This window comes from Heloderma suspectum, chromosome 2 (assembly GCF_057233095.1).
Source record: "Heloderma suspectum isolate Gila_16-S chromosome 2, 16-S_ref, whole genome shotgun sequence".
Lineage (NCBI taxonomy): Eukaryota > Metazoa > Chordata > Lepidosauria > Squamata > Helodermatidae > Heloderma > Heloderma suspectum.
Window position 1 is genome coordinate 167,266,866 of NC_139459.1, and position 60,635 is coordinate 167,327,500.

General features: G+C 49.1%; 1 protein-coding gene across 1 annotated transcript; it reads right to left on the minus strand.

The window, feature by feature from the left end:
* Positions 1 to 16,535: 16,535 nt before the first annotated feature.
* Positions 16,536 to 57,286, minus strand: ZSWIM4 (zinc finger SWIM-type containing 4). Its single transcript, XM_084835822.1, has 14 exons — positions 56,964 to 57,286; positions 47,414 to 47,615; positions 31,052 to 31,408; positions 29,650 to 29,798; positions 28,470 to 28,620; positions 26,644 to 26,823; positions 25,772 to 26,086; positions 24,927 to 25,064; positions 24,257 to 24,511; positions 23,280 to 23,415; positions 22,448 to 22,605; positions 22,107 to 22,270; positions 20,101 to 20,182; positions 16,536 to 19,931 (listed from the first exon to the last, which is right to left on the minus strand). The coding sequence occupies exons 1-14, from the start codon at positions 57,144 to 57,146 to the stop codon at positions 19,045 to 19,047; spliced, it is 3,357 nt and encodes a 1,118-aa protein (XP_084691948.1). The 5' UTR covers positions 57,147 to 57,286; the 3' UTR covers positions 16,536 to 19,044.
* Between the last annotated feature and the right edge of the window lie 3,349 nt (positions 57,287 to 60,635).

Genomic DNA, 60,635 nt, shown 5'->3' on the forward strand with positions numbered 1-60,635 from the left:
AAGCTGCCCCAGGCTCTTCCTCCCATGGTCAACTTGTGGGGCCTCCACCTAGCTCTGGGCACAGAGAATTCAGCTCTGCTCCTATCCTATTGCCCAAAGAGCAATCAAGTCTCACCTTAACAAGGCCAAACTGCTTCGCCAGCCCTTTCTGCCAACCTTAAGGCAGATCAGACCACGTTTAGGCACATATGCACTACATATACACCCTTTTCCTGAAGGTTCATATGACTTCCAGGGTGTGTGTGTATTGTTTAATACATTTCATCATCACATACAGACTTCTAGTACTGCTTGCTGATACTGCGGGCCAACTTAGACATTATATGTTATTGCAATTAATGTTTGATGTTTTTAAGAAGCCACCATATAAGATGACTGAGGCTTTCTTCACACGGAGCTTTTATTCTGCGATTGAGATTGCTCCTTCACGGAAGTTTGCCAGCTCTTTACATGATGCAGTGACCCTCCTGCACTAAATGCCCTTTGTTCTGTTTTTAAATAGATCGCAGTTAATGAGCTATCAAATTACCCCGTTATGTTCTGCTTGAGTTTCCTCCGTGAAAAGCGGAAAAGCAGCAAGAGGAGCGAGATCAATGAAAGATAATGGAAGACTCAGATATGGGGAGGAGGGGAGGGAAAGGGGAGGGGGGAAAGGAAGTGGGTGAAAAAGAGAGTCGTCGTGATCCTGCATTTAAAACAGAAGCAGAAAGCCCTGTTTTCAATGCAGGATTTTAGGGCTGGCGAAGCAGTTTTATTGCTGTAAGCCGCCTTGGGAGGGCTTCTGCCCTGAAGGGTGACCAAGAAATATTATAAACAAACAAATAAGCAAGGGGCATCAGACTCAGTACTACGTGGACATGGAGGGAGGTATAACTACGTCCACATTCCTCCACTGCCATGGTCTGGAGTAAAATCCACCCCCACCCCCAGCTGTTATTTGGCACCAAAGGGAGCTTCTCTCCCAGTGCAAATAGGAGCTTGGGGAGGGTCACTTTCATCGGGACCATGGCAGGGGCACAAGGCGTAAAACGCCCCCTCCCCACCTGCCAGAGTCCTCAACCTGATCCCTACACATCTGCAGCAACTACTTTTGTTTTAAAAACCAGTGCAAGAACACATTTAAGTAATGTAATGTGTTCTTTTGCCCCGACAGCCACAACACATGACGTTAAAACTTCCGGGGGTACAACTAAGTGTATTATTTTTAGTACACTTCTAAACATGCAAAGTGCAAATGCATCAAACATGTGTTTGCCGACATGTGTGCTGCGACTGGCTGTGACATGGCCCCCCTTGTCTGGCTCTTGGAGGGGTCCCTCATGAACTACAGGAGCCTTCCCAGTTTGGTTACCTACCTACCTACCTACCACAGAGTTGCAGTCCAGTCCATCTGGAGGGCACGAAGTGGGGGAAGGCAGAATGAGAGCTTCTGCCATGCCCAAGAGGGGCGTTGGGCGTCTGTTTTGTTCCACAGAAAACCACCCTGGTTGTGTTTGAGCAGTTTGGTGCAGACAACATGGGGACAGGATGTACCAGAAACAAAACTCTCTCGCCCTATGATGTGTTAATGCTGCTGGCTCAAAGGATGCCACCCATTCCCCAATGTTAATGCTACTCTCCTTTCTGTTCTAGACAGCCACCAAAGGGATTCTTCCCATTGGATGCCTCTCCTCCTCCCTGCCGCTGCCAGCTGGGGTTCCTGGTGATGTGATTTTATCCTGATGCTCAGAATCACATTGCCAGGGATTTCCAACCGCCAGTGAGCGACCTCACCTGGATGGAAGCCCCATAAACTGACGCTCTGAAGTGGCTTGGATCTCACCTCCTGCGGGAAATCAGCCAGGAGGGTTGTAACCAGCCGCTGGGCCTGTACATGGGTGCTGGGCCTGAGGCATGTGCGTGTGAGAGAGAGAGAGGAGGAGGGGGGATAAATAAGCAAAAGGCCTTGGGATTAGCCGAGAAATATCTTCCTGAGACTCCAAAGGGTAGGGCTTAGCCCACCTGTGAACAGCATTCGGTTCAGCCATGTTCACAGTGGCTAAGTTCCGCCCCTCGGGGTCCATTCTCTCCCAACCCCAGCCCCCCTTGCCTAAACGCGATCCCTCAGATGAGCCTTGACAAGAGCAGAAGAGGACGTGAAGATGTGGCCTCCAGGAGCTGGGATGGTGCAGAAAACAGGAGCTCTTGTTTGCACTGAGCTGGGCATGGGGGCCCCTGCTGCTGGCGTCCCTCACAGGGCTCAGCCTCCCGTGCCTACTGAGCTGATACTCAGTTGCTTTGGATAAACTGGCTCAGTTCAGCAGGAACAGGAGTCCTGCCCAGGCCTCACAGGGATGGAGCTGCTGATAAGTGCCCTCGGAGCACATAGGCGTTGGACGTGGCTCCGTTTTCTTCGTCCGCCTCCCCACCGCCACCACTGTGCTGGGGCACTGCCTGGGTTCCACGTGTGCAACTGAGAACATGGTGACTGGCAGGGCTCCTCCACAAAACAACTGCCTTGCCTGCACAACAGCAGCGCCCAGCCAAGCCCCCACACCATCCCCACCACGGCTTGACCGTTTCCCTGCTCAGCTGCAACCCTTGAGGGGCGGGGACTTCTGTCTCCACCTCTTTGGACGGGCCTTTGTGCTGCAGTGGTGAAAAACTCGCCACAGAGGTGAATAAAGTGGTTGTCCTTAAACTGTTGTCAGTGCCTGGCTTTTGATTTCCACCTGTGGAATAAGGAAGGAAACTGGTTTAGGAGACCAAGTGCATTAGATCTGTGATCATGCGGGAGGAGGGCTGGGGCCAGAAGAATATGGGGCCTAAGAGAGGAACTGAGTTCGTTCCACAGAATTCTGAGAATTCCACTATTTTAAAATGGGTGCAGAACCTCTTTCATCCCAAGGGCCAAATCCCATTTTGGAGAAGCTCTCAGGGGCTGCATTCCAGTGGTGGGAGGGGTCAAAAGCAAATGGGGCAGGGCCAGAAATACCAGCATATTGTAGCTTAAAGTACTTATTACCCGTAACTCAGCCTGAGAAGAGGCATTTCAGCTTTTTAGAATGGGGAAAAAACTGCACAAACTCCAGGAAACCAATAGACTATTGGTGGAGAGGGGAAAGGGTGCAGGGGCCAGAGAAAGGGTGCGGGGCCATCTAGGTAACCCTGCAGGGCCACATTGGGGCCCCAGGCAGGCCAGATTTCCCTGCTGGGCCTGAGGTTCTGCACCTGTTTTAAAACAAGAGCACATTTGGGGTTTAAGCAGATGGAAAAGAAAAACTTGAGGTCACACATATGTCTGTGTGTTTGAGGGTGATGTGGTATCTGATGCATCTCCCACTAGTCAGCATAGGTTTCTTGGGAGAAAGTCTGGAGCCTACCGAAGGCAATGTCCACGGGGCGCGAACCTGCTTGTTAAAAGACACAGGAGCAAAGCAAGTAAAACAGTGGGCAATCCTGAGTGCCACCCACTTTTCAGGTGGTGGCTGCAGCTGAGCTGTTTAAAAAGCAGCTTTATCTTCAGGTGTAGCTGGTGATGATGATTCATCTCCTTGTCATGAACAGTGTCATTTGCTGTTTTCAGTAAAATCAAGTTGTAGTTAAAGGCACAGCAGCCAGACAGCCCCCTTTTTTTCTTCTGGGCAATTGGCCACTTTAATCAGTAGCCATGGCTCAGGCGAGGAGCAGTGATTTTCTTCCTAGTGCTTTTGGGGCAGGATGAGAGATGGCCTAACCCCATAGCCTACTTCCCTCACAGTTCCCACCCCAGTGGCATCATAAGCTATGACAAGAGGAGGAGTTCCACTGAGCACATCTCCTCCCCATGGGACCACCTGAAGTGACCCTCCCTTGGCAACTCCGTCCCCGCCCTATGCACTTTGTCAGCAAGTCTAGGCTTCGTGAGCAATTAAGGGATTATGGGGAAAGGAGCGGTGCCTGCCGATGATCCCACCCGCTCTGAGTCATGTCGGAGCCAGTGCTCAACCCAAAAGGTCCCTCTGCCCACACCCCAGCTGGTAGGTGTGATGGTGGAGCCGGAATGCGAATGCACTAATGGATCAATATGTAACAGGGTGGGGATTGGGGACGCACGCATGAGCATGCCAAAGAACTACAGCACCTGCTGGGATAGAATGCAATGGTTGCAAAGAACCCACCTGGGACTTCATTCTCTCTTGGTGGTTGCCCAGCAGCACCCATTGTGGGAGGTGTGTGTGTGTCCGGTCCATTTGGATCAAGGAAACAGTACAGCAGACTTATCCAACCCCATGCCCTTGAGATGGGTTGGACTACAACTCCCATCATTCCCAGCCAGCATGGCCAATGGGACTTGTAGCCCAAAACATCTGGAGGATGCTAGGTTGGGCAAGACTGTTCTAAGATCCTCAAATTAAGACCAACCCAAGATATTCGGAAGGCTGAAAATCCGAATGGAAGCCACCGACCCACCAATGAACATGGGTCACAGTCCGCCAGGAAGAACCCTTGTGTGAGCCCCATTGCGTGAGCCCACCAGCTCTTGAGGGGAAGCGTCTGTCTCCGGCCTGGGAGTACCAAACATGATTGAAAAGACGTCCCGCGGTCCCAAGTGCCTGTCTGCCCCTCATGTTGCTGCTGCTGTGCTATGTGTGAGGCAGGCCTGCTCCATCTGGCCCAGCGGGGCCTGTTCAGCAGGAGGGGGAAGGGTGACATGAGGGCGCCCAGCAGCTGATACAGCCCCTATCAGGAAGTCCTCGTCTGTCCAGAGCCTTTTGATGTACGCTAGGCTATAAATAGGCCTGGAGGAAATGGCGCTATCCTGGAAACGGATCCTCCTCCTGTTCCCCCGCTCAGGCTTAGCTGTTTTTTGTGGTGGCGGCAGTAGCCTGAGCAAGGAGAGAGAGGTGCCAGAAGCAAGTAGGTTAGGGGTGGGAAATGGACCTTTCAACAGGGGGGCTTGGTGATCAGAGCATAGTGTTTGTGATCCCTGGGCTTTAGCCTAGCCCAGGAAGATAATCTTGCTAATGGCTCAAGAGATCAGTGGGGACAGGGAACTGCAGCCTGGGTCTGAGCCCACCCAGAAGTCTTGTGCCAAACCCCAGAAATCGCAGCTCTTGTTACTAAGTGGTAAAAGGGGAACCAGGCACTTCTCACCTGCCTGGAGGCACACATATTCCAGGGCTGAGCCCCTAGCAACCAAAACAGACAGGCTTTGGGACTAAATCCTGAGGGAGTCTGTCTGGTGCTAAAAATACCCCCCCCCACCCCCCGGCCCCGTACAGCTCAACAACTCTCCCTCCCTTGTTCTGAATGAATGTGTGTCAAATGAGAGACATAACACCAAAGTTACTATTATAATTCCTGGTTGTGTGGATGAGGCCTTAGAGGCAGAAACACAGGGTTGCTGGAACATTTTGCTAGGAACCAGAGGAATGCAGTTTTGCTGGGAATGCTTCATGTGAGCCCTCTACACCCTAGAATAAATATATGCCATAACTGTATTTATTAATTACAGTAGTATCCCAATCTTCCTCCGAGGCCCTCAGGGTGGTGCACATAGGGCTAGCCTGTTTTATCCTCACAAAAACTGTAAGCTGATATGGAGTAGCCAATGAGCTTCACAGCTGAGGAGGGATTCAAACTCATGTCCCTCACCATCCATGTCCAACATACTATCCAGTGCACCACACTGGCCCTTCTCTTTAGATTAAGAAAGATCAGGGTATCTGATCAAGTGAAGTTATCACTAAGGGCTTATATATCATACACATTTAAAATGATGTTATGCCAATTTCACTGTCATGGCTTTCCTCAGAGAACACTGGGAACTGTAGTTTAGTCAGTGCTGCAAGTTAGAAAACTCCCCCCCGCCGCCCCCGAGAACTGCAGTTGCCAGTTTCTTGGGGGGACCAGTTGGGGGCAAGGCTTACAGGCATGACATTCAGGTAAGGTTTAAAGCAGGGGTAGGCAACCAAGGGCCCTCCAGATGTTTTGGACTACAATTCCCACAACTCCTGACCATTGGCCTGTTAGCAGGGGGTCCTGGGAGTTGTAGTCCAAAAGTCTGGACAGCACCAAGTCGCTTATCCCTGGTTTAAACCCTGACTGGCACCTCTCCTTTTAAAACTTACACACGGATACTTCTCAACTTCCTCCAGCACAGACTAGAGCCCTCTTCTTCATTATAGAAGACCTTCAACAAGCCCCCATTCACCGCACAAAGGCCAGACCACACATTACAGTGCAGCTGCATGTAAGGTTAGCCAGGTGGCCCCGCTACTTAATCCAACAGCCCCATCATCGCAAAGCACCCTTGAAAGGGGACACTTCAAAGGGAGGAGGGGTGCTTAACCCTTTCCCATCAGACCCCCACCTCCATCCCGGAACTTCCCCTCCATCTATTTTCTTATTCTAGCCCCATGTTTGTGAAATGAACACAGATCTAGAACAGTGGCAGGAGGAGGAGGTGGAGGCAGGTGTGGGGAGAAGTAGCTGGCAGGGGAAAGATTAAGCACCTGCAATTCCTCTACACCTTCTCTACTGCAATTAGCTTCCTACCAAGGGTGCACTGCAACGGGGACAGGGCCCTTGGACCTCACACAGCTGCAGTATAACACAGAGCTTGAAGACATTGCACATGTGATGGCCTCAGCTAGAAGTTTCAAAACGACGAGTGCTTCCAAATACATCACTCTTAGTGCTACCAATCAAGACACTGGGCAGCTATTCTGCCTTTTCCTCCTTAACAGATTTTGTGTGTGGAAAGAAAACAGACAAAAGTAGTGGTGGGGAAACTCGGAAGGCTACAAACTAAGACAATGTTGTCTGCACAAGCACACACACTTATGTAAATGAGGCAGGGTGATGACACAATAAAAAACTCATCTGGAAGCACCCCAGGGCTTTCCTGCAGAAGCAAATAAACACATGAATGAAGTACAGAACATTCCTTTAGTACCCTGGACTTTTAAAAAGACAACTGAAGTTAGAGTCCCCAGCCCCAGCCCTGCAGAAAAATGTTAGAGAAGATAGCCTTGATCAGTAAGTACAGCAGTGTAAGTGTGAGGTCAAGAGCCATGCCCAAGGTCATGCAGGAAGTTTGTGCAAGTCTATGAGTTGCCCTGGAGAAGCACACTCAGGCCCCATCCATCTGCTAGGGGGTTGGGAATTGTGTATGTGTATCATTACAATCCTTCCTCACACAGTGCATAGTTAAACTATGGAATTTGCTACCACAAGACATAGCGATGGCCACCAGTTTGGATGGCTTTAAAAGGGCGTTAGGCAAATTCACGGAGGAGGAGGCGGCTATCCATGGCCACTAGTCCTGATGGCTATGTGCCACCTCCAGTATCAGAGGCAGTGTGCCTATGTAAGCCAGTTGCTGGGGAGCATGGGCAGGAGGGCTGCACTCATGTCCCGCTTGTGGGTTTCCGTGGGCAGCTGGTTGGCCACTGTGTGAACAGGATGCTGGACCAGATGGACCCTTGGTCTGATCCAGAAGGGCTCTTATGTTCTCATGTTCTCATCTAGTGATCATTTGATCAAAAGGCGGGATGAAAGCCTTCAAACCGACAAGTAGCGGTAGTTGTAGGTGAAGGGGTCTGCTACCGCCCACCAACCGCCAGGCCAGGTCCTGAGACTGACCTGAGACTGTCCCGCCCGGCAGACTGACCGTGGCAACACAACACACACGCCCTGGCAGACTGGAGAAGAGGGCCCAGCAGTCCGGCTGGCCCCCGCCCGCATTTCCGCCGCCCGCAACAAGCCGGGGACTCCATCTCCCTCGACCCAGCTCAGGAGCGGCTTCTGCAGCAGCAGCAGCCGCCGCCGCCGCCCCCCCCCCCTCGCGTGCAGCTCCGGCTCCCCGCCCCAGCGGCGCGGCGGACGAGACGAGCCCAAGCCAGGGGGAGCGAAGCGGCGGCGGCTCCGGAACAGCCCCGGGCCAAAGCCGCGCCGGCCGCACGTAGCGCACGGAGCGGGGATGCGCGTGGGCGCGGCGCCCTCTGGCGGCGAGCGCCGGGCGTTGCCGCCCCGGGTCCCGCGCGAGACAAAGAACCGCCCGAGCGCCTCAGCGGTGGAGCTGCTGCTGCTGCTTGGCCGTCCTGGGCAAGACGAGGCTCCGAGGGCGAGAGTGGGGCAGGAAGGGCCAGGCCACGTGTGTCGCGCAGGACGCCTTTGGGCGAGGGATGTGCCGCCGTCGCAGGCTGGGCTCAGGCGCCAGGCCGCAAAGCACGAAGCAGCGCTTGTTGGGCGCTGCCTTGTAAACGTAAAAGGGAAACCCGCCGCCGCCGCCCTGGGCGGGATGTTCATGGGCAGGACAAATACCCCCCTCCGCTTTCGCGTGCTGCCACTTCAAGCACGAGCCCAGGAAAACAGCTCAGGGCGCAATCCTATGCATGTTCAGACAGAAAAAAAGGCCTGCAACTCCCAGCATGCCCCAGCCAGCTATGCTGGCTGGGGCATGCTGGGAGTTGCAGGCCTTTTTTTCTGGCTGAACATGCATAGGATTGCGCCTTCCGGGGGAGCAAAACATCCTGCTGACGTCAGCAGGGGGCAAACTGTCGACGTGCCCGGCCTTTCTTCGCATTTCACAGTCGGGGAAGGATGGTGCCAGCCAGGGCCGGAACGATTCCTCCGTTTTGGTGCCTGCCAGAGACCCATTTAGGCTTGGCTTCGGTAAGGTAAGATGCCCCTAGTTCAGCCTTCCCCTACCGGGTGCCCTCCAGATGTCTCAGGCTAAAAGGCTCTGCTGGCTGGGGATGCCGGGAGATGCAGCCCAACACATCTGGAGGGCCCCGGATTGGGGAAGGCTGCACTGCACCATGCCATCCAAGAGGCATGCGTCTCAGGCCAGCACCCGCAAGCAGTATCTGGGATGCGTGATGCTTCACCGGCACCTCTGCAGCTAGGCTGGCCCTGATGAGAGAGGATGCTCACAGCCTCACCCTCAAGTGAATGCACCTGATTTGGCTGACTCATAGGGCTGAGTTTTGTGTGGGTTTCATTTTTAAAGAGGAAGGGCTTGCAGGAATACCCTCTTTCTCCTGCCTCAATAGGGACCACAGCTGTTCCCGCCCATGTGGCCTGTTCCTGCCTGGGCAAATCTTCCCTCCTGCCCTCTCCATATCTGCTTTCCTGCACTTCTTCCTCCCAGATTTGGTGACTCTTACCATTCGTGTGTCAGCCAGTGCAGCTGCCCCCAGGGAAAGAAACTATGATGTCAAAACGTTGCAAAACAGAACTGCTAGTCACGCCAGGCCTGATTTGGCCAACCTGAACAAGAGGCAGAGGTCGCATCATGCAACCGGTAAATGAATGCGCTGCATCCAGGCCAGCTGTTTCCCTCACAGACTGCTTGAGGAACAGCTGCCCCAGCAGGGAGGCCAATTACGTATCTCCAAAAGAGGAAACGCATCACACGGAAAAGGAGGCACAGATTGGCATAAAACTTGCACATGCTAATTTGTGCATATAGATGCAAATGGAAATAGGGTGCTTCCAGATGGAGAGTTCCTAGCACTGTTAATCAGAAAGCATTTTGCAGCAATTCCAGGTCCATTCCCCCCCCCCCCCGATTATTTGCGGTAAGGAAAAAAACAGAAAAAGTGGTGGGAAAATGTGGGAGCATTATGAGTGGAAGGCAATGATTTCTGGACTCCCCATAAAATTCTGTGAATAAGGCAGGGTGAGGGCACTATAAAAGCACCCCACATGGTTCTGACTTCAACAGAAATGCAACACCTCTCACCAGAGTGCAGGAGACTATGACCTGTATGTCTGCTGTCTAGATGCTAACTGTGGATGGGCAACTTCAAGGCCCCTGCTACTCCCCCCTCTTAGGGTTCTTTCTCTTTAAACTGGCCTTGGACTGGGCAGCCCCTTAAACAGGAGACACCTTCAAATAGAGGACTGTCCTCTGTAAAAGAGGACACATGGCCATCCTACATTTCAGCCCTGAAATGTCATGTGATCCCACCCGCCATTACAATCCCTGTTCAGTAGAATTTCAGGGGTATTATACAGTAACTCTATAGTTAACGCTGACTAGCTTTTCCATCCTCCTGTCATTCAACAGCTTGAAAAATCTATTCTTCGTCATATCAAGACAGGTAATTTGGCATGAAAAATCTACCTTGTGATTTTTTGGCCAACATTCACAAAATCCTCATGAAGAATGGCTGAGTTTCAGCAGTTTTAAAAAACTGCATCAAAGGGCAAGCTGACCCACACTTGCAATTGTTTTTGTGGCCACCCAAAACATACCTTACATTTCTTTTTTTGTCAGTTTTGATTATATATAAAAATCAGGGTATTTCAAGGATGCTTTTGACCCTTTAGAAAGTTCCCATTTTAAATTAGTCTGTTAACCAAGGGACAGGTATTGCAATGCATGTCTGTTTGGCAGATTGATGCTTCCATGGTGGAATGTACTTCCCCCTGCCCGAAATGGCCATTGCTGGAATAATCAAGTTACAGCAATGTCTATTTGTAGATGGGGAAAGGGAGCTGCTGTATGTGTCTATTTGCATGTGGCAGGCTCCTGCACATGATTACGCATGGCATGGCATGGCCTGCAAGGTTGATGTATGTTTGTGTGTGACCTGTTGCATGTGGTGTGCTCGTGCATACTGCTGTGCATTCTGGGTGCAGTCTGTGTCATGCTCCTGCACGTACTTGTGCATGCTTGTGTGTGGTGTGTTGCTGTGAATAGCAGTCTTCAAATATCTGAAGGGCTGTCATGCAGAAGACAGAGCAGACGTGTTCTCTGATGCTCCAGAGGGCAGGACTAGAATCAATGGGTGGAAATTGCAGGGAAGCAGATTTCAGCTAAACATTAGGAGAAGCTTCCTGATGGTAAAGCTGTTTGATACTGGAACAGACTGCCTTTGTCAGCAGTGCTGAAGTTGCACCCTGTATTGCAGATCCTGCACTGAAGAGGGGATTAGACTAGATGACCTCCAGGAACTCTTCCAGCTCGACTATTCTATGTTTCTATGCTGCATTATGTTTATGTGCTTGTCAGAGAGGAGCCATCCTGGCTGTACTTGATTTGCAGTCTCTGGTTTGTCTCACTTCCTCTCTGTGGCCTGCGAGCCCAGGGGTGCCCCACCTAGTGTTCCCACTGCCCAGCTTTTAGCCATTTAATCTCCCCCTCCACACACACACACAGAGTCCTGAGTGGGTTTGCTGTTTACCCACTGCTAATTGTTGTTCAGTCGCTAAGTCGTGTTTGACTCTTCGTGACCCCGTGGAGGACAGGAAGGCCTGGCGTGTTATGGTCCATGGGGTCACGAAGAATCGGACACAACTTAACGACTGAACAACAACAACAACAAGTGATTTAAACAGTTTATGTCTTTTGAGATGTAAGTTTAGGGTTATGGGTCCAGCAGCTAAGTAATTTTGTGATTTGCTGGCCGTCATCAGAAATGGGGGATATTGCATTTTTGGACAAAACAACAATCCTTCCCTGCTAAGGGGCTGGCTTTTACTTAACTCAAATTCCCATAAAAGTAAGAATTTGCTGAAGAGTCTTCCATATACTATCTAACTGGAGAATAAGAGGCTCTCTCTTCGACCATCCTCTCTGCAAAGAACTCTGCCTATGCTCTGGAATCCAAGACTCTACTCAAGTAACATATATCCAGCTAAGTTAGATTAACATTTTGGTTTTATTTGGAATTCTATGTGCGTGATTGTTGACATCCCTTTCCCCCCTCCCTGCACCCCAATAAACTCCTTTGTTATATTTGGACATTTGATATGTTATTTTAAAAAGGAATTCTCATTAACAACTCTTCCCCTCATAAAGGTTTACACAGTTAAAAAAATACCGCTTGTATTCATAGGATTTTCATAAGAGTGGGTTAGGGTTTGTGTTTCTGGGCTTTGAGGGGAAAAATTCAAAGCAACTTTGTTATTTTTCCCTACCGTTGGGCCCTGGGGAGGGGTCCTTGGCCATAGGGCTTAGAAACTGCCCAAGCAACTGCACTGTCCAGGATGTGTCAGGAGGTTCATTCTGACTGGTGGCAGCCTATCAGTAATGGGGGGGGGGGGGACCCTTGTAAAGAACGGGTCCACCATTGGGAAAAGTCATGCACCTCCCAGTCTGTAACAATATATTTTGTTTTGGACTGTTGGACAAATGGTGAGATAATACTAAAAACAGGAATAATATGGGGATAATAATAATAGTGCCCTATGGTACGGGGCTGACGTAAACTAAGATTACTCTGGTAATATGTGTGACATTCTTTCAATACTTTAAAGTGCACCATAAATGCTAAATAATAGTACAGAGCCACAGTGAAGTTGAATTCCCCTACCCAAGTGAGCCCATGTAATTTAGTTCATTTCCTTTTTGAACAAAAAACCCCCAAGGAAATTCTTGGATCAAAAATCTTTGGGTTAAGAGACAAATTAAAGCACTTAAAAGTTTACTCATGCACCAAGTAGCATCAAAATGGTAAACTAAGGCACCATGTCAGCAGTAAACATGTTCTAGACTCACACGCTGAGCTCACTTACAACTTAGCCTCTGCACATCTGGTTTCCTTTGGTCTTTTAGCCCCAACCCTCTTCTTCTGCAGGTTGGGGGAAACACCAGGACCAGCCCTGCCATTAGGTAGAGTGAGGCAATTGTCTCAGGTGGCAGGTGCTGGGGGGCAGCAGTGACAGCTTCCCAGCTGTTCCTCCTGTACTCCCTGTCTCTTCCCCTTTGCTGGAGGACAGATCTATGTAGGCCACACAGCCTGTCCTCTGCCCCCTAAACTAGCCTGCTGCCTCAAGTGTAGTGGAGGACAGTAACCCGTCCCCAGTGTTGAAATAAGTTTCAACTGCCAGTCTGTACCTGGGATGAGGAAGAGGTGCCATCTTGTCCTTCCCCTCAGGAAGCCAAATATCTTGGGTCGGCCTTGAGGAACGCTAAACCTCACATCACCATGGGGCTGTGGCACACTAACCCTCTGCTTTCATTTTGGTTAGGGAGAATGACATACGTTAGTAGTCATGGGCTGTATGTTGTGGTTGCAGCGGTGAGTGGGGAAGAAATAAAATGGATAGATGAAGGATGCTGTGTAGGTATCATTTACAGAAGAGCCCTTCATAGATGGGCCGACAATTCATAGGATGCTGCTTTTTGTAAAGAAAAAACAAAATATATAGAAGACAGACAGAGCACGCATCTCACAACCTCCGCATAAAGCAACATCACCACCACAACCATAGATAAGCAACATCTGAGAGAAGGGAATGGGGGAGGCACAAAAGGAGTTACAACCAGCTGGAGACAGAACTAGTGAAAGGAATGACTGCTCTGGGAACCTGAAACAGACAGTAAAAGGTATCGCTTCCCAGGATATAAACACATCTTCCTTTGGTGCCCTTGTCATGTGTGGTCAAATATGTTTTTAAAGCACCACAAAAACCTGGCAAGCGTCTTTACTGCAGGTGAATGCAGAACGAGTGACACAGCTTTGGCAACTATTGTCCCTCTCCAGCCTAGGTATTCAGGCTTCGGGATGCTTCATTTGTTTGCTTTAAAGGAAGATAATACACATTCAGAGACTTCTGTTGGAGGCAGGGCGGGGTGAAGACATTTTGCTGCCTGACGGGAAGAACAAGATGGCACCCCCTTCCCCATCCCATGTGCAAAAGATAGCGTCCTCCACTACACCTGAGACAGCAGCAGGCTATCTTAGGGGACACAGAGCAAGCTGTAGGGCAGGCTCAGCAGTATCCTCCAGCGAAGGAGAGCAGCCAGGAATTTCATGAGGAAGAGCCAAGAAGCTGCCCCCCCCCCCAGCACTTGCTGCCTGAGGCAATCACTTCACTCTGGCTAGTATTGAGAGGTAGACTCAGAAAACGTTTTTGCTAACAGGCAGCAAAAACAAGAACAACCTGCCCTCAGAAACACTGAACATTCTGAGATCAGCTTTCCAAGAGAATGTCAAGAACCCCCAAACGTCAGCTGTTCATTGTAGCGCAAGACCTCTTGCTACCTCTGCCCATGCAGCACCCATGTTTGGAGCCCAGGGGCGCAGCCATCATCCACCTAATAATTAAACCCTGGATGCCGCTCATTATTGGCTCTATAGCTGTGACTCAGGCCTGCGTAACCTGGACGTAAATGCCCAAACTAGCATTGCTGGGTTTCACTCAAGGGTATTATTAACTAGAGAGTTCTTGGTGCCACAACCGCCCTGGAGGTTTGCCAGAGATCTCACCCCAAATCTACTTCAGAAGTAGGCTATGGTCTTCCAAACTGGGCAACCATTTTGGTGGTTGGAGGTTGATATCTGGGGTGTTCAAATACATTTGAATGTATTTGTTATTAATTGGCCCAAGCCTCTGCCTACTCCTCGAAAGGATATAAGCCCCTTGTAGGGACTGTTTGCAGAGCAAGAGACACCATGGCTCAGGCAAACCAAACTAGGTCAATCAGAGCTGGCTCCAGGTTCAAGGGGGCCCTTGGCAAAGTACCCACTGGTGGCCTCCCTCCCATGTTGGCATGGCCTGAGTGGGCTTACCTGGTGGCAACCAGCAGCTTTCTGATCAGCACCAGGCAGTTCCACAATACCCTGCAGTGATGCTACATCAGGAACATTGTGGGAAATTAAAATGGCAGCTGCCTGGGACTTGGAGTACCACTTTTAAAGGGATGCTGTGCTGAGGCCCTGGCAGGTAAATGGTGAGCTTGAGATCAAGAAGGCATTGGACTTTTTCCCCCTTTCATCATGGCATTCATCTGTTAGATGGCTGTTAGGATTAGTATTTTTTAAAGGAACTTCCTCCTGCTACACATTGAACATTCAAAGCACAAGAGATTTAGATCAGGATGTGGCTTTTAGGGTTACCAGGTCTCTTGAGACCCAGACTCTTGAGATGCAAGAGGCAGAGCTGGGGGGCAGGCAACCTCATAGATCAAGGAGAGATAGAGCTTAGTGGGTAGGAATGGAACCTAGGGTTTCCCAATGGCGCAAAGGATGGGACCTGCTCTGTCATCCATGGCATAGCTGATCCAGGGCTTGCAGAGATGCAGCGCTGGGACTTCTTTATTAGCAGTGATGCCAACATCATCTGCCACCTTCAGAATTCCCTGTTCCTCTGAGCTTAGCTGCCATCCTCACAGTAGCTGGGGGGAAATGAATTTCCCCAGAAACAATATAGTGTTCCTTGTTGTATTGTAAAATACTTTGAGGTGGCATAGTCCTGAATAGGCAATTAAGATGCATTAGCTTTACCAAAGACCTGCTCCTGAGGGAAATGAAAACTGCTAGAACTGGTTTGCTGATATGGGTCAACACAGCTGCCTGCAGTTTTGGGGCTCTCCTTGGGGATATGGCTATGGGAAATGTCATGATGAGCCCCTGCACTTCAAAATTTACCACTACACCACTGCCTGTCATTGGAAGATTCTAGCTGTGCCTAGTGCCACAGGTGGGTTGGTGGGAGTCTAATTCAACACGATGTGGCAGAGTAAGTTGCAAACACTTTCAAGCCAAAGAAAAAATAGCCTCCCACTCCCTAATCTGATTCCTTGCTGTGAGATTTTACTCCTTCTCCAGAAAACTCTGCTACCACCCCTGAAACCTCAGTTCAAACCTTGAGACTTGGCAAACATCGATGTGAGCTACCTGCGGTTTCCGGTGCAAACACTCATTACAACAAGATGGAAATAAATAGCAGGACCCTAAAATCGGGGAACCCAGAGTCTAAATGAGGTGCCTTCATTTTATTTATAACCAATATAATTTTTACTTCCACCTCATTGTGCCGTTATCCACCCTAATAAATCTTTTTGGCAATTGCATTTAAGGAGTGGGTTGGGCTGACACAAACTAGCCATCGAATAGAAATGTTACCGCCAGAAGCCCAGTGGGTGAAGAAGAGAGTCAAGGCTTTCTCTACTATGGCACCGAAGTTATGGAACTCACTCCTGAGGGATCCCCATCTGGCCAGGATACTGCTTGGGTTCTGGTAAGGAGTGTATCCTTTGAAAACCTCTCAAGTGTGTGTTTGCTATGCCTGGCAGCAGATGAATTGTGGCTCCTGATAACATTGTGGCATTTGTCTGCTGAGCTGTTTTCAATGTTTTGTTTTAAACTTTGAATTGTGGCTTGTTTCATGTGTTTTTATGTCAGCGTTGTCACCCATGGGGTATGTAGGTATCTGAGAGGTGCAAAACCCGATGGATAACTATACTGATGTACCCCTTAGTCCAGGAGGTAAGGCTCAGGCCTGTTTGTATCAGAATTTGCAAAAACTGAATTCCTCCTGTGCTTCCGTTTTCCATTAATCCTTTTGACTGCAAATACACTGTACAGCTGCAATGGAGTCCAGAAGGAGTGGAGTTTTCATTTCCACACATAGATGCCATAATGTAAGAAAAAGTGCTGTTCCACAGTGAACAAGCAAACTGGTCTGCAGTACAACTAAGTATGGTAACATAGTTCTTCACTGCCCCTTTGCTGGGCCAAAGAGACTTGGCTTGGGCTAACCTAGATGAACTGATTCGTTCAGGACTCTGCAAGAAAACGAACAAGCCGAGAAACAAAACCCACACAACATGTCCAAAAGAGAAGCCAAAAAAACAAACGTTGCGGTTTATGTTAAACCTTTTACAAAATAATACAATAAATGATTCAATAAATAGAAAAAAATTACAAAATTACAGGATTTTTTTAATACAGGAAAACAAAGAAAACCAAAAACTTTTAAAACTGACTGACTAGCTGGCTCCAAAGTGGAGCTGTGCAACACACCAACATCTCCACCAACACTAAGGGCCAAGAGGTGCTGAGCACAGAGCACAGCCTCCTGGCCCCATGCGCACAAAAAGGAGCCCCTTCTGGCCCCTTGCCTCTTCATATATATTAACTTTTTAAACATTATCTTGTCTTCACAATAATCTAATTAGTAGCATGAGCTTGTTGTGGTTTGTTCCTGAGTAGATTTTATCCAGCAGAAAAAGTGGGATTTGGGAGCGGGATGTTTGTGGAAATGTCATTTAACACCCCGCAAGTGGCCACTTAGAACTCCCCCCTCCCATTCCTCCATGGGAAACATCAGTCCCCTATGCAGGGCCCAGCTGACCACCTGAGCAACCGAAGCAGTTGCCTAGGGCAGCAATACCTTACGGGTGCCAACAAAGCAGATTTGATTCAAGAGTCGCACCCCAAAGTCCTCAACAACATCAGAAGGGAATACTGGGGGGGGCTTCTTGGATCGCATGGCACAGCCACTTGGAGTGGCAAAATGTCTCAGGCAAGTCCAGCACGTAATAGCGTTGTCCTGGCCTGAAAGAGGGGAGGAGGTTTGAGGTATGACCTGTCTATCCACCAGCAGCTCCAGAATGCTAGACTGGAGGAGACAGGGAGTGGGAATCCTTCAGTTGCAGGAGTCTGAGGGGCATTAACTGGAAACAAAGTTAAAGAGGGACAGCTACAGGATAGGACACTGGCCCCTCAAGTGCCCTTGGTCCCCCCCACTGCAAGCAGGGTCTGGAGCCAGTCAGTGACCCATGAGCACAGCCAAGGGAAAGCTGAAATACTGACAGATTTGGGAGAGGGGTGTTGGGGGCAGGGTAGGGTAGGGAACCATGCCTAGGAGAATTCGGGAGGGCAGGATAGCCCCCAACTGTACAGTTGGAAGAGAAGACGGGGTGATTGAATGGAGAATCTTGTTTGCTGCGAGTGAGACAGGCTGTGGTTGGCATTATTTATGTGGGTTAACATGCCTGTGTGTGGAATGTAACCTGTGTGTGTGAGCCCACGCTGAGGCTGAGGACTAGGCGCAGTGTCCTTCTGGTCTCTTCCAAAAGTACCGTCCCATGAAACACACAGCAGGCTTGTGGGACAGCATATCACGTCCATCTACCCTCCCCCAGTCCCCTCTTCATAGAATTCAGCCAAATAAAGCCCAGAATGTATCCCATCTGCCACCAGCAGACTGATGTTAGCTCTGCTGCCAACCATCCAGCAGGACATCGCTCCATCACGCTGGTCCTGCTTGGGAACATTTGTGCCAGGCAGGCCAGACACGAGGGATTCTGGGCCACGTGCTCTCAACACAATGGGACAGGAACTTGAATGCTATCAGTGCACAGCGGCATCGGAGCAGGAGTGGGGAATGTCTGGCCCTCCAGTGATTGTTGAACAGCAGCTCCCCGCATCCCCTGCCATTGGCTGTGCTGGCTGGGGCTCATGGGAGCTGCAATCCACCACCAGCTGCAGGGGCAAACATTCCCCACCCGTGCATCAGAGCTCGGTGGGTAAAGGACCCTAGTGCTATAAGGATGCTCATGTGCCCCCCCTCCCCGTTCTGAATGTTCAGACTTCAACACAGGTTTGGTATCTCAGACATAAAGGAGTTTAGAGCTATGGAGAAAATGGGACCGGGGGCGGGGGGGGGCAGAGACAGCTTGTGGGGCTCTAAGCAGGGAAGGGGAGGTACATCCCCATTCATCCCACCCTCACTTGCATACATGCGGCCCAGCCAACCCCCGCCGTCACCGGGTTTGAAATAGAACATTGGAACAGCAGCTGTGAAGTCCCACGGAACTGGATGCCCACCCTCCGCAAGACCCTGCCGGGGCCTAGAGCCTTCAGTCGAGGTGGGGAAACACCTGTTGCCCTCCGGCGGCTTAATACTGAAATTGGCAACTCCTACAACCAAAGCACAGGCCCAGGCCCCTCCTGCCCCCGCCGGCGGAGCCAGGGGACGCGCTCGAGCTTCAGCCTTCTGAGCGTCTGTGCCCAGCCAAGGTGTCGCAGAACCCCCCTGCCCCTGGGGCTCAGCCGGAACCTCGGCGGAAGGGCAGACCCATCTGCTCAGCCCTATAGCCCTGGAGCACATCCTCTGAAGGGAGGAGAGCCCTTATTGCTCTCCCGCCCCACATGCCGAGGGCGCTCTGAGTCCAGGCAGAAATTCGGATTCTGAATGCCCAAAGCACTCGTGCCCCCAGGGGAAACAGACCTTCCCAACCCGCCCTCCAAGCCAAAGTGCTTCTGATCAAGGGGGAGAGATGTCCCTCTGGCTGCCCACCCCCTCAGCCAAAGCAGTCCCTCCCCAAAGTGCCCCCTAGCCAAAGCGCTCCCGTACAAGCAACATAAGCTTCTTCTTGCCCTTGTAGGTCTGTTTGAGGTTGTCAAGGAACTGGCTGAAGCGCACATGCCCTTCGTGTGCCATCAGGAAGGTCTCGCGGGCTTTCCCCAGGAACTCAATGAACTCGCCGTAGTGCCGGGGACTGATGTGGGTGAGGCGCGAGTGCGTGGTGCTGATGTAGGCAGCCATGGCGGCTTCCAGGAGCTGGCAGAGCGGGGCCTTGTCCATAGCAAACAGCTTCCCTCCAGCACCGGCACCGCCTGCCCCACGGCGCCCCCCACCCAGCGGGGCAAGGCCCGGAGGTGGGAGGCTCCAGCGGTGCAAGATATCGGAGAGCATGGGGGCGCACTGCACACTCTTGATGACGAGTGGGACGATGGCAGCCAGCTCGTTCTTCCCCAGGGACTGGCTAAGGGAGCAGGCCCAAAGGACGTCGTTGAGGGCAGGGTGGGTGTCCTGGTTGAAGGCGATGCTGAGCTGCGAGAAGGCCAGGGTGGCCAGCTTGTAGGCGCGTATTGGCAGCCCACGGTGCTCCATATAGCGGGCCACAGTGAAGAGGTGGGAATGGCCCATGCCTGCAGAGGCCGCCGAGTCCAGCACGATCTGGTAGGCCGCCTCGAAGGCTGCATGGTTCTTCTCACAGAGCGTCAGAGCTGGCAAGGCACAGTTCTGCGGGTCCTTCATGGCGCACTGCAGTGCCAGCGTCCGGGCGCAGCTGCACAGCTCGTCCCGTTGCCCAGTGCTCAGGCTCAGCCGGAGCAGCGTGGCGTGCGTGGTGCCTGTCACAGCCACAATGGTTGTGGCCTCGATGGGCGTGAAGAGTGTGTACCAGTTCTGCATAATGTTCATCAGGGCCTGGACACCTGGTGGTGGAAAGATGGAGAAAGGGGAAGAGAGCAGGGGTTAATCATGAAGGTCACAAAGCAGGCCTCACGTCCCAAGAGGAGGCCCAGAAGCCATTGGGGGAATTCAGAGCAGGGGGGGACACTGTCCTTGTGCCTGTGGCAGTTTGCAGCACTTTTACCCCCTCACCTATCTCTGTGGCACAGCTGACCAGCCAGCGAACCATTTCTCTGCGACGCCAGGTCATGGTGTTGAGTGTCATTCGCATCACCTAGGGGAAGAGCAATGGAAAACGGGTGTTTTCAAGACAGTCCTAATGCTGGGGGAATCACAATGCATATTAGGAGCTACACGTCATATCCCCCCCCCCTTCCTAGAGCATGGCACAGATAGTGTGCTGCCGCTAACTGAAGCCACAAGCATCAGGTAGCGTGATCCAGTGGCACCCACAATGGTAGGCATGGAACAGGGAGCCTTTCATCCAAGTCCCTGGGGGGCACTTGAATTAGTCCCTCTCAGCTCCCCAGCTGTAAAATGGGACCTCAAAGGAGCACTGAATAAGCGAATTACAGTACAGTGCCTTGCACGCTAAGAAGTGGTATGATTGCTCCCAGGCGAGATAAGCACCACCTGAACGCAATGAAAGAGTTCCTGTTACTTAGTCTCTGCTCCAAGCAAGTGGACTCAACGCTCTCCAAGAAGTGGAAGCAACACAGAGGAACTGAAGGAAGGGTCCCAAGGGAAGTCTAGCTATATGTCCCAGGTGTTGAGGACAATTAAGCTGGAATCCCCTTGCCCTGCCCCCCCCCAGCCCCCAAAGTGCATCAGCAGAAGCCTCCGGCCAGCACCTGAGCTCAGATCCCCTGTTCCATCTTAACATGTCTGGGTTCACACACCACACTAACTCACCATGAGTTAGCATGTTGTCTGAACACAGCACATTTTTCACAGGGCAGCTTGTTGGTTTATTTTTTCTCAAACAAGCCACTTTGAGAACCCATGGCTTGCTGTTGGGTTACTTAACAAGCCACATTGCATTGTTAACGAGCAACCCCACAAAAACTGCGCTGGGTCCAGACAACACAATAACCTGCCCTGCAGAAAACATGCTGCATTCAGACATCATGATAACCCACAGTTCAGTAACAACCCACACTGTCTAAAGAACTGATGCCTGGCATGAGCTGCAGCTGGTCAGACCAAAATGTGTATTTGATGCATTGTTAACAGAGGTCTGACAACCTTCCTACTATTTTATAGAAATAAGTAGAATGGAAGTTGGACTTCCACAGACAAAGCATCAGATAAAAGTACACGCTATTTTCCAAAAGTTCAGTATGTAGCTGTTTAACATAAAAGTATGTGCAGTTTTCATGAAAACAGAAACCTTGTTTATCAAGGCAGGAGTCTGTTTTCAAGCAGGCACTGAAAGTGGAAAATGAACAAATGGTGCAGAGAACCAATTCAATATTTAGAAAACCCTTGTAACACTCAGTGCCATTGGACAGTGGGTCATACATAGGGATGTATGAGAATTTCGTTTCAGTTTGCATATCATTCGAAAATGCCCCATTCACAGCTCCGAACAAGAATGGGAGCACATGTTCTCTGAAAACGTTTGCAAATTCCCGAACCGGTGTTTGCATTCGCAAAGTGTGCACTTGAAAAATACGCAACTTTCTCAAAAGGCGTAACTTTCTTGAAGTGTGCAACTTTCGGGGGGAAAATCCCATTCAAATGACCGAAAAAAAGGTTGCAAATGAGAGAACAGGACTGAGCTGAACCAAACTTTGAAGAAAAGTTTGGAGAATTTCAGTGAGCTTGAGCATCCTTGGTTCTCCCATCCTTTGGCATACATGGTCCACATCATGGGGAACCTATTCTTTGAAACATCTGCATGAAAATGTCAGCTGGAAATGGTGCTGCCAAAAGAGCACAGATTAACTTTCTTGTTCTGGATGCTCTAAAACATAGGTAGGCAACCTGGTGCCCCTCCAGAGGGTTTGGACTATAACTCCCATAAGACCGGGCCAGCATGGGGAATGGTCAGGGGTTAGGGGAGTTGCAGTCCAAAAATCATCTGGAGGGCACCAGGTTGCCTACCCCTGCTCTAAAACCTGGAGCAGTGAGCACTGGGCAACGCTGAACCCTTTCTGCAGAGGGCAGGGGCATCCTCTGCTCACACATGCCCTCACCTGCAGGCCGAGCTCCAGGGAGATATTGAGTAAGGTGGTGTCTGGAGGAGTGTTGGCCGGTGTGGCGGTCTTGCAAGCATCCTGGGCCAGTTTGAACAACAAGGCTGGAGAATGAATATTTTGCTGGATGGAGCCCAGGACCATGCGCAGCCAATTGGGGTCACCTAGAATGAGCCCAAAACAAAGAAAGCGCACAGTATTATATCTCTCCCAAAGCTGGGGACAAAATCCAAGCCTCTGCCTCAATGCTCTGAATAATAAGTTCTTCTCCCTTCAGAGTGGGAAAGGTTGTGGCTCCCAAATCTCTGAGCTCCACTCTCCTCCTCCATGGCTGGGGCTACCTTTAGCAGCTGTAAGCATGGCTGATGCAAGCTCGCACTGCCGGGTCTCTAGGTGGCCAAGGGTAAACCAGCGGGGGAAGCGGTTGGCCATCATCGAGTCCAGGGGGTTTTGGTGCAGGATGTCGCTGGCTGGCAACACTGTCTCCAACACAGGGAGCCTGCGGAGATGGAGAGAGGAACCAGGTCAAGGTCCTGCCATTTGAGAAAAAGAGAACCCTCCCCTGCCAGAATTAGTGGAAGCCAGTAAGGAAAGATCGGCTTCAAGCAGATCTTTGGAGAGAACAGAAAACAAACACACACACACACACACACACACACACACACACACACGGGAGTTGACTAGATATAAGATACTCCCTTCCTGGGGAGGAGCTTTCAGGGTTGCAATCTACAGCATTTAACAGCAGCTGGAAGTAGCAGGTGAGGGCCTGGGGGAGGTGTGTGTATTGGGGTGGGTGGGAGAAACATAGCAAATTGGTACATATACAAGGCCAGCAGTGATGGATCTTGGCCACAAAGAGTGACAAGAAGAGCAAGAGCAGCAAGGGGCAGGGGAACACTGAAAGCCAGTGTGGTATAGAGGTTAGAGTGTTGGGCTGGGACTTGGGAGATCCGGGTTCTAGTCCCCACTCTGCCATGAAGCTCACTGGGTGACTTTGACTCTCAGCCTAACCTACCTCACAGGGTTGTTGTGAGGATAAAATGAAGAGGAAGGGGATCATGTACACTGCCTCGGGCTCCTTGTAAGAGGAAAAGGCAAAATATAAATGTAACAAACAAATAGTAAAGCAATGATAAACACTGGAGGAAATAGAGGAGGGGGTTTACATACCTCATAGCTCGCAGCGCCAAGCGGTAGGCCAACTCAGGGTCATAGGGCAGCATGGCAGTGAAGAGGTAGCGGGCAAAAGTGTGCATGGGAACACTCTCACGGAACACGACCTCCCCAAATCCACTGAAGGGACCCCCTGGGAGGAAGAGGCAGGCAGCCAATTATTAAGAAAGGCAGCACAACAGCCTAGCTCAAGGCCCTCTCCCCCTTGAGATGACACCTGCTCCAGGGGAGAGCAGGGTGAAGGAAGCGTAAAAGCTCCCAAGCAGAGGATGAGTCAGCTGGCACTGGCTTCCACCTGCTGGGATGACTGGCCTATCTCTGACTCCCGGGGTTGGGTTGGGCAGCGTGCCACCACATCCAACGCCTGCGGAAGCAGCGTCACAAAGGCCATTTGAGCCCACATCCCCAGGGCGTGCAGGGCTCACTGCACCCCTAACCACCGCTGCCGCCTCCTCAACATCTGGGCTGGACACTGCACCCCTAACCACCGCTGCCGCCTCCTCAACATCTGGGCTGGACACTGCTCCTTTTGCACTGGCAGCACTGCCCCCCTGCTGCCTGCATGCCGGAAGCAGGGTCACGTTCACGTCTTGGGGACCGGGACGTCAGTCGATCACAGTTCGGCACCCTTGGCGCCAAACCAAGAGCAACCTGGCTGTGACTGTGCCGATATCGCACTGGGAGGCAGAGAGGGCAGGATGGCGCCGCCTCGCTGCTCCAGCTGCTGTTCCTGCCCATTTCAGGACACCCTAATGCTGGCTTTCAGGGATTCAGCGCAGAAGTGCCTTGTGTCCCAAACAAAAGGTCTTCTTTCCTCTGCAGCCGCCAGAAACTGAGCAGCCTTGACACCTCCGCTGCACAACAGCGGGTCTCGTCCCTTTCCACCGCCTGCCCTGCCTCGTCCACTCCCTTCTTCAGTGGCAAGGTGGTGGGCGGGCATCTCTTCTCGCGGAGCCCAGCCGCCACTCACTCACCATCCAGGAGCAGGGCCGCTTGCTTGCGGAGCACAGGGACCAGCCGCTCGTCCAGCTCCATCTCGTCCAAGAGCCCGATCAGCTGCTCCTCGCTGCGCACCACCTTGTCCTGAGCATAGAGCCCCTCTGGCATGGACCTCTGCTGCCCCAGCCCCAGCAGCGCCACCTCCAGGGCCAGCGTGAAGTACGACTCGCCGGGACTCGAGGGCACGGGAAGGTGCTGGTAGAGGGCCTTCTTGGGCTCTGCTGCAGAGTCTGGGGAGGGGTGACAGAGATGCCGGGCTGAGCAGGGGGCAGCAAGCAGAACAGCCTGCTGCATCTGCAAGCGTGCTAGGGCTCAGCGAGGCAACGTCCCTTCCTCTGCAAGCACCTGTGTGGACACATCGGAGCCCTGCTAAGCCACAGGGAAACTCCTGCACGGGTCCCCCTCAGCATGTGCGAAGCCCCTTGATCACAGGGCCACAGAAACCCAGTGCTCTGCCTTCCTCAGGCTAACAAGGCCTGCGCCAGTTCCCCACACGGGTGAGCACACCACAGCCGCCGTCTGCTAATCTGCGTGGGATATGTAAGCTCGGCTGGTAACACAGAGGAGCTCAGCTGTGGGGGACTGGCAGCTTCCCTGCCACCACCAGGCACGCACGCGCTCTTGCTGTTCCCTGCCCTGCAATACCTGGGTACAGAGCCAGCCCCTCATCATCCATCCGGCAGGCCTCCAGGAAGGTGCGACAGAGGCAACCAATAGGGTCCAGAGGGTGCCCCACCCATCCCTCCAGGTTGGTGATGCTAGTTGTGCCTTTGTGCAGGAGCTCTGGAGGGGAGAGGGGAGAGGGGAAACAACTCATCAGAAGCCAAGCCCTGTGCTGAGGCGGCCCCAGCGCTGGCACCTAAAAACAATCCTATGTACCCATGGAAAAGGCAGGCAGTTGCACCCGCAACAGCTAGGAAATGCAGGGGAGAGTGTCAAACCAGAGAAGCCCAGGATCCACTGCTGAGACCCACAGGGCTGTGCTCTCCCTTCCCACTGCTGCTAGTCCTCTGCTGCTTTAAACCAGGGGTGGGCAACTTGCAGCCCCCAGATGTCTTGGCCTACAACTGCCATCAGCCCTAGCCAGCATAGCTGAGAGATGGTGAGAGTTGTAGGCTAAAGCATCTGCAGGGCCACAAGTTTGCCCACCCCTGCTTGAAAGCGGCGGTGGTCCACAAATGCACGTGCCAGTTCGCCACCAGTGAGTGCGCTTTTAGATCTGGTGAGAGCTCCGGCCCTTCTTCGGAACCTGACCTCAGAGGTGCTGGGAAAACCATGGGATTATCTGCACCCAGCCAGGGAGAGCCCCTGCCCTTCTCCTGGCTCCTGTGACTCCTTCCCAGCCCTGCTACCAGAGACCCTTTGCGGGTGATGTGGGGGCCTTGTGTACACAAAGCTTGCGCTCTGCTCCTGAGCTTGGCCCCTCCCCAGGTGAGCTGAACTGAAGCCAGGTGCCTACCTCCCACCCCGCTTTGCTCAGCGCTCCTTACCTTTCTTCTGCTGCTTGTAGCTCTCCAGCTGATGCCGTCGCTGCAAGCGCATGGCATTGACCACAGCCACAGCCAAGCGCAGGGCCTCGCGGGGGTAGCCGTGAGAGCGCAAGGCATCCACCCGAGCACAGGCCATGGGGAAGGCGTCACCCAGCCAGAGCGGGTGGCCCTGGGGATCAAAGCCCAGCTTGTCACTTCCGCTCTTCAAAGAGACACCGTAGCAGTCACTGCTCAGGATCTTCTGCAGGTGGCAGTCACCCCAGCGAAGCTCCGCAGCCTTGATGGCACGTCCAAAGACGGTCTGCCGAATGCCGGCTGCCAAGGAGGAAACGGGTCAGGGCATTGCTTTTGAACATTTTGGAAGAGTTGGACTTGGAACGACACCAGGGTCAGCTTCCTCTTGGGAACCCCAGTATTTAACAATTTATATAGCACTTCATGTACGATAGCTCAGTAACCCTTACGGCGGTCCTATAAGGTCGGCCAGTAGTATCACCATCTCCATATTGCAGGTGGCAAGCCTGAGTTAGAAGCTTGCCTAAAGCCACCTAGTGAGTTTGTGGTGGAGGCAAGATTTGAATTGAGGACATCCTGGTTCATAGCTTGGCCTCAGCCACTATGCTACACTATTTAAAAATGAAAGGACACTCAGCAACGTGGGGCTCAGACCCACAACCTTGAGAGTCTCTCGTTCTGCCATCTGAGCCAACCAGGTTTGCTCAGAGAAGAATAAGGAGACAAGATGATGGTGGTGCCATTTTTGGTGGAGAGGCATGATAGAAATTTAATCAGCGAGCGAGCGAGCCTCAGGACTGGGATCTGTGACCTTTCCCCTCTAGAGGGCTGTGACATTTTGGCATGAGTTTCCCTACCTGTACTGCGGTTTGGGTTGGGCGGCAAGGTGCTGTTAGCTCCGACGCTGTCACAGGAGTAGTTACCCTCCTCCAAGGGACAGATGTCCTGTTTGTTCCACTTCTTGAGAAGCTGCAGCCAGAGAGCCCGCTCTTCCAGCTTGCAGTGGGGGCTCAGGACCACACACACCCACAAGGCGCCTGGGGCACAAAGAGAGAATGCCAAAATTGCGAGGTTAGCCTGCAGACACGGTCAAAAGAAGATGCGCAGGAGGGCTCTAACGAAGGGACCTCAGACATAACAGGGGTGGGGGTGGCAGGGAATGCTGTGGTCCAAAGGCAAATCAAGCAGCAATTCTGCTGAAGCTGAGTAGCCCTGGGACTGACCAGTGCCTGGATGGGAGCCCCACGTACGGCATCCTGAGCTCCAGCATGGAAGACAGGCAGGATGTAAATGCAGTAAAATACTACAACCACCACCACAACATATCTTACTATCTAGCAATCAAGCGTGGCAGAACTAAGAAGGCTCATCAGCAAAGCAGGGATAAGGGGGACTGGCAAGAGGGGTCTGAGGGCAAACTATAGGTCAGGGGGAGGCAACATGGTGCCTGCAATCACCACTGTGCCCCGGACACCTTTCTTGGTGCCCACTGAGGTAATCCCTTCCCACTTTTTTTTAAACAAGCAAATTGTCTTAACAGCAGCTGGGATTACTTTACAGCAAAGTGAGGGCCTCCAGCCGCTGCCATCTTCTTTCCCCTTGAATGCCTCTGGGCCACATGTGGGGCTCAGAGACATTCTTAGGAAATGCTGGGCAGTTGCAGGCTGATGCTTTCCTCTGCAATGTGCCCAGCCACCAAGAAAAAGAAAGGAAATAGTTTTCTGTTGTCACTGAAAACTGAGGTTTCAAAGGAGTTGTTTAGTGTTTTGGGAGCTCAGACCCCACCTCTGCCTTGTCCTAAACCATTTGGGCAGGTTACTTGAGAGTAGCCACATCTCCCATGGCAGCCATTGTGTGGTGGTGCCCAGGACAGTTTCTCAAATTGCCAAGTTTGCCCATGGCCCCAAAAGGGTTCCCTACCCCTGCTGTAGGTCAGCCTCTTAGGCAAGACAAAATTTTGCCCAAGGAGTAATGGCTTAGACCCAGCACTCCTATGAAGTTGCCTTCTCTTCCCTCTATATCCTACACAATGTTGCAGAAGGGAGGTTTGGGGTTTTATGGCACAGCAATAGCTGGAGCAGTTCCCTTTAAATCTGGCCATATAACGTTGCACCAGACTACAGTTTGGTTTTTAACAGCTGAAAAGACAGCTGTTAATCATCTTGTGAGGGATTGCTGGTGTTCTCCCACCATCTGTGCTTCAGCACTGTCTGGAGGCTATACATTTTTTATGTTTGTCTCCAGTTTTCCTCTTTGGCCAAAGCACTCTCTCAAGTCAAGAGCACCTCTCTGCGTACAGACTCAGGACACCAAGTGCATATACAGAGCCATTCCCAGTGGCTCCAAGGAATGACTGAAGGCGGGGAGATGAATTAGCAAGTGCTGCTTTAAGGAAAAAATGACTTCTTTGATTAGTTTAAGCATTGCTAATCACTCACAACATCATTGTGACATCAAGTGAGCTTAAAAGCTAAACCTTCAAAAATAAATTATGCAAAGTAAACCCATCTCTGGCATCTGTGATTTCAAGAGGCATGCCCACACGTTTTCAACCTTCTCTCTGTGGCCATAAGGACTAGAAATTTGCCTTAGAACCCCCCTGAATTCTCCAACAGTTTCCAGAATTCTGCTGATGTTGATTCCCTTGGGCAGGCTCCTCCCCTATTGTAAGGGAAATACTCGCCTAGTTCATCCCAGAGCTGCCGGCACTTGTCAGTCATGCCCGCTCCTTGCTGCCGCCAGAGTGCCAGGCGCGGATCCTGCAGGAACTGCTCCGTCATCAGGATGAGCATTCGTGCCCCATTGGAGTCCCGCATTCTCAGCATTTCCCGCACCTGGAGGAAGGGGAGAAGTCCCAAATGGAGAGTGGAGGGGTCAAGGGCTCTAGAAAGTAACCCCCTTTTTCTCCCAAAGCCACTGCAGAGTCCCTGACGTATCACAAACCCACCCTCCACCGATAGAGCCTCAAGTGCTCCTTCTGACCATGCTGAAAGCCAGCCAGCACCTCAGCACACAAGAGCCCTATACCTGATTTCACCCAGATGGCAGACAGATTTGAGATCATCCTCTGCCTGCATTGTTCCATATCTCCAAATGTCAGAAATCCAAGGCCTATTAACAGCTCGGCCTTAGCAGGAAGCAAGCACTGAAAATTTCCCCCAAAGCCCTGAACCTAGAGGGAAGGGATGAAGGAATATCCTAACTCTTCACCCTAAGGAGTGGTGACTGTCCTTGATACACCCAGAATCTCTTAAAATCTAAGAATCTCTAAGGTGAACAGCATGGGCTCTTCTCACTTGTCCACCTCTTAGAGCCATTAGGTAGGTGAGTACATGAGAGAGGGCCTTTTCTTTAGTGGCCCTACACCTCTGGAATACGTTGCCATTGGAGGTCTGCCAGGCCCCATCACAGCAGGCTTTTAGGAAGGCCCTGAAGACTTACTTGTTCACTCTGGCCTTCGCCTGATTAAGTTTGAACAGACTGGGTTGTAGCTGCAGTTGTGTTGTAGGTTCTGTCTTATGCTGGTGTTTCTTGTTTCTACTGCTGCATTGCTTTTTTATTATATGAATGTTATTGTTGTATGACACCTTGGGAGGGCTCCTGCCCTGAAAGGCCGTCTAGAAATATTTTAAAGAAATAGATGCCCCAGGGCACAGAGACAACCCCAAAGGACAAAGTGAGGCAGTGGAGATATTTACCACCACACTGACCAGGCTCTGGGGGTGCCTGCTGGCCCCACAGCAGGAGGGAATGGGTCCCTGCTCCAATGGCCGCAGGGAGGGGCAGTAACACAGTTCAGAGAATGCCCACAATAAAGGATGAGCAGCAGAAGCAGGACCGTGTAAATTAATGCCAGCCTTTACCTTATTGAACATGGACTGCAGCTGCTTGCTTGCCCCGTAGTAACCACCATTTGAGAGCAGCTGCTTGACTTGCTCTTGGATCTGCTCCTCATCCAGGTGCCAGCAGTTTGCATCCTCAATGCCAGCACCAGCTGTGGGGTCAGGGGCACCTGGGAGGAGATGACCAAAGATTCACTATACCATGACTGCATCCAGCAGGGTTACCCAGAATGCACTGCATCTTAGCAGAAGTTAATTAGGTTCAGCCTCCTGTCCAGATTCTTTAGAACAAAGGAGGGCGGGGGGAGGGAGTATAGTGATCATTCTTTTAACTTCACTATGGAAAGAGGATATTTGCAATACTAGACCACGATCCCTTCAACAGATGGTTTGTGAATATACATTTTAAGATGCTCACGTAGCAGTGGCTCAATATCCTTTAGGTGGGAGGACATGTTCTCCTGCTCCCCTGCATTGCCACTGCCGCATGCCCCCATCTCTTGCTCTGAGGGCTCCCTCAGACAAAGAGTTCAGGTGGATGGGCTTTCTGGAAAGCCAACCAAGCCCCAAATTTCTTGCTCTGAGGAGTGGCCCTTCCCCAGAGCAAGGCACTGTGGACAAGGTGTACCTAGAGACTGCCTACACAAGCAGGGAGCCCTTGTGAGCCCTCTCCAGAGAGCCACTCACCTGACCCTTCAGTCTGAGGACCCCCTTAGAATGAGAGATTGGGCAGACAGGGGAGCCTTACTGGCCAGTCTCCCGTATTTGTTGCCTCTCCTGTTCCACTGCCTGAGGTGGGGGATTCGCCCTGCCTAATGTGAGGGCTGGCCCTGAGCTCATGAATAAGGCTGAAACTAAAATCACTGAACAGACCAGTAACCCATGAACCTGAGCAGGGTATTGAAATCTGTATGGAATTGTAAGAGCTACAGTGATTAGTCTGTGAGCTGAGCTTGGAATCGGAGAGAGAAACAGCTAATGTGATTGGCTCATCAGAGGAGCTATTTGTGTACCTTTACTATGATTATATGAATGAAGGTTATCCGATGATCATGGAGTTTGACTACCACACATGCTAGATTTGCATTACTATCTCATGATATAACTATTGCACCATTCATAGTAGCGTACCATTGCTATTCAATGATACTGATGCTATCTCTTTACAAATACCTTTTATTTTGTATGTAAGAGACTTTGTCCATGTATTGTTGTAAACAGAGTGGTGATCTTGGCAAACCAGATTTTTAGGCTTAGCTCAGCAGTCAATCAGGCAGTGGGTTCTGGGTTCCTTTACAGCAGCCACCCCTCCCTATCACCACCTCCATGGACAGGGGCAAGCAGCAGTGGATGCTGGCAGCCATCCCCTACCCTCCTGGCCACTGTCCCTGCCCCTCCCGGAGACCCAAGCTGAGCTCCGTACCATGCACTCGGTTAATCTCAGAGCCGAGCAGGAGAATCTCATCGGCGAGCCTTTGAGCTGTTGGCAGCACCTCTGTGTGGTGGGCACTGATCAGGTACTGCACAAATTTCTGCAGCTGGTCACGGTTCATTTGGGACAAAGTCTCTGAGATGGGCAGGCGCAGCTCCACCTGGCGGGCATGCCGAATGCGGTGCAGGGACAGTGCCACCACATGGGCACAGTAGAAGATGTCCCGGTTGTCACAGGCACAGCTCACTGACGTGATCTTGCAGCGGTCAAAGCTGATGGAGACATGGTAGCTGTGCTCAGGCTCGCTGGGGCCTTGAGGCTCCGTCACAATACCGCTCAGATGGAAACCTGCATGTTTAGCAGAGGGCGGAGGGGAGAACAATCAGTGAGCGTGCAAAGTGGCTACTCCTGACCAAAAGGCCCCGCAGACCTATAAGGCTGAAATGAGGAACGGCAAGCACAACCACCTTGATTATTAAGCAGGGTGGGCGTGGACTGGACTGGGATCGGGTTCTGAGGCACGGGTATATGCCAAAGCCTCAGAGCACTGAAAGAACAAACGCCACAACTCTGGGCTGAGAAAGGTAAGACCACAAAAGCCAGCTCCATGCCTCTGCTGACAGGGACATCTGCAGAGGCGCTCGTGTTTAGCCATGGACACCAATCCTCGCCCTGATACCAACTTTGGAGCGAACAGAAATTGAGAGAGTGACAGTCCATCCACTTAACCCTCATTGTGCTCAATGTGGACAAGGAACATTGCTAGTACTCTTAGGCTAGAGACCCTAATTTGGGAAAAGGGAACCTTTCCAAGCCATTGTGGAAACAGCTCAATTGCAATACAGTTCTTATTCAACGATTACTGCCAACCTCTAGGCAGAAACGTGGAGCAGAGTACACACAGACCTGCTTAAAGCAGATGGAACCTCACCCACTTCCTCCCAAGCAGGAGATTTTATCCCAGGTTTGACTGCTCAGTTCTGCTCTCAGCTGCACCTCCAGCTTACTATTTCTGGAAGGGGTGCCAGACAGGTGGCACACACCTGAGCAAGGGAGGTGGAGGGAGAGGCCTCAGCACAGTGTCATGGGAGGAGCGGTTCAGAGGCATTGACCAAGCAAGTGAGTCACACGTGATGAAAGGGGGCACCCTCCCCACAAAACCGGTTGGGCCCACGGCCACACCTGCAGCCCCTGCTACGTCACTGCCAAGTGCAGCCACGAAAGGATACCCTGCTGGTACTGCCAGCTCGGCAATGTGGACCAGTAGATGACTCACTCCAACTGCCAAGTCCGACGCCACACCCAGCAACCTGCAACTCACCTCTCGAGCAGGGGAAGCTGCCAGATACATAGGCAGAAGTTGCTATAAATAGAAAGGGGAACTTGCAGAGGAAAAAGGGAGCCAAAAGCAGCCAAGGCACAACCTTGTGTCCCTAACCCTGGGGATGGATAAAGCAGAGCTCTGTGAAATCACCCAGACTTCCTTTCTAGCATAGCCCAGCCACAATATAATGCACCATGTTGAGAAAAAAACAACAGCTCTGAGGTATGCTGGGAATGTTTCCAGGTGGACTAGGCTACGGGGATCAATAATGACACATCTAGAAAGACCTAATATCAGGGATCACATACACTGTTTTTGTGGCTTCTGTGCATCTGTGGTAAAAACACAGTGCATCTGTGGTAAAACAGTAAGTACCATGACATAAGTAAGTACATCTATGGTACAGCCACATTTAGAACACTGAACATATTTTCACATCACGGTAAGCCAGGATTCTGGTGAATCCTGGCTTACTGTGAGTGAGCTGCCTGTTCACTCCGGCTTGGCTCCTCCCATCAGCGCAAGCGAGTAAACTAGTTAATTGGAAAGCTTACTGTGACATGCAAACCTAGGCTCCTGGTTTGTTTCTCCCAAACAAGCCAGGATTCATAAGCCAAGAGCAAACCCTCATTTACCATCCTGACTTGTGAAGGGGCACATGACAGAGGTTTATAAAATGATGGAGACATTTTTTCTCTGTCTCATAACCCAAGAAAATCAGGATTATCCAATGAAATTAGTAGGCAAGACAGACCAAAAAAAGGTACTTCTTCAACACAAGACAGAGTTAACTTATAAATCTCGTTACTATGAGATGTGATGAGGGCTATGAGCTTCGATGGCTTTCAAAACAAATGCATGGAGGAGAACCGTGGTATTTAAATGAAACTTCAGTGCACAGAGACAGCCCACCTCAGATGCTAAAAAGAACAACACAATTTGAGCTTTTCAAGAGCGCCTGAACCCCTGTTGCAGGGGGGAATGCTAGGAGAGTTGCAAATTGGTCTGATCCAGCACAGTAGGCCTTATGGTCTTCGACACGCAGGTTGTTTCAGTCAGTCATTGCCATTGTGCTGATAAGGAGCGGGGTAGGACCAGCATGGACTATTCACATGGGGGAGGAGGGGGTTATCTCACTTTATCCTCCAACAATCCTGTTGTGAAGATTAAACTTGCTGCCCAAGATCACCTAGTGAGCTGTGCGCCTGAGTGGGGAAACTGAATCTGGGGGCAGTATCCAATGGTTGTCCTACCCAGACTAGGCCCATTCACTTTAATGGGTCTTCTCTGTGTAGAAATACCACTGGATACTGCCCTGGGTCTCCCCACCGAAGCCCAGCATTCCATCCATGAATGAACCACATTGCCTCAGTCTCACACAGGACATAAATTGTAGATTAAAGTTCCACCTTTAATGGAACACTGGCTGACTGGGGGTTAATAATGTAACTAGATTCAAGAAACATAATAAACGTGTTGCTGTAACTTCAGCGCTATTTGTCAGTGGCAGATGAAGTCAGGGCAAATAAAAGAATGAAAGAATAATTAAAATGTGGAGAAGAAAATTACAAATGAAATGAAAGGCAGCATGGATACAGTCCCGCCCCTCCGCCCCCCCAAGCAGAGAACTAGTTTTCTAGACCAGAGAATTACAATATACCTGGTCCACCTGGATTTTAGCAAAACATTTTAAGAGCTGGCCACACCGAAGATTGTTTCAACTGGACAAGATGAGCCTCAAAAAAGCAGAACTTCGGTGAAAGCTCACTTTAGAACCTTATTGCTTTGGCTTTAAAGTGTTAGGATAGCCAACCTTTTTTTAAAAAGAAGTAGCACATTCAAACACATTTCTTGTTTTCAGTCCTAAATACACTTACTAAGGCTAGATGGCAATCCTAAATATACTTGCTGAGGAGTAAGTCCCATTACACTTAGTGGAATTTACTTCTGATCAAGCTTGCACAGGGTTGGGCTGAAAATTATTGTTTACTCCTGAAGATTAAGTATTTAAGATTGATATGCCCTGAGAAACTTGCATTGAATCAACTCGTTTACACTTACTGAACGCTTTTGCCTCTTTGCACATCAGAGTGTTGCCACTGTCTTTAGATACAGCCATCCACAGTAAAATGAATAAGGAACAGCTTCAATTAAAAGCAGTAAAACATTGTGTTAAAATGGGAACTTCTGGGCTGAAGAGGCATAACTAATGAAGCTCCTCGAGGTCAGAGATCAGTCTTGGGACCTACATATGTGTTAAGTAGGAGTGCATTAATGAAACCTATAGATACCAGGAAGTAAAATGCCATTCTTTCTACAGAGGCAGGAAGGTGAGCTGGATGATCTCACTGAGCAGAGCAACAGAAATGGAATTAAATCCTACAGTGATTTCAGAGAGTTAAAGTCATACTCTGAAACTACAACATTTTATATTATTAGGAAAGGACTCATCAGCTGATAATAACAAATGAAGAAAGAACTGGGCAAAATTTGCTCAGTCACAAGATGACTAGGAGCCACCAATGTGATGTAGTTGCAAAGCAGGCAAATGCAATCCTTGGCTGTATTAGGTGGGGCACTTTCAGTAGGTAGAGGGAAGCATGAATGCATCTGTACAAGCCGCGGGCAGGGCCCCCTCGTCATTTTCAAGGGGGACGAATTCCAGCTGGAACAAGTGTAAAGAGGAGCCAGCTAGCATGCTTACAGAACGGGCGAAGCCAAATGATAACGATTAAAAGAAAGTTAAGATACGATTATAAAAAGAAACAATTAGCTAAAACTGCCATTAATAAATGTAGACTGGAAACATGGAGATGGTATTGAAGGGCAGGGTGGGGTGCAGCCTTCTCATGCGTTTGGCTCTGTTTGTGCGAGTCGTTTGGAGCTATCTGCCCTACAAGCTCCTCAGGGTATTGCTGTAGCTTGGAATGTGATGGACCAATTCAAAGACGATCCTGGCTTCTGGATAGGGGGTGAGTGTGAACACCCCCTGCTTCTTTCCAGCTCCAGGACGCTATGAAAATATCCCATTCCTAGCTAGATTTACCTGGTGGACATAAACTACAGATACAAGGGCACCACTTGTGGCCCACGTTTGGGCTATAGTTCTACAGTTACCAAGCCGCCCAAGGCTCAGCCCCGGAGACTCAAGAGACATTGCTCAGGAGCTAAAATGTGGTGCCTGGCAGATCAGGGAATGGCGCCAATGCTGGATTAAGGCATGGGCTAACTGGGATACAGCCCATGGCCCACTATCTCCGGTAGCCCACCAACCTTCTGGTTGTTGTTGTTGTTGTTCAGTCGTTCAGTCGTGTCCGACTCTTCGTGACCCCATGGACCATAGCACGCCAGGCCTTCCTGTCCTGCGCTCTCTATTGGACACCTTCCGACCTGAGGGGCTCATCTTCCGGCGTCATCTCTTTTAGCCTTGTGATACGTTCCATGGGGTTTTCTTGGCAAGAATACTGGAGTGGGTTGCCATTTCCTTCTCCAGTGGACCACATTTTGTCAGAACTCTCTGCCATGACCTGTCCGTCTTGGGTGGCCCTGCACGGCATAGCTTATGGCTTCACTGAGTTACGCAAGCCCCTTCGCCAAAATATCACCCATATAGCAATTTTTACAGCACAAACAAACCGTCTTGTGGCACCTTCAAAACTAACAAATTTATTATGGCAGAAGCTTTTGTGGACTACAGCCCACTTCATCAGATGCATGAAGTGTTATCCGGAGTTCCAAGTGTACATATACTCACACACATGGATTGGCGACAGGGGTGGGGGGAGATTGTAAACAGTAAGATCAGAGGAACTGAAATTCAGAAAGTATAGGCACTGATAATTACCATCTACAGTGGCCATTCACAAAAGTTGTTGAGTGATAACACTGATATCCTTGTATTAACACATGTAGTGTTAATAAAAGAAGCCTTTGTCCCTACTCACCCACTGGAGATAGAGATGAGCCTCTTGATGAATTGTAAATCTGTCTTTAAAGTACTTTTCTTCAAGAATGCTCACCTTAAGGTCAGTGACCGAGTGACCCAGTTTGCAGGTCACGGCCAATTCCTGGATTGTTTAATCCAGAAATTGGCGGGGATGTGCAGGAGTAAGCATGCTGTCTCCTGCTCGCCACTTCTGCTTTCAGTTAACAATCCAGGAATGCCCTCTTCCTGGGTTGTTTCATGACATCTGAACCCGGAAATGCTGGGTTGTTTATGGGTTACAACCCAGAGTAAACCCAACAACAAATCATGCACAATGGTTGGGTTAACTCTGGTATGTTTGACCCCTAAGGTCCCAGAGTCCCAGTTTGGACATCACAAAAGAACCCAATGACAGGGCATTCCTGGGTTGTTAAGTGGAAGTGAGCAGGAACCAATACATTCGCTCGCAGGGGCATGCTCACATTGTTTGTTAACCATGGATTGTTTGATTGTCTGAACTGGATCGTCATCTTGCGAGGCTGGAGTTATCCCCCAACTGTACTCCTCTGGAAATTCTTATACCGGGGGGGTGGATATTTTGTCTTCTCGCTTGTCCAGATGTACTGCTTATCTAAGGGACCACTGTGAACCTGCCTGGATATTGAGATCTGCAGGAGAGGCCATTTTGAGTGCGCCTTTACTCACAGGGTAATTTGTTGGGCACGTGTGAAGCTCTCTCCTGTGTTGCCCCAAACTGTGAAATGCGCTCCCTCAAGAACTATGATTAGCCCCCACTCTCTTGGCCTTTAGAAAGCGTGTAAAGATGCATCTTTACAATTTAGTGCTTTAAAATGTGTAGTTCTAATGTTTTTACCACTTTTAATGCTTTTGGTTTTATTGTTTTAAGGTTGTATTGTTTTAGATTGTTGTACACCGCCTCGATGGTTTTTTTAGCAGATAAGGCGGCGTATAAACGCTAATCATACATGATGTGCACAAAAGTGTGAGAGACAGCCTCTACACTTTCTACTCAGAGCCTACTGCCCAGAGATGAGCTGGGTGGAGTTCCAACCCGTTTTAGATAGGCAAACACTTTTAAATAAAAACTCTTGTCGTTGGTTTATAAAAAGATGCTGAGCTACTTAGAGGCAGACACATAGGCTTCCCTTTTGCGGGCATTCAGTCTTAAGGTGTGGACATCAGGAGCAAGGGAGCCATATGACATCAAGAGTGCGGCCAGCAGCATGGGCCCACAGCCTCTTGTACTTGAGGATACCCCTTCATGCATTTATTGCATGAAGGGGGCTTTAGAGTCTTCTCCTTCCAGGGAAGCATGGAAGGTGATGTTCCATTAAGATATATAGTAACCCCCATCCTCCACACACTGTTGTTGTACTTAACATTGTTTTCTTTCCACTGAGCAATATCTTTTTTAGGACTAACGAAATTCCACAAATATGTGCAGGCTTTCTCCAGAACTCTTAATCAGGCTAGGTGGTACAAAAAGCAGGGGATAGGGGAAGAAATAGCACAGTCCCAAAGTTTGGCCAGGTGTTGTGGCCATGAGGGCTGCCATTTAGATGAACCCAGTCTCAAAATGGACAATTGCAGTTTGAATGAATTGGTCAGTGGCAAGGTGTTGCAGGTATCAGATTATACCTAGCGATGCATTTTTCTTTGAGTCTGTTTGTGCACATGTATGAGATCAGAGTTGGGGGGAGGATTAGGGGGGCCCACTGCAGCCCATTAGCCCCAGGCCCATCATGGCTTTGATCCAGCCCTGGGTGGAGCCTGGTTGGGTAAGGGCCAAGCTCAATGCCATTAAATGGAGGCAGAGGGTGGCATCTGGTGGATTCGGGGAAGCATCTGGCTATGCCAGATTGCCTCCAAGTTGGAGCTTGATGGGCATGGGAATAGGAACCAATAGCAAAAGTTCTCAGACCAAGTAAAAATAGCATGCCCTCTTACCCTGAAAATGTGCTCTTTCCCCTGGATACCCTGAGAAAACTAAAACTCTGCAACTTCAGGTCAAACCCTGAGACCTGGCCACCCTAGGAAGCAAGGCCCCCAAAAGACCTCAGTTGCTATCAGCATCTCCCACCATAGCTGAGCTGTCCAAAAGGCAAAGCCACTACTTCCATGGCATGAAGGAGGTGGAAGGGAGCCCTCTGCCACAACTGTACCCACTGTTTCAATTTCACATGTTCCGCTGAGGGAGCCTGCCACGAGAGACTCCCACCATGGTGCACTTGCTTCACTCTCCCTCTCTTGTTAGTTGCTATGGACTCTACTTGGAGTATAGAAAACTCTTCCACATTATAAGGAACAAAACAAGATTTTGATGCGATTAGTAAAAATGGGCTTATTCCCATTACATATATTCATTTCATTCATTTATTATAGTTCTATAGCACCCCGTAGCCAAAGCTCTCTGGGTGATTCATATATATTAATATTAGGATTTTTCTTGACTAAAACATAGACTTTCCTCTCTTGTTCTTCTTTGCGTTATCAGGGCTACTAAAACTAAACATTCAACTCTGGCCTGCCTGACCCAGCTATCTTTTGGCTTGTATAGACAGACTCCCCATCTGATACATCTGCTCTGTTAGGACGGAGAGCACCTCTAGACATTTCTGAGTTAGTGACAGCTCAAGCCTTGGAGGGGAGATACCCTTTCTGTCTATATATGGCTCATCTCTAATGTCCTTTGTCTAATCTGAAACGATAACTTTTTGATTGGAGGGTTTAAATCATGGTAGCCACAAATCAAATTTCAGCTGAGGTGTAGCACTACAGGTGACAGAGTAGACTTTACCACTTCAGATACAGGTAGGGATATCCTCTTCAATGCTCCCCCCAGGTTTACAGTTCAATCCTATACACAACTACTCAGAAGTAAGTCCCACTGAGTTCAATGGGATTTACTCCCAGGTAAGTAATGCACATAGGTATATTTAAAAAAAAAAAAGAATAAGGGTGCAATCCTAAGCTTATATGTTCTTCTATTTCTCCTGCATAGATCATTTGCTTTATAAGAACCCATTTTGCTCTGGCTTAAACAGATGGTCTGGCCTACATGCACAAGATGCTCAGAAATGCTTGGGTGGATCCAAGCAGGCTGGAGAGGACCCCCTCCACACTTCCACTTAAATAAGAAAGGTGGACTCAGACTCTCCTGCAGCTCAAGTCCTGTTCCTACCGGCCATGCACCTTCAGTCTAGCTCTCCTGACAGCGGAAATCATGCAACTCTGATGAGGCTGTAGCATTTCAGACTGCTGGTGAGAACATGCATGGACAGCTGTCCAGGACAGGGGTGGGGAACATGTGGCCTCCAGACTGCAACTCCCATCAGACCTAACCAGCATAGCCAATGATGAGGAATAATGGGAGTTGTAGTCCAAAACATCTGGAGGGACACATTTCCCCCATCTCTGGCCTAGGAGGATTTCTAGCCTCACTTCCTCCAACTAGTGTGTTTTCTATAAGAAGGGACTGCTGTTGTTTTTAAATTGTATGAAGGGATATCCTATTTGTGAGCTCTCATCAGCACTCTGATGTGGTATAGCCCAGACACAAGTTTATCACCTGAGTGACAGCTAGGTCTTTCCCCACATGAAGATAACTACATGCTAATACAGCTGCAGCAAGCCTGACTGAAAGACCAGTGTGGGAAGTTATCCACCTACCCCTTTTACTTTATACATAATCAGTCAGCTCAGGGCTTGGTTGAGTGGGAGAAGCCTGCTGGCTCACCTAGATTAGTACCCGCATCTGAGACAATAACCTTCACTTCATCTGGGTTTTTAATGTTCAGGTTTGTGAAGGATGAGAAATAGAAACTGTGGTGCAGTGGCTAGAAGGTCAGACAAGGATGAGGGAGATCCAGATTCAAATCCCACTCAGCCACGAAGAGCACTGGGCGACCTTGGATCAGTCACTATCCCTCAGGCAAATCTACCACAAAGGGCTGTTGTGAGGACAAACAAGAGGAGAAACCCATGTTGAGCTCCTTGAAGGAAAGACAGAATTGTTGTATTTATCTATTTGCTGTATTTCTATACCACCTTACTGAAACTAACCAAAGCAGTTTACAGAAGGTTCAGAAAATCAAAACTATAATCAAATAAAAACAGAGTAAAACATTAATATAAATAATAAAAAATAAGGGAGAAAGCAAATCACAGCCAACTCCCCAGGGTTTTAGCTCCATGCTTTCCACAGCTAGTGAAATGGGAACTTGACTGAAGGACGCACAGAAGACTGTCACTAAGCTAAGAACCAACTAGACACAACGGGGACAGAACAGCCACATGTATGGCGGGGGCTGAATCTTCTCTTCTCTTACACTTTGTCATACCAGGCACTTTTGCTCACTTGCAGTATCGAAGCTGGGCTGGAGAGAAGGGAGCCTGACACTGCAGAGGCTGGGAGGAAGATTTCAACTCCCATGATCTGCATGTGTATACACTGTGCCAACCAACCCTGGCCAACACTGCAGCAACTGGGGAAAATGTGTTCATGAGTACTGTTAGTGGCTGTATTCATTGTTGCCAGGTTCATGTGTTGCATTTGCCCACATGAGCCCACAGCCAAAGATTGCCAGGACTGTTTGCGTGTAAAAGACAACATCATGGGCATGACCCAGCCAATGCTAAGCACTTTTTAAGCCCTACTGAATTCCACCGGAGAGTTTTAAAGCACACGCATAATTCTTCCATTGAAATCAGAGCTCAAAATGTGCTTAAAATTCTCCCACTGCATTCAGTGCAATTTAGAAGTGCTCAACTTGGGCTGGATCGAGCTCCCTATGTGAGGAGGCCCGAGATTAAGGACCTGTCTCCTTGGTTGGTCTTTAAGGCTAGAGGAGCTGCTTAAAAGGTAGCCACAACAAGAGAATTTTGGATTATTGTTAGCTGAGAAATGAATGACAAATAATTACAAGCCTTAAAGATCCATTGTCCCAAGCTATTTCAGTTGCCTTAGGGCACAGAACTAAAGGAAACAGATTTCAAAGTCAATGGGAGGGGGGAGGGGAGATAAACACTGTACAATTGAAAATGAATTACTGAAACATTTGTTCTCAAGCCTTGCTGTATCCTTTTATTATCTTGTTCACTGGATATTACAATAGCAAGGTAAAATTATAAGCTTGTAGCATTAGAATCTCGCTCTAGAGCCTAAAAAAAACCATCAGAAACTGAAAGTTGTAGGAGGCACACTAATCAAGAGGGTGGTGTTTTTTTTATCATATGGCACAAGCAGCCCACAGTTTAAAGAGAAAAGTGTTACAGAAAGTTTTGGAGGTTAACAGAAGTTACTCTATCATGATACTGTTAGTCACTGAGAACAATTATAATAGATTTAAATATGCAAGTCTGAATTATTTTTACATTAAGCATTTTGAAACAGAGGAAGCACAGCTGGAGAAAGATAAATGGCCCTTGAAGAAGGTAATTTCTTTCCGAAACATGATGGGTCCAATAAGAAGTTTTCCCAGCCACCTGGGAGTAGCTTCTCTCCTAATTTTAAATAAAGTGGCATCCTTTTATTTCCAAGAGCAAGGAAAGCAATTGTTTTAAGACAAAAGGGCAGAGTCCACCCATAGAGGGCAACACTTTAGCATCAGTGATTTTTAAAGCTCTAAGCTCAAAAGACAAGTCCAGTAGGCTGTAAGGTGAGATTTACTTTCTGTACTTTTTCTCAAACTTGGGTTAAACATCCTCCTCAAAATTTCCTGCACTTGATTGGTGGGAGGATGTTTAACCCAAGTTCCAGTAAAACTGAATGGAAAAAATGTTAGTATATATGTAAATGGTGTAAATGTTGGTCATCTCCTTTAAATTTTCTCCATTCAGCCTGCTATTAGAAGCTATGCAAAGGAAGACAATGCACTACTGAGGTACTGATTGCTGAATTTCTTTAAGAAATATTTATATTTTTATTTCTACAGGAAAAAATATTTTAATCTGTGTTTCAACATCACAACATCCTACTCAAAATGTTTAAAATGTGAACAGTTGTTTACACTGCAAACATAATATTTCCTCAGATAATGTATCCTCACTGAAAAAAATTGTTACCCTCCCTGTTAGACAGTTAGATATGTTAATTTTTTCATTAGCTTTATGCCTACACATTTTCTTCAATATGCCAAGAAGATGATCTTCCCCATCATGGAGTTGTCATTTTTAAAAACATTCTGAATTGTTCATGCATCAACTCTCCTACTACTTAACATGGAATGAAAATAGAGCAGTAAGATATCGTGAATGCTGTGGCTGGTAGAAAAGGTGGAGGATCAGGTGATGTTTTGCCCTAGCAATCATACCTCAGTAGCACATTGTCTGTTTCTTGCATAGTTTCTGATAGCAGACTAAATGGAGAAAATGTCAGTGTACAATACAGAGGTGAAAGGCAAGACCTTGGGACGACTGTAGGAGGTATTTTTTCCCCTTACATGAAATCTGAAAAATAAAATGTATTCCACATTGTACAGTTTGCACTGCTTGTTTTGCACCTTTTCCATGATGCTCCCACAAAATATTTCAATATATTGCAGATCTATTCCATGTATTTTGAACCCTCTGGGGCCCAAACTGGGCAAAAATTGGGAAAAGCTATAGCCACAAATTCTTACATTGACCCACTACAAAATCTGATTTTAGGCCCATTCCTTTAAATGTGTCCTACCAAACAACTGCAGGAAGCATTCCAGATGACATTTAACCCAAGGTTTGGAGAGTTACTGTGTACTAAAAAAAATAAACGCAGAGAGTACGTAGTCCCTGGGAGGTTGCCATGAGATTCATTTTCTGAGTACTTCTTTCCAGTTTACCTCATGGCCAACAGCGATGGCTCAGAGCCCTGGAAGCCAAAGTGCAGCGCCCCCCCCCCCCGATACTGGGGATTAATGCAGGAGGAACTTCTACAAGACAACTGCTTGGCCACCATATTTGGGATGGAGACATAATTTCTGCTAATCCGATACAGACTTTTAGAATTTCTGCAGTGCACAGTTTGGTTCCATGGCTTGAATGATCTGGAATTCCTTCCATAGAAGGACATTGTGTAATGAACCCTCTCTCAGCAGATGTTATGTATTGTGGTCTGCCCCCTACCCCCCTGGAGATCAGTGAATGGATGGTCCTGCCTTGGAACATAGGGTGGGACCAAACTGAAGGGGCCACATGTCAAACTCCAAAGACAGAATGCTGAGTTCAACACACCACTGGTCTGATGCACCAAGGCTTGACTTAGCCAACTGTGGGCAAGGCAGGGGAGAAAGAGCCACATGCCAGGGCCCTGCTAGTCATCTCTAAAAATGCTGACTCACTCTTTCAGACTGTACAGGGTGATCCCAAGGGGACTCATAACAGTTCTGTCTCATTGCACTGCAATGCTGTTTGGCTGCATGTTTTTTTTTAAATTGCAGCTTTGCAAGACTTCGGGCCGGCACAGAGGTTGCAAAGCCTCTGGAGTCCTCTCTCAGGGAAGTTATTGCACTGAATTCTAATGCTATCCTTCCTTTGTACTTTGTTCCTCATTCTGCTAGAACTACTCAAGATGCAAGCTCACGTTTGGGCCAGTGTTAGGAATTATTCACACATGCATGTACACGGCTCAGCGACTCTCAGATGAATGTGCAAACTGCCTCCATTTAAAAGTGTGGTGCTTTGAGACAAGACAACAGCTCTGCAGCGTTTGTGCAAAGATAACTGCTTGCACTAGCAAATGAAGCAAGCATGTGTGATGACTGGCAATTGAATGAGCAGATCCATAGCTGCCCTTAGAACCAGGGGTGCCGGCTTCAAGTCCCTCTCTCCACATTTTATAAGAGGGACAGTCAGGCAGCTAGCTCAGCCTTCCCCAACCTGAAGCCTTCAAGGATGTGTTGGACTACAACTCCCATCATTCCCAGCCAGGTTGAGGAAGGCTGAGCTAAAAGATGGTAACAAGGGGTCAGGCTCAGTCACAGGCAGACACCAGCATCTGGTGCTCAGATGTATCCTGCTTTTGGGCACGAAGATTTCGTTTAGCCATCTTGGCTAATGGACAGTTCTGTCAATGGCTTTAAGTTACCTTTTTTTAAAAAAAAGTTATCACAGGCAAATCCCATAAGCTAATTTCTGAACTTTGCTATGTAAAGAAATAGTAAAGGCAAGGCAAACAAAAGGAACTATCAGCCAATTTCACTGAAGAAGCACAGATTTTATGCTACATTGTGCAGGGTTGTTGTTGTTAAGTCTCCCATTAGTCATTTCTTCTAAACCAGAAGTGCTCTTTGTTTAACAAGCCGTAACATTAGCAAAAGTCCTAAAAGACGGCCATGGACAGCTCTGGGGACTTGACAACACATGGCAGTCTGCTGAGCTCCAAAGGTTCCAATATCCCTTGAAAAGTTTATGGGAAGTTGCAGGCAAGAAACCCAATATGACGCTGACCAATTTACTACCAGAGGAAGACTTTGTCAGCATGCCACCCACAATTAGATATGATCGTAAGATTGGGACATCAAAGTCAAACACACAGTAGTGTGTCATTGTCCTCTAAATACCCTTCTAGCAAAACAGTTTGGCATCACGCTTGCAATCGTGCCTCCATCACTTTGCTCAAAGGGTCTCCCAGCCAACACCTGCAATGCCACCTGGAAACACTTCAGAAAACATAACTAAGCTGAGAATGCCCAAGGTCTAACATGTACAGAGCAAAACATGTAGGACAGGTCTGGTCTGCAAAGGAGAATTCCAGGGACTAGTTCAGACACACACTGGGGAATTCAGACACTCTTAAAGCAAGAAATGGTGGAGCCGACATAGGAGCCAGAAATCAGCATAGACAATGGACAAGGACTGCATCCCAGCCAACATCCTTCTGGCCTAGAGCAGCCAGTCCATCAGGGTTACCCACCAGGAAGGGCCACTTCCACATTCTCCGCTGCCATCATGCTACTTGTTTTTGGCCAAAGATAGATAGCTGTTCTCACAATAAGAGGTCTCATTGGAAGAGGCCACATAGCCTCATGACTGGCAAATTCTGACTCACTAACTGTCTAGAAGGGCTACAGGAAAACCTGCTGGAGCAACAGGTTGCCAAGAACGGTACATGGCTGGAGGGTATTCAGCAATGGGTTGGATCCAAACTTAGGTGAGTGCAACTGGGCTGGTGAAAGCAGACTTCCCCGCCCCTCTCCCCACACTCACAGAAGGTGCTGCCACCCAATTTTGGGGGATCCCCCTCTTCCCACACCACAGCCTACTCCCTATTCAGCAGGGTCCCCCAAACCTGGGGGGAGGGGCTAAGGGGCTCCCATGGGGAGGAGGAGGTGGGGAAGTCTGCTTCTGCCAGCCCTGCTGCATGTGCCTAAATCTGAATCCAGCTCACTGAGCACATGGCACAGTCTCCACCATGCTCTAGGAGGCAGGCACCAGTTATCAAAATGCATGATGACCTGCTCAAAGCTGTGTATATTCACAGTATGCTTTCCAAACACATGTTTACACAAATGGTCCTCAGGCTGCAATCCTATACCCACTTACCTGGGAACCAACCCCACTGAACTCAATGAGACTTACTCCTGAGTAGACACATATATGATTGGACTGGGAGCCATTTAAAATTCAACTGTGACATTTGAGAAGATAAAGAATTAGTGTGCAGCAAGTTGTTGTTGTTGTTGTTGTTGTGTAAGACAGGAGCATTTACTTTAGAGTGCCTGGATACAAAAGCAGAGCTCAGCTGACGGAGCTGTTAAGAAACTGCCAAATGCATTTCTGTCAATATGGCAGCAGGCAGGCTCAGCGGCTCTCGTGCTCCAACATGGCCTGACGCAGGGAAGAGAGACAGGAACCAGCCAAGTCTCAGGAAACAGAAGCAGAGCAAGAAGTCCTTGTTCCTCAGTGTAGGAGGGTTGCATCTTGGCCATTTATATGGGTCCAACCCACACAGTTTGCTTATGGAAGTCTTTGAGTATCAGGAGGATGGCTGAGGGGTACGTACAAGCCAGCTGCTGAGATAAACAGTCTCATGCTGGTAGAGCACCAGAAATAAATGGTTAAAACTGTCAACATTGTAAAATGAGAAAGTGAAAATACTTTCTCGGTGGCCAGAGAACTTTTGTCATAATCCAAAAGAAAGTCTATTTGTCAGCTGAGGCAAATAATCCCTGGCCCCTCCTAACCCAGTACACCGATAGTCCATTAAAACTACAGCAACAATGATCAAGGATCCGCAGGCAATCATGAAATTAGAGAAAAGTTTATCCGCCAAAGTTGATCAAGAAGAATGAGTGTCTTGCCTGATCAGGGCTGTGTGCAGTTCTGCATGTTCACTGCACAACAACAGAATCTGGGGTAGAATTTGGCATCATGAAAAGCTCTGCTCTTATTCAAGAAGTCTATGATTGTACAGAAATGCTTGGCAACAAATGGGGACGGGGGGGGGGGGCAGAGCGTCCAGCAAACAAGGACAAGAGCTTTGCTGAACCTCAGAGTCTCTTTCTTCTTCCCATGAAGTACTACTCAGGCCACCTGGGGCCCAAGGTGGAATTAACTCCTGCTCAATGCTCCCCATCACGATCTCCTAAAACATCTTCTCCATTATGCCATGTACATGGCTGCAGAGCCCATACAAGGAAAGCACACAGAGAGGCTTTCTAGAGCAGCCTTGCAATGCTGGTGCATCTCATTTCTGGATATGAGCGTTTTCAGAAAGCTCCAACAGACTGTTTGGACAGATTGTCTGGGTGGCTAGAATATAGAACAATTTACATTTGGCGGGGGGTTGACAATTGTTATCTCTACCACCTAGGCTTTGGGATAAAGAACACTGGAAGTCCACAGTGAAGACATCCCCTTCCCCTATTCACCATCTAACCAACAGTCATGTCCCTCCCACACATGCCCCATCCCTCTGTATCATCCAACCCATCCCTCCCCAAATCCAAAGGCACAATCCTATGCATGTTTAGACAGAAAGACAGTCCCTCAACTCCCAGTACGTAGGGACTTTTGTAGGCCAAGATAATGCTTAATGCTGTTACCCATAATCCAGTGTGCCGAATCCATACCAAACAAAAGCCTCTGAACCAATTAAGTCACTTACCTACTTGCAGGACACGGTCAACAGCACCTGACTGCAGCAAATTCAGGCCTCGGTTAAAGGGCACACGCGAATCTCGCTCACCCTCTGGGGGGTGGTAGCCAAGGGATGAATACATGCATATCTCCCGCTCACTCCGTGGGAAGGACCAGAACACGATGCGCTTCTGCACAGGTTCCGGGACACGGGAGAAACGCTCCTCCACCTGGACAAGGGTGGGGAAGAAAGACAAGACACTGTTAGAACTATAAAGCTCTAAAAAGCTTGGAATCAGGGACCTGAAGGACTTTTTCCCAGAAAGCACACACAGCTCCAACTGAGTTCCCTGGGATGCAGACTCTGGCCTCATCCATCAATCAGAGAACCAAGGGGCCACTGGGAGGCTGCACCCCTTGCCTCCCAGGAAGAACATCACAGCAAGGGGGAGACCATCCCAGCCCCATACATCAGCCAGAGAAGGAACAGCTTCAGGGAGCTTGTTTCGCCTTTCCCTGCCAGAAAAAAACTGTAATTACTTTGAAACTAAGAACTGGTGCTTGAGTTTTGCTTTTTCCTCCTCCCTCCCAATCCCTTTTCCTTTTGTGTCATGTCTTTTAGACTGTACGCCTGAGGGCATTATTAATCTTTGTAAGCCCCTCTGTGAGCCTTTTGTTGGCTGAAGAGCAGGATAAAAAATGGTGTCAATAAAATAGGTACCTTCCCATTTCTTAAGATCACTTTCCAAGGCCACACTGTAGGTGCTGCCGCCTTCTGAACCATCAGCTAGGATCAGGCCTCTTCTGTGGCGGGTCTTGAATTATGGAATTCCCTTCCTCAAGATATCTGATGTGCGTCAACTCTTAGCTTTCAGGTACCAGAGTGTGTGGGCTTTTAGTTTTCTTGGGCTTTTAAGGATTGGCCTGGTTCTTCTCGCTGTTATTTTAAGTTTTATACTTTGAGCATTACTTTTTATTGTTACTGATATGACAGCCAAAGCCACCTTGAATGCTTTGGCGAGGGGAAGCAGCAACGTGGGATATAAACAAATAGATGCATCCTCCAGGCCCTGGCTCTCTCTGGACAGGTGAGTTAGTGCCCCTCCAACCTATCCAGGGACAGGGATACAGTAAACAGACATCCACTTCAACCCTAAGGTAAACAACACCCCCGCACCCCCAACTCTTTGCAAGTCCATAGTAACCATGCGGAACCCCGTAGCAAGGCCAGAAAAATACTTCCTACACATTGTCACATTTTCACACACCAGTGTATAACTGTTAAAAAAAAAAACACCAACCCACACACATTTCAAAGCCCTAGATGTCAAGCATGTGGATGGCCACGTGCTTGGGATTCTACCCTCCCCACAGCTCTCTGTATTGCATGAAGGGGCTGAGTAATAAACTAGACTTCCTGAGCTTTACCTCCAGGTTTGGGAGGAGGGGGAGAAAACATGATGTGGGAAAAGGGATACTGGAAGCCACAGCATTGTGGCAGGGCTGGGAAAGGAATGCAAATCGCTATCCAAAGATGCGGCCTCCAAGCATCATCTACTGTAAACTAGAGGCATAAAGCCAACACATCATGGCTAGTTAGTAGCCTGCAGCTTAGAAAGGAGAAAGGAGTTGTGGCAAGGCCTGTTCTGCACCAAGGTTCCTCACTGTCTTGCCAGCCTCCTCAGTGGCAGTAACGCCCATGCCTCTCAGAGAACAGATTTGCAGAAGGAGAGAGACGTGAAGCCAAGTGCTACCACCCACCATGCGAGGCCCGTGTTCATCTCAGCTTCCTCCTGGCATGGTGGATTTGGGTGGTTAGTTCAAGCAGTTTGAAATTAGAACCTCTTCTCCAGGTCTGCACAACACGCAAATGGATTACAACCCTCCCAGGAGCGGGTGGGGTGGCACATTTCATGGAAACATCTAGGCCCACCCAAGCCCATCAAAAGTGGAGTAAGGTTGGAGGAATGTCTGTATCACTACTTCTGATTTCAAGCAATGGAGGAGCAATGCAGAAGCATGTGGTGGTAGAGACAATACCCATTTTTCCACCAAGCCAGCCATGCTGCACAACCTATCCGGTATGTGCATTGCTGGAAGAGTAAAAGCCTTGTATACTAAAGAGGCAGTAACCGAGGACTGGAGCTGCAGAGAGACCAGCAAGTAGGGAAACAGATGGGGTGCAGAGAGGGGAATGCATGCACTGAAAAAAGGATAGAGGGTTAAAAGCATCAAGGTGTAAAAAAAAAAAAAATGGAGGAGTTAATATAATTCAATTGGCCTCAAGTTATATAAGTGACCCTCCATGATCTGAGTTGTGCTCCTGCCTTTGGGTTTCCAGGGAAACCCCATATACATCCAGAAGGGAGAATTTTTGTCAGGTGTGGCTTCTCTTCTCAGTGCTGCTACAACAGGAAAATATACACCAAGTGAATTTTTCCTTTACTTCTGTGCATCCATTAAAAGTTCAGGAGGCATTTAGAAAACAGACCAGGAAATTCTATGCCCCTTTGACTCTGGCCTGGCAGTGGCTTCCCATTCTTCAGCTCTGTCTAAACGTCTACCCCACCCACATTTTCCTTAACCCTTCCTTCCTTCCACTCTATGTCTCTGCCTCCCGTTGTTCCCTGCATTCCTCAATTTGCCTCTCACCTAGGCAGTACCACTTCATTCAGCCACCTTGGATACCAGCTACCAGTCCAGCACTCATTTCTTCCCAGTCCTAATATACAACTGCTGCTCCTTAGGCGAGTGAACCCCTCACCACTGCTTTCCACTGGCACCGTCTTTCCTCAGTTGCTGCCTCTTTTCCTCAGACCTCTCCCTCCCCCCGGGCCAGCGTCACAGGTTGGCATTACTGGGCACCTGCCGAGGCCCACACCCCAACAGGGGTCCCTCTGCCAACCCAAGGAGCCCTCTGGCCCTGCTCCTCCTTCTTGCTGTTGTTTCCTGTTCAGCTTGTTCCTGTCACTGCTCACGCGCTTGGAGAAGGCAGGTGAAGGAGCAGCAGCCTCTGCTCCCCTTGTTCTCCCTCTCTCTGAACCGCTGTGCAGACTGGACTCAAAGGGAGAGGTCACGTGAATGGGCAGTGGTAACAGCAGCAAGGAGAAGGTAGGCCCACTCGGAGAGGGGGAGCACTGAGAGAATCTTGCCCAAGCCCCCCGCCCCCCCCAGAGCCATTACTGACTCCTCTCACTGCTGAATCTGCTCTCTCCTTCTGGGTACTCTGCCGCTGTGCCCTTTAGCCTCTTTCTCAGGGGCGCACAACCGCTTTCAGCCCGAACGTTGAATTCCATTTGGGAGACATTTCTTGGGGCTCCATTCCAGTGCTGGGTGGAGCCAAAGGCAAATGAAGCTGGGCCAATAATACCAGCATATTGTAGGTTCTTACTGCCAGTAACAGCCTGAGGAGAGGCAGTTCAACCCTTCAGAATGGGGGGAAAACTGCACAAAGGCCAGGAAAACACTAAAGACTTGGTGGCTGGGGAAAGGGAAAGGGGAAGGGGATGTGGCCTTCTGGGGAACCCCGGAGGACCAGACTGGGACCCCAGGAGAGCTGGATTTTGCCCCTAGGCCTGAGGCTCTGCACCCCTACTCTATCTCCTGGACTGTTCTCACTCAGCTTGCCTGTTTAATCCACACAACACCTCCTGTCCTAAAACCAGCAGACACTTCAGCCCTAGCAGGATACTTCAGCCCCAGCCAAACTGACCTCTCACTTTCTTCAGCCTCACAGATTGTGTCCAAACATTCTGTGTGGCCCTTTTCACTCACCCACTTAGAATCGTAGAATAGAATCATAGGGTTGGAAGGGGCCTACAAGACCATCAAGTCCAATCCCCTGCTCAGTGCAGGAAGCCTGACTCCCAGGCTGTCTCCCATCCAAGAACTAACCAGGGCTGACCTTGCTTAGCTTCCAAGATCAGATGAGATCGGGCATGCTGTTCGAGAACTGTCCAAGAGATTATGATCAACTTAACCAACAGGTGCCAGAGGTTTTATCACTGCTACAACCAGATCTCAAAGGCCTCGCAATGAACACATTTAACTTCTAAATCTATACACCACTTTCCATACAAAGGACACTCAAAATTGGCCTCCTCTGCTATTTTTGATGCCAGACTTCCACACAGTTGCCACTAGAAAGGGCTGATTGAAGCTTTTCTCCACTTCAGCCTAAATGGTGGCCACACAAAGTCTTGGCATTTAGAGAATGGTCAGTGAGGATCAAGCAGGCTCCTAAAGTTCGTACTGCAGAGATTTCCTCCCAGTCAAGGACAGGCAATATGGCTTCTCGGATACAAATTCCAACTCTAACTAGAAAACAGAATCAGTTTGCCACTTAGCTAGTTAATTTATCTCCCTTCCTGCAAATTGATGTCCATATAAGCAGCTTCCTGAATGAGTTGCTTCCACATCAAGCGACGGTTTGCTTACAAATCTGCTGAGATCTCCTCCACCCTCCCCTTGCCCACTGCCCCCCACCCACTCTTCTCAAACTGAAGATGAAGGGAACAAAGTTCTATCCAACAGTTTCCTCCTGTCCCTCATAAAGGCAATCTGGTGTCATCAGTTACTCTTGCCCCACCACAGTCAGGTGAATCTTTGGCTGACTCAAATGGACAAGACTCTCAAACTTTGCCAAGCCCTCCTCTCCTTATGCCAGATTCATAAAGAACTCATGGGTGATGTAATCACCCTGTGCAGAACTGGATTCCCTGGATTCACACAATACTTACAAGACACATCTAGTCTTCAAGAAGTCATTGCCTTTCAGCAATCTCCTCCATACAGTCACTTCAACTATTGGAGCTTCTCCCTCTTCAGTCAGCTCAGATACCTTCACTAAATGCAGCTCCCTCACACCTTATTGCAATGCTCACACCACCATTCTGCTATGACTTTTTTTTTTTTTTTTCACACCAGGCTCCCCATTTAAAGCTCTTTACCAGCAGTTTCCTTTCATTCCTCCTCCACATGCAAGTCCCTTGCTAACACCCCATTTTCTCAGTCCCCACCCCACCCACCATCCTATTTTACACTGCTCTTGACTCAGGAAGCAAACAACCTCCCTGCTTCTACCAAGCCAATCCGCTTTCCTCAAATTACCCTGTAAAACCAATATTTTGCATAGTGTCCATAAGAACCACAGACATTCATCTATGACAGCCTTTCCCAACATGTGACCTTCCAGATGTGTTGGACAATAAACCCCATCATCCCCAGCCAGTACTGCCAATTGGGTGTACCAGGTGGGGCTGATGGGGGCTGTAGTCCAACCCATCTGGAAGGCTGACCTATGACTTATAGTGGTCATGAACTTCAGCCTGTTCTGTGCCAACTGGAATTTGACAGATCCTTCCCCTATTCTGGATATTATTTAATCTCCCTCTTGATATTTTTTGATGCTCAGATCCCATGCCTACTGCACAAGTAACACATTGCCTCTGCATTTAGCAGTGCCAACCTAAATTGTTGGCACCAAGTATTTAACAGTAATAGCAAGAGGGGAAGAGGATACAACACCCTTCAATTCCATTTCAGTGCCCCAGCTAAAAAAAAAAAATCCAAATGGAGGTGGGATCATATCCCACTAACTAACACAAAGTGCAGCCCACTGGAAGATCTCCTGCACAAACTTCAAGTGAAATTAATGGGAGCTGCATACGAGCAGCTGCCATTCATTTCAATTGGGTTTGGATAGAAGAACTTCCCAGTGGATTTCAACTCAAGGATCTTTCTCTGTCAAGCTCACACTTTCCTGCCTTAAATTGCACCAAAATTGCATCATCTTATCTCACAGTAAGGGTGCCTCCATAATCCCATTTGTGTTTCAGTCAACATGGCTCCCAACAGGAACAGATTTAAGGAGGGGAGCTTGATGTAGAGAAACATCTTGCTGCTCTCAGGCAAGATGGGAACCTGGGTGAGAAATGTGTTTTGTAACAGAAGTGCCCCTCAATCCAGGACACATTGTGAGGAGGGAGATGGGACAGAGAAGGAGGAGTTAAACATACAGCGCTGAAAACAGATACTACAAAGGAAGAGGCTTAGATAACTCCATTCCAGTTCCTGGCATGTTACTAATTTATTTTTACATTTATATCCTGCTTTTCTTCCAAGGAGCAAATGATTCTCCTCTCCTCCATGTTATTCTCACAACAAGCCTGTGAGGTAGGTTAGGCCAAGAGACAATGACAGGCTTAAGGTGAGTTTCAAAGTGGGGCGGGGGGGGATTTGAACCTGGGTCTCCTCAGTCTTAGGTCAACACTCTAACCTAGGGAAGGGGTAAGCAACTAGGTAAGTAACTATGTATTTTGGACTACCACACCCACAATCCCTGACAATTGCTATGCTGGCTGGGGCTAATGGGAGTGGTAATCCAAAATATCTGAAGGAGACCAGGTTGCTCACCCCTGCTCTGACCACTACACCACAATGGCTCTCAGTGTGCTACAGATACATAAATTGGGCTACAGTCCTGAACACACACTACTTATATCCCCAATGGGAGCCTAACTGTTCACCAGACAATAGTCTCACATAGCTAAAGTGGGAAAGAGTAAGAGAGCACCAAGGTTTAGTTCTTCCCAAGGTGGGAAGACCCATGCGCTGCCTGCTTCACTTAGAATCCAGTGGGAGGTGAGGGTGGGGGGCTCAAAAGACAAAATACCCCTTCATACAGACGTTTCCCTGAACATGTCAGGAAGAAAGCTGCTCTCAACCCCTTCTCCCTGATATGCAGGTCTTCTTTGTGAAAGCAATTGTTTTGTATAGAGGAGCATTCAGTCTTGCAAACTACCGGACTGCAGTCTGAAGAAGAGCAGGCCAGACACCGGCTTGCCACCTTAGTGAGATGGTAAAGACAAAAGCACATTAATAGCCCAAGGCTACAACCCTGCCAGTTTCAAGTCAAAGGTATTGTGTTGCCAGTGCCAGTTCCTTTAGCCAACTTAGGAAGATGAGGCATCCAGTTACAATGCAACTTTTTTGGAAGGTTACCCCTACAATAGCTACTCAGTACAAACCCTCTCTATTGCAAGATGAGAGCTACGATTCCACACAATGAGAAGTTACGGAAACAGCCCTGTTCTTGTCCCCTTCCTACCTCTCACTCCTCCTCAGCTCAATTTATTAAGTGCCAAAAAGCTTTAATGCCTCAGCAGCAAGGGCAATCGTAAATAGGGGGAGGAAGAGAATGGCTGCATATAGAGTATTTATACCAGCCTTGCCCACCTGGTGCCCTCCAGATGTTTTATGCTACATCTCCCAGCATTCTTGACCAATGACCATGCTGGTTGGGGCTGATGGGAGTCAAAGTTCAAAACATGTGGAGGGTAGCATGTTGGGAAAGGCTGGCTACACTCACTAAGCACAGGCATGACAAGAGGTTATGCCAGACAGCTTGAGAGCCTCCATCTGACTTGGACCGTCAGATGAGGAAAATTCAGGACTGTTAAAGGGCTCTTTAAAAGCAGAGCAGCCTTCACCACCAACAGGAAAATATCTCATGAAGGAAACCTTCCCAGCCTTCTAAATCTAAAATGATGAGAAGAGAAAAAGAGGGAAATGTGCTTTTCAAGCCCAGAGATCCCCTTCATTCTCTCCCATTTCAGGTGTACAGGTCCTTGACTTGGAAGTTTTACTCACTGAGGTCAGTGACAAGTGACTTGTTTGACTAGTTTCCCAGGCCGACATTGAAATTAGGCTCTGTTGTCTCCCTGCATGGAATCGCAGCTACTTACAAGGAATTCTCAGTTTGAGGGAAGGAAGTAGTAGCTGAGCTCTGATCTCCACAAATCATGGTGAGCAAGGCTCCAACAAATCTCAGAAAAAGGGGTGGGGGGAGAAGAGAAGAACATGTGTAGCAAGACTAACCTCTCCCTCCCTCTGGAGGAGAGTATCACAATCTTGCCTTCTCCCGGGCTTTGCCCAGACTAGCCCTAGCTGTCTCTGCTACTTTAAGTCTACCTAGTTTCAACTAGCCCCCACTCCACCTACTTCTCGTTCTTTACATCCAGAGAAAGCCTAGGAAGGACACCCTAGAGCAGCCTTCCCCAACCTGATGTCCTTCAGATGTTTTGGACTACAACTCCCAGGATTCCTGACCATTGGCCATGCTAGCTGGCTCAGACTGATGGGAAGTCCCAAACATCTGGAGGTCACCAAATTGGGGAAGGCTACCCTAGCATAACCACTTCCTCCAGACAAAGCAGCATAAAGACATCAGCCTGTGAAAGGGAGAGCCTAGTACAGGAAGGAAAGGCTAAGAGGGGGTGGAGAGAAGAGAACCACAAATAAAGTGGAATGGAATGCATAACTGAGTGTAAGAGCTAGGCAAGAGAAAACCAGGAGTCACATAATCCTTATGCTCCCACACACACACACACACACTTCAAATCCCTCAATGGACCTTGGAAGCACAGCAGCAAATCCAGAAGGGACGAGACTAGAAAATATTGGAGAATAGGAGCTGTCCCTCCACTCATCAGATAGCAGGCAATCCATTAAGCAGGGCTCATGGACTCAAAAGGGGCACCCAGAAAGGAGCTAGCAGTCAGGCTAGGGAAAACTGGAGAAGTCCAGTAAATCTCAAGTTACATATACCACCACATTTGGCCGATCATCCCCAACCCCATCCCCCCCCCCCCGCGGGAAAAGCCACTTTCTCCCAGTGCAAACGTTATTTAGAGACCACCCCTTAATAAAGAGGTAAATAATCTCAGTCAACCAGAACTTGCCAGAACTTGACCCCCCAAGGAGAGGATGCTACAAGACTACAGAGCATGCAAAACGGAGTGTGAATAGCGAGCTGCTGGCTAGGCAGTAAGAGGAGGGAGAAGAAGAAAAAGAAGTCTGGCCCCACAACCCAGGAAGAAAGGAGTCAGCTCCAGAAGACAACTACAGAGGGGGGAGAGGAAGCAAGAAGGGGGGCGAAGGGGGGAGAGAGAGAAACAGACAGATTAGGACAGGCTTTGTTCCAGCCAGGCTAATAGCTAGGATTGCCAATTAACCAGAAAAAAGACTGGCCTTTCCTGCCCCCGTGTTTTCCACAGCAACTTGGGACGTGCAGAAGTCAGCAGACGAAGCGTTCTCACAGCACCGGGCAACATGATCACCTGCCCGTGTTCTCCGCATCAACCTATTGTTAAAGGGTCAGCTACAGCGGCAGTTTGAAAAGCAGGCACTCCTACCCCTGGCCCCGGAACGGATTTTCCACTCCAGGCCCGTTAAGAAGGAGAAGATTTTAACAAGGGAGTCCCGGTGCGGGAAGTGAAAGCGTTCCTGAGGACGTGCAGAGCGGCTTCCTCACTCGGACTCCAGGGAGAAGAAAGGCTTTCGGGCAGGGTTGCGCTCCCGTCACCTCGCACTGAAAGGAGAGGCCGGCAGGGGAGGAGGCGTGCGGGGAGAGCAAGCGGGTCGAAGGGGCGCTCCGGGGCCGGCCGCTCCGTCCCCTGCACCGGCCGGCATCTCAGCCACAGCCCGTCAAGGGCGGCCGGGGGCGGGGAGGGGGGAGGAAGGGGCAGAGGCCGACGCGCTGCCCCCCGGGGCGAGCGGCGCCCCGTCCTTCCTCTCACCTGCTCGAAGGCCCAAGTCTCGGCCACCCGCCGGGCGCTCAGGTCCAGAAGCGTCTCGACGGCGGTGGAGATGGAGCCGGCAGGGGGGGACGACGAGATGGCGGCGGCGGCGCCTGGTCCCGGTCCCGGCTCGGGCTGCTCCCCGGAGGCGCCGCACCTGCGCTTGGCGGGCGGGGGCTCCATAGGCCCGGCCGATCCCCAGCCTCTCCTGAGCGCCTTCCCCGGAAACCCACCAGCGGCGGCCCGGGCCCGGCCCGGTCAGTCGGTCGCTCCTCTCTCCGTCGGCGGCGGATACGGCCCCTTTAAGGAGCTCCCACAACAATGAGCTCGACGGCGGCTGGTTCACTGGCCCGCCCTTTTCGCCTCGCCCGCTTCCCATTGGATGGCCGGCGAGGGAGAGGGACGTGGGGATTGGGCGAGCTCGGCTGCCGCTCAAGAAGGAACAATGCACGCCCCCATGTTGTGGGGTTTAAAAAAAAAGAGGAAAGAAAAGAGTAAGGGCTGTCTGGGAAAAAGATGTCAATCAAAGGTCGGGAGGCCCCCAGCCAATCAGGCAAGACGGGAGGCCAAAGCCCTTCAGATGGGGTTCTACGTGGGCGTGGCCTGAGCCGCGATTCTTCATTCACAACATTCTGGAGCCGGCTGGGAATGGCAACAATGTAGCAATCCGGGGGCTGAGGCGCATTCCGGCTCAGGCGGTCTCCCTCCCGCCGCGCCCCCCCGCCACCCGCGCCCGTCACTTCCCCGGCAGTCATACCCGCCGTGCCCTCTCCTGTCTTGACCAGGTCTTGGAGGGAGGGGTGCGTCGCATTGTGTTGTTGCTGTTTTAAAGCCATTTTCTTTAAAACAAAATGAAAGCCTACAATTTCACACCTTAAACGTAAGAAGGAACTTTTAATTTGGGCTGTTCTGAAGGGTGCAACCATCCTGCCACTGGGGCTAAACGAGCAAGGATAACAAGGGATTTGGGGGGTGTCACAGCGCATTGCAAACACAGAGAGAGAAGAAAGCCCCACTGAGTTCAATGAGTCTTAATCCTAAGTAAGAGTGAGATGCAGAACAACTCATTACTGTCCGGTAATCATCATTACTCACCACTACTACTTACATGATTATAATCCCCCCACCTTCACAACCACCAATGAGCAATCACAGTGCAATCCTATACATGTCATGTGTACTAAAAAGTTCCATTAATTTCAATGGGACTTACTCCTGATAAGTGGATTTATTTATAGGGCGGCAACCTCAGAAGGTGAAATTATCATCAGACGCAGGGCCTTTTCTGTAGTGGTGCACATTCTTGGAAAGGTTCAGCTGTATTCTTCTTTAGCTTCTCTTAAGAAGCAGTTCAAAGGAAGTTTATTCTGCCAGACTTTTGAAGATTAGATTTTTATGGCTGGGAGCTTTCCTGATATTGTTTTATTTAATGTTGGGGTGTTCAAGAATGTTTAGGGTGCAATCCCATGCATGTTTAGACAGAAAAAAGTCCTACAATTCCCAGCACGCTTGCTGGGGCATGCTGGTAATTGTAGGACTTTTTTCGGTCTAAACATGCATGGAATTGCACCCTGAACTGGTTTTAATTTTATAAACTGTCGTGTGATTTTTTGTGGAAAGGTGGTTGTTGAAATATTGTTAATAAATAAATGCAATCATCGTTATTCATTACAATTCTACACAACAGTTCAAGCCACAGAGGGCATACTATGAAATATTTATTTTTTTAAACATCTACATGAGGTCCTCCAGAGATTATGTCTATGATGACATCAGAATGGTGATGACACCCAGGCCTCCCTCCTTCCTTCCTCTCTCTTTAAATCAAATTCTGGTGAAACTGTGGAAGTGCTAAATCATTGTCTGTAATGGAAACCAAGAAACTAACACCTCACCCTAATAAGACGGGGGTGCCATGGGTGGATGTTTCATCTGGACTGGGAGGTAGTGTTCAGCTAATTTTGGATGAGGTTGCTCTCCCCCTGAAAGAGCAGGCTCACAGTCCAAGGCTGATATTAAATCTGGCCTTATTGTTGGAGGCACAAGTTGCCTCTATAGCTTGAAGTACCTTTTACCAGCACAGGCTGATACGCCAGCTACAGCCCCTGCTAAACAAAGACAGGCTGGTGGCAACCTCTTGTTTAGACTATTGCAATGCACTTGCTTAGACTATCACAAGTCTTCAAGACTATTTGGAAGTTGCAGTTAGTGTAAAATACAACGTAATTGTTAACCAGGACTGCTCATATGGAACATTTTACACCAATTCTGGCTCCCAGTCAGATTCAAATAACAATTCAAAGTGCTGATTTAACCTCTAAGGCCTTAAGTGGTTTGAAATCAGGGAACCTAAAGGACCACCTGCCTTTGTATAAATCTGCCCAGTTGTTGAGACAGGCCTTAGAGGCTCTGGTCTATGAATGGACCATCTGAAATCAAACTGATTGTGATCAGAGATTGGGTCTTTTAAGTTCTGCCAACAACCTGCTTGTTGAACTTGCTTCACAAAAGTAGCTGGCACTGACTTTATTTTATTTTCCGCACCAGGTGAAAAATCTTTTTATTTGCCCAGAGGCCTTTTAGTACTATTTTATTTCAGGCTGTATTTGTGATTGGTGCTGGAATTGTTGTTGTTGGCTTTATTAAATTTTTATGTTTTACTTTGTAAGCTGCACTGAGAGCCAAGGTCTAATAAATGTTTTGAATGAATTAATGGATGAATAAAAAAATAAGTGAATATGTGTAACGTTTAAATACCAACTTCTGCCAATAAAGTGTCACAAAACAGTACATTCTGCTTCACAACTCTTCTCTTTCTAAATTAGAAAATTTCAGAAAGGATCTTGCTATGAAGTACTAGAAGACACATAGAATTGTAACATTTATCAGTAAAGGGATGCTCAAAAGGACACAGGAAAGTCATTCTTGCCGCATCTGTGGTCCCAAATGCTGCCCAGATTGGGACTGTTTCTGGGACTCAACTAGCTCAGAGGAAGTAACTTACCTTATTTTTTTAATAACAGCAGAAGCGCATCATTCAATCTGCAGAGGACAAAATGCAAGGAGTAACAAACAGGAACTGGGGACCAAGCAAGCATGGATAATAGTTTCCCAAATTTTCTCAGGCCATTCTCCTGTATTGTAACAGCAGCCCAAGACACAGAAATTAAGAATGCAAAGCTTTTCCTGACATGGAAATGGGGAACACTTAAACTGACAGTCAGAAAAGAAGTTGGCAACCCCAGCAGGGGCTGGGAAAATAGAGACTGTCTGGGAAAAAGAAAGATTATCCTATATCAGAGGTAATTAATCCATTGTGCGAGTTGAAGTCCAAAACATTTGGAGGGCACCAAAATGCCCATCCTTGTCCTATATACTAACAACAAACTCATTCTCTAAATGTGAATCCTTATGCACCATCCAGGCATGAGAGGGAGATCAGGAGGCTTGGGAGAACCCCAATGTTTGCAGATTCCCCCCCCAAAAAAAACTTTATGGGGGGGAACCAAAGGGGGGAGGGATCAAAAAACAGCGCAATGAGGACTAAGCATATTCAGTCGCCACAGGATGCTGATGGGCTGTTGGAGGGGGAATGGAAGGGGGGCATGTTGTGCTGGCTGGCACCTTGAACAGGAACACTCCACACAGTAACATTTTGTTGCAGGTCCCAGT

Excerpts from the sequence above, each read along its gene's own strand:
- ZSWIM4 (XM_084835822.1), bottom strand. The coding sequence starts at position 57,146 with ATGGAGCCCCCGCCCGCCAAGCGCAGGTGCGGCGCCTCCGGGGAGCAG. Across the intron at positions 26,824-28,469 it reads GCAGCTCTGGGATGAACTAG|GCGCCTTGTGGGTGTGTGTG; the intron begins GCGAGTATTTCC and ends TTTGTGCCCCAG. Across the intron at positions 22,271-22,447 it reads CATGCTTACAGCTGCTAAAG|GTGACCCCAATTGGCTGCGC; the intron begins GTAGCCCCAGCC and ends GGCTCATTCTAG.